This window comes from Lolium perenne, chromosome 2, assembly GCF_019359855.2.
Source record: "Lolium perenne isolate Kyuss_39 chromosome 2, Kyuss_2.0, whole genome shotgun sequence".
NCBI lineage: Eukaryota > Viridiplantae > Streptophyta > Magnoliopsida > Poales > Poaceae > Lolium > Lolium perenne.
The window spans coordinates 155,584,417-155,656,505 of NC_067245.2; the positions used below are offsets into that span (position 1 = coordinate 155,584,417).

At 41.9% G+C, this 72,089-nt stretch overlaps 1 protein-coding gene across 1 annotated transcript; it reads left to right on the forward strand.

Annotated features, from left to right (window-relative positions):
- Positions 1-9,040: 9,040 nt before the first annotated feature.
- LOC127321956 (uncharacterized) lies at positions 9,041-12,405 on the forward strand. The gene is made up of 11 exons (XM_071825149.1): positions 9,041-9,070; positions 9,177-9,266; positions 9,355-9,605; positions 9,696-9,899; positions 9,984-10,076; positions 10,159-10,269; positions 10,343-10,696; positions 10,782-10,910; positions 10,988-11,224; positions 11,309-11,400; positions 12,184-12,405. Exons 3-10 carry the CDS (start codon positions 9,429-9,431, stop codon positions 11,351-11,353), a joined length of 1,350 nt encoding a protein of 449 aa, XP_071681250.1. The 5' UTR covers positions 9,041-9,070; positions 9,177-9,266; positions 9,355-9,428; the 3' UTR covers positions 11,354-11,400; positions 12,184-12,405.
- The last annotated feature ends 59,684 nt before the right edge of the window (positions 12,406-72,089 follow it).

The following is a 72,089-nucleotide window of genomic DNA, read 5'->3' on the forward strand; positions in this document are numbered from 1 at the left end:
CTTTTATTGATCAAATGTTAGAAAGGTTATCCAAAAATACTCATTTTTGCTTTCTTGATGGTTATTCTGGGTTTTCACAAATTGTCATAAAACTAAGGATCAAGAGAAAACCACTTTCACTTGTCCCTATGGAACTTATGCTTATAGACGCATGCCTTTTGGTTTATGTAATGCTCCTGCTACTTTTCAAAGATGCATGTCTGCTATTTTTCATGGCTTTTGCGAGAATATTATAGAGGTATTCATGGATGATTTTTCTGTCTATGGGAAATTTTTTGATAATTGCTTGCGGAACCTTGATAAAGTTTTGCAGAGGTGTGAAGAAACTAACCTTGTTCTTAATTGGGAGAAATGCCACTTTATGGTTAATGAAGGAATTGTATTGGGACATAAAATTTCCGAGAGAGGTATTGAAGTTGATAGAGCTAAAGTTGAAGCAATTGAGAAGATGCCCTACCCTAGGGATGTTAAAGGTATTCGTAGTGTTCTTGGTCATGCTGGGTTTTATAGGAGGTTTATTAAAGACTTCTCCAAGATTTCAAAGCCTCTTACTAATCTTCTTCAAAAAGATGTACCTTTTGTTTTTGATGATGATTGTAAGGAAGCTTTTGAAACTCTAAAGAAAGCCTTAACAACTGCACCTATAGTTGAACCTCCTAATTGGAACTTACCTTTTGAAATTATGTGTGATGCTAGTGATTTTGTTGTAGGCGCTGTTCTTGGACAGCGAGTAGATAAAAAATTGAATGTTATTCATTATGCTAGGAAAACCCTTGATGCTGCTCAAAAAATTATGCTACAACTGAAAAAGAATTGTTAGCTGTAGTCTTTGCCTGTGATAAGTTTAGATCTTATATTGTTGATTCAAAAGTTATAATTCATACTGATCATGCTGCAATCAGATACCTTGTGCAAAAGAAAGATGCTAAGCCAAGGCTTATTAGATGGGTGCTTCTGTTGCAAGAATTTGATTTGCATATTGTAGATAGGAAAGGTGCTGATAATCCTGTTGCTGATAATTTGTCTAGATTGGAAAATATTGCTTATGATCCTGTTCCTGTTAATGATAGTTTTCCAAATGAACAATTGGCTGTATTAAAGGTGAGCTCGCGAGATAGCCCTTGGTATGCTGATTATGCTAACTTTATTGTTTCCAAGTACTTGCCTCCAACCTTTTCAGCTGAGCAAAGGAGGAAATTCTTTTATGACTTGAGGCATTATTTCTGGGATGACCCACACTTATATAAAGAAGGAGTGGATGGTATTCTGCGAAGATGTGTTCCCGAATATGAACAACAAGAGATATTGAGTAAATGTCATGGTAGTTGATACGTCTCCGACGTATCGATAATTTCTTGTGTTCCATGCCACATTATTGATGTTATCTACATGTTTTATGCACACTTTATGTCATATTCGTGCATTTTCTGGAACTAACCTATTAACAAGATGCCGAAGTGCCAGTTCCTGTTTTCTGCTGTTTTTGGTTTCAGAAATCCTAGTAACGAAATATTATCGGAATCGGACGAAATCAACGCCCAAGTTCCTATTTTCACCGGAAGCATCCAGAACACCCGGGAAGGACCAGAGGGGGGGCACTGGGCCCCCAAACTATAGGCCGGCGCGGCCCAGGCCCTGGCCGCGCCGCCCTATGGTGTCGTCGCCCCTTCGACCCTCCTGCGCCGCCTCTTCGCCTATATAAAGCCCCTGGATCGAAAACCCTGATACGTTCGACGAAACCCACAGAAACCTTCCAGAGCCGCCGCCACCGCGACGCCAAGATCTGGGACAGAGTCTGTTCCGGCACGCCGCCGGAACGGGGAAGTGCCCCCGGAAGGCTTCTCCATCGACACCGCTGCCATCTCCACCGCCATCTTCATCACCGCTGCTGCTCCCATGAGGAGGGAGTAGTTCTCCATCGAGGCTCGGGGCTGTACCGGTAGCTATGTGGTTCATCTCTCTCCCATGTACTTCAATACAATAATCTCATGAGCTGCCTTACATGATTGAGATTCATATGATGATGCTTGTAATCTAGATGTCATTATGCTAGTCAAGTGAGTTTTACTTATGTGATCTCCGGAGACTCCTTGTCCCACGTGTGTAAAGGTGACAGTGTGTGCACCGTGTGGGTCTCTTAGGCTATATTTCACAGAATACTTATTCACTGATGAATGGCATAGTGAGGTGCTTATTTATATCTTTTTATGGTTGCAATGTGTTTGTATCACAATTTATCTATGTGCTACTCTAGCAATGTTATTAAAGTAGTTCTATTCCTCCTGCACGATGTAATGGTGACAGTGTGTGCATCCGTGTTAGTACTTGGCGTAGGCTATGATTATGATCTCTTGTAGATTATGAAGTTAACTATTGCTATGATAGTATTGATGTGATCTATTCCTCCTACATATGCATGAAGGTGACAGTGTGCATGCTATGTTAGTACTTGGTTTAGTCTTTTGATCTATCTTACACTATAAGGTTACTTAAATATGAACATCTAATTGTGGAGCTTGTTAACTCCGGCATTGAGGGTTCGTGTAATCCTACGCAATGTGTTCATCATCCAACAAAAGTGTAGAGTATGCATTTATCTATTCTGTTATGTGATCAATGTTGAGAGTGTCCACTAGTGAAAGTGTAATCCCTAGGCCTTGTTCCTAAATACTGCTGCGTTACTACTGCTTGTTTCTTTGTTTCTTTGTGTTACTACTGCTGCAATACTACCACCATCAACTACACGCCAGCAAGCTATTTTCTGGCACCGTTACTACTGCTCATATATATTCATACCACCTGTATTTCACTATCTCTTCGCCGAACTAGTGCACCTATTTGGTGTGTTGGGGACACAAGAGACTTCTTGCTTTGTGGTTGCAGGGTTGCATGAGAGGGATATCTTTGACCTCTTCCTCCCTGAGTTCGATAAACCTTGGGTGATCCACTTAAGGGAAAACTTGCTGCTGTTCTACAAACCTCTGCTCTTGGAGGCCCAACACTGTCTACAGGAAAAGGAGGGGGAAGTAGACATCAAGCTATTTTTCTGGCGCCGTTGCCGGGGAGGAAAGGTAAAAGGTACTCACACTCCGGACCTCGGCTACCAAGCTATTTTCCGCTGTTGTAAGTACTCGAAGCTATTTCCTTTAGATCCTGCAATTGCATCTTTTTGTTTCTTGTTTACACTAGTTTGGCATAATGGACAAGAATGATCTTCTTATTCTATTTCCTGATTTAAAACATGGATTGTTTGATGCGAAAATTAAAAAACCTATGGAATCTTATTTGCATGCTGGTAGTAATATTAGTATGAACGCTTTGAACACCATTGTTGATAATGATATAGAAAGTTCTAAGCTTGGGGAAGCTGGTTTTGATGAGCATGATCTTTTTAGTCCCCCAAGCATTGAGGAGAAAATTTACTTTGATGATACTTTACCTCCTATTTATGATGATTATAATGATAGTAGTCTTATGGTACCACCTGCTATGGAGGATAAATTTGATTATGATTACAATATGCCTCCTATATTTGATAATGAAAATAATAGTGATAGCTACTTTGTTGAATTTGCTCCCACTATTACTAGTAAAATTGATTATGCTTATGTGGAGAGTAATAATTTTATGCATGAGACTCATGATAAGAATGCTTTATGTGATAGTTATATTGTTGAGTTTGCTCATGTTGCTACTGAAAGTTATTATGAGAGAGGAAAATATGGTTGTAGAAATTTTCATGTTACTAAAATACCTCTCTATGTGCTGAAATTTTTGAAGCTACACTTGTTTTATCTTCCTATGCTTGTTACTTTGCTCTTCATGAACTTGTTTATTTACAAGATTCCTATGCATAGGAAGCATGTTAGACTTAAATTTGTTTTGAATTTGCCTCTTGATGCTCTCTTTTGCTTCAAATACTATTTCTTGCGAGTGCATCATTAAAACTGCTGAGCCCATCTTAACGGCTATAAAGAAAGAACTTCTTGGGAGATAACCCATGTGTTATTTTGCTACAGTACTTTGTTTTATATTTGTGTCTTGGAAGTTGTTTACTACTGTAGCAACCTCTCCTTATCTTAGTTTTGTGTTTTGTTGTGCCAAGTGAAGCCTCTAATCAAAGGTTGATACTAGATTTGAATTTCTGCGCAGAAACAGATTTCTATCTGTCACAAATCTAGGCTGTTTTCTCTGTAGAAAAATCAGAAAAATATGCCAATTTACGTGCGTGTTCCTCAGATATGTACGCAACTTTCATTAGTTTTGAGTTTTCTGATTTGAGCAATGGAAGTATTTATTAGAAATTCGTCTTTACGGACTGTTCTGTTTTGACAGATTCTGCCTTTTATTTCGCATTGCTTCTTTCGCTGTGTTGGGTGGATTCCTTTGTTCCATTACCTTCTAGTAGCTTTGAGCAATGTCCAAAAGTGTTAAGAATGATTGTGTCACCTCTGACACATGTGAGTTTTTGATTATGTACTAACCCCTCTAATGAAGTTTATGAGAAGTTTGGTGTGAAGGAAGTTTTCAAGGGTCAAGAGAGGAGGATGATATACTATGATCAAGAAGAGTGAAAGCTCTAAGCTTGGGGATGCCCCGGTGGTTCACCCCTGCATATATCAAGAAGACTCAAGCGTCTAAGCTTGGGGATGCCTTGGGCATCCCCTTCTTCATCGACAAATTATCAGGTTCCTTCTCCTGAAACTATATTTTTATTCGGTCACATCTTATGTGTTTTGCTTGGAGCGTCTGTATGTTTCTTATTTTTGTTTGTGTTTGAATAAATTGGATTACATCATGCTTGTGTGGGAGAGAGACACGCTCCGCTGTTGCATATGAACACATGTGTTCTTAGCTTTTAATATTCATGGCGAAGTTTCTTCTTCGATAAATTGTTATATGGTTGGAATTGGAAAATGATACATGTAGTAATTGCTATTAATGTCTTGGGTAATGTGATACTTGGCAATTGTTGTGCTCATGTTTAAGCTCTTGCATCATATGCTTTGCACCCATTAATGAAGAAATACATAGAGCATGCTAAAATTTGGTTTGCATATTTGGTTTCTCTAAGGTCTAGATAATTCCTAGTATTGAGTTTGAACAACAAGGAAGACGGTGTAGAGTCTTATAATGTTTTCAATATGTCTTTTATGTGAGTTTTGCTGCACCGGTTCATCCTTGTGTTTGTTTCAAATAAGCCTTGCTAGCCTAAACCTTGTATCGAGGGGGAATACTTCTCATGCATCCAAAATAATTGAGCCAACCACTATGCCATTTGTGTCCACCATACCTACCTACTACATGGTATTTTCCGCCATTCCAAAGTAAATTGCTTGAGTGCTACCTTTAAAATTCCATCATTCACCTTTGCAATATATAGCTCATGGGACAAATAGCTTAAAAACTATTGTGGTATTGAATATGTAATTATGCACTTTATCTCTTATTAAGTTGCTTGTTGTGCGATAACCATGTTCACTGGGGACGCCATCAACTACTCTTTGTTGAATTTCATGTGAGTTGCTATGCATGTTCGTCTTGTCTGAAGTAAGAGAGATCTACCACCTTATGGTTAAGCATGCATATTGTTAGAGAAGAACATTGGGCCGCTAACTAAAGCCATGATCCATGGTGGAAGTTTCAGTTTTGGACATATATCCTCAATCTCATATGAGAAAATTATTAATTGTTGTTACATGCTTATGCATAAAAGAGGAGTCCATTATCTGTTGTCTATGTTGTCCCGGTATGGATGTCTAAGTTGAGAATAATCAATAGCGAGAAATCCAATGCGAGCTTTCTCCTTAGACCTTTGTACAGGCGGCATAGAGGTACCCCTTTGTGACACTTGGTTAAAACATGTGCATTGTGATGATCCGGTAGTCCAAGCTAATTAGGACAAGGTGCGGGCACTATTAGTATACTATGCATGAGGCTTGCAACTTGTAAGATATAATTTACATGATACATATGCTTTATTACTACCGTTGACAAAATTGTTTCATGTTTTCAAAATCAAAGCTCTAGCACAAATATAGCAATCGATGCTTTTCCTCTATGGAGGACCATTCTTTTACTTTCAATGTTGAGTCAGTTCACCTATTTCTCTCCATCTCAAGAAGCAAACATTTGTGTGAACTGTGCATTGATTCCTACATACTTGCATATTGCACTTATTATATTACTCTATGTTGACAATATCCATGAGATATACATGTTATGAGTTGAAAACAACCGCTGAAACTTAATCTTCTTTTGTGTTGCTTCAATGCCTTTACTATGAATTATTGCTTTATGAGTTAACTCTTATGCAAGACTTATTGATGCTTGTCTTGAAGTGCTATTCATGAAAAGTCTTTGCTATATGATTCACTTGTTTACTCATGTCATATACATTGTTTTGATCGCTGCATTCACTACATATGCTTTACAAATAGTATGATCAAGTTTATGATGGCATGTCACTCCAGAAATTATCTTTGTTATCGTTTTACCTGCTCGGGACGAGCAGAACTAAGCTTGGGGATGCTGATACGTCTCCGACGTATCGATAATTTCTTGTGTTCCATGCCAAATTATTGATGTTATCTACATGTTTTATGCACACTTTATGTCATATTCGTGCATTTTCTGGAACTAACCTATTAACAAGATGCCGAAGTGCCAGTTCCTGTTTTCTGCTGTTTTTGGTTTCAGAAATCCTAGTAACGAAATATTCTCGGAATCGGACGAAATCAACGCCCAAGTTCCTATTTTCACCGGAAGCATCCAGAACACCCGGGAAGGACCAGAGGGGGGGCACTGGGCCCCCAGACCGTAGGCCGGCGCGGCCCAGGCCCTGGCCGCGCCGCCCTATGGTGTCGTCGCCCCTTCGACCCTCCTGCGCCGCCTCTTTGCCTATATAAAGCCCCTGGATCGAAAACCCTGATACGTTCGACGAAACCCACAGAAACCTTCCAGAGCCGCCGCCACCGCGACGCCAAGATCTGGGGGACAGGAGTCTCTGTTCCGGCACGCCGCCGGAACGGGGAAGTGCCCCCGGAAGGCTTCTCCATCGACACCGCTGCCATCTCCACCCACTACACCACAGCACTGAATTCCCTACTGACGTTGGTCGGTAAAAGTCACTATTGACGATGGACTGTTGGTCGGGAAAAGTACTAACGAACAGATGGTCGGCAAAGAAATACTACATCGTCTGTTAGTCGGTCGGTATTCGTACCGTCGAATTGTTGGTCGGTATTTCCTACATGGGTGTCCAACTATCGGTCGGCAAGTGTATTTCCGACCAACATGTGGCCAGCCATGGGCCGACGCGCGGGAAACTGAAAATCTTAGCGCCAAAATGGCCCAGTCCACCAAAATTTCCCTCTTTATTTTTGTTCAGCTCCAAACCCTATTGGCACAGACCGCCCCCAAATTCTCCCCCAAATCGGCCTCACGCGCTCTCTCCGCCGCCACACTCACGCGCTCTCTCCGCCGCCGAGCTTTCGAGCTCTCTCCGTCCATCGGCCAGCGAGGCCGCCGCCTCCTCTCCCAGTGGTCCTCATCGGCCGGCGAGGCCGCCGCCGCCTCTCCAGGTCGTCCTCCAGTCCCTCCCTCCATCGCCACCGCTCAATCGATCTCCGCCGGCAGTTGCTCTCTCCGGCCGACGGTGATACCTGAGCGTCCGGTGAGGCTCCTTCGTCCACACACTCTGCCGCGGCAGGCCCCTTTCGTCCGAGACGAAGCTCCCCAAGCCGTTTTCTCGAGATCTCCTAGTGGGGACGCAACAACCTAGTGCAGAAACGCCCGGTGAGAAACTCGCAGCCCTAATTGATTCATTCTTATATGTTCAGCTTCGATTCGTGCTTCGTGCTGGCGCTCGCACAATCGCTAAATTTAAAGAAGGGCGTTCTTTGATTGTGATGCTCTCGTTTGGATTTTATGCGCGTGTGGTCGTGATACTCTCGCCGAGGCAAAACGTGTGCTTCTTTCTTATTGTAGATGGGGGCAGGCCCTTGTTTCCTTCTTGTTTTGGATGCAGCAGTACAGACTCGTATTTTTTTCGGGTGAAGTCGTAGGTCGCGGCCTTGAGACATTGTTTCCGTAGAATCAGCAGTTTTGTACTTCATTAAAATGATCAAGCTGTAGATGCCGCGTCTTGAGATCAATACAGAGAAGCTCGCTCTATTTTCCTTTCCATCTGACTATGTTTCACAAAGCAGAACATGTAGAGGCCATAAAAATAAAATGTTAGGTTCCATTGTATAATTTCTAAACCTGAACAAGGAATTCGTTTTGAGAAAAAAAAACTAAATTTATGAGGAAGCTGCTCCACTTATGTGTGACCACAAATGCATCATGCAATTACAAATATATGATGGCTGGTTTAATCACATCTGAAAAGATTGCTAACCTGAGAACAACATTTGACAACTGTTTGTTGGCCTTTGTCAAAGGCAATTCGTAATTACATCTTGGTTCTGCACCATGGCATGAATGATTTGTATCCTATTTCTGTTGTTGATTGCTTTTGCACGCCCTTCTTATTTAGCACTGAACTGTTAGTGCTGAACATCTCATGATTGGCATGTTGTTATATTAGTTAGTCTTGCAAAATAATCTTGACTGCTTTCTGTATCTTTATTCCTACAGTGTATAGTGATGGGTGCCACTATTATTTCTACATGATAAACTTGGCTGCTTATTTAAATATTGTTGTGTGGTGCTGATATTTAAAAATAGAACTACAGCCTAATTTTGTATTTTCTAGTAGGACAGATATTGATGGACTAGTTGTTAAGAAAAAGTAAGCCATGTGTACAATTATTCTCTTATGCTTCATATTTTCAGCAATGTATTCATATATTGGTCTTTTGCAGGAAAAATGGCAAGCGGAAGAGGAAAGAGTAAAGATGTGATGGTCACTGATGAACAGCTAGCACAAGTTGAGTATGAACTAGCTAGAAACAGGATGGTTGCAGAAAATGAGGAAAGGATGGCACGCCTAGGATTACGCCGAACAAGTGCTGAACTTAAAGATGTCTGCGAAGCAAGCCGACCCCCAAAACAGAGAAAACGAAAGGTATAATTGTGACATATCTATCTCAGTTCATTTTCTTGTTGTGCTAGTCCTTTTCTTGCTAATGTAGCTTATAATTGTGACATATCTATGCAGGCACCCTCCTCAGCACTTGAAAATACAACTGAAAGACGTGTTTTGAGGTCCAGGGGAACAAATGAAAGTGATAATGCAAATCCTACAGACCAACCTTCCAAAGGTAGTAGGTTATAATTGTTTCAGATTATAGCCTATTCTAACTAGCTAGAATATCTCTAGTTATCTCAGTTAATTTGCTTAATGTGCAGAGATCACTACCAAGCTTGTTGATGGTGACAAAGGTGGGCGAACGATAACTAAAAAGGCTAACATATATGCAAGGATGAATAAGCCAAAAATCAAAATTCCATTCAATGTGTATGGCCAGCCAATTGGGCCAGATGCAACTGAATTTGCCAATTTCATTGGCACTCTGGTCAGGAAGCATATACCACCCAAAACTATAGATTGGAGAGATGTTGATGAAGAAAAGAAGTTGCTAGTGTGGGATCACTTACAGGTATTACATAATTTACAACTTATGTGTTCTACTTAAAGCCATCTAGCTGAGCATCATCTGAAACATGCCATTGACACTTCATTTGAACAGGCATTTTATGAGCTGGACTCAACTGCTCTGAAATATGTCATTAACACTTCACAGAGAAAATGGAAGGAATGGAAGGCAGATTTAAAGAAGACAAAGTTTGATCCTGAATTGACTGATGAAGAGCTTATGCCTAGATGTGATGACAGAATTAGTGAAGCTGATTGGAAGGACCTTCTTAAATATTGGAGATCTCCTGAATTCGAAGTAAGTTAGCCTTCCCATATTCTTGCAGGATCAAATATAAATGCAAATTGGTGTAAATTTGAATGCAAATGCAAATCCTGGCAGGTTCGCAGTTCTACAGCCAAAGAGAATCGCGCCAAGTCAACTGTGCCTCATACAGCTGGCAGCAAGAGTCATGCCCGTGTTACCCAAGAAATGGTAAGAATATTGTCCCAATATGAAAATAGATGCCACTTTGTTTCAAGGACTAATAATACTTGGAAACAACAAATTTGTGTAGGCTGATGAACTTGGATATGCTCCTCGGAGAGATGAAGTGTATATCAGAACACATACGCTCAAGAAAGGACCTCAAAAAGGACAACACGTGCAACAGGCAGCTCCAATTATTGTATGTATTTTTTGCCATATACCTTTTGTATCACTTAGAGATTATATTAAAGTAAATGTAATGCATTCTGCAGAATAAACTCCTCCAGGCAGTTGATGAACACCCTGACTGGAAGGAAAAAAGTTTGAAAGAAGGTGATCTGTTTGCACGAGCTGTTGGAATGAAAGAGCCAAGGGGTCGTATCCGTGTATTAGGTCTAGGGCCGACACCTCAAGATGTGGGCACACCGGATACACGGGGTAAAGTGAGTACAAGGGTTCTAGTTGAAATGGTAGCTCGTCGAGAAGCTGAACACCGGATGAACACTTTGGAGGACCAGATGCAACAAATGCGGGAACAAATGCATAAGATGCAACAAATGTTAGCTTCACCAGGAGGGCGTAATTTGGAGACTCCCAGCTCGCAAGATGGTTCTAATTCTCGACAAGTAATGAACTATTTTGCATACGTAATCTGTTCATTGCATTACATATTCATCATGCATGTAGTAAGTTACATACTGTTTTTGGCAGAACTCAAGAATTGAACTTGGGGAAGATAATGACATGGAAGATGATGAAGAGGACGAGGAAGATGACTATCTTCAGAGAAGAGGTGTTGCAAATCTAAAAGACTCTTTAACACACCAAGATGAAAGCCTTGCAATCTTCTCACTCATCCTTGCTGCATATAAAAAATGTTTCTGGCTTCCATGTTTCTTAAATATTGTTCTTTTCAGATAGGGATGGATGTGCTTCTATACTCTTGGACTGGTCCTGAATCTCCTGTTGCTAAGGCAACAGTTCTCTCAGTTGATCCAGACACACTTGTGGGTGGGGAGCCCCTTGGGCCTGCGACTTATGAGGTAATTGTGAATGTTGCGATTAAAAGGGGTGCTACGCTGCCATATCAGTATGATGATTTAAGATACATCGGTGATGCTGTCACAAGGTCCATTGCATGGCCATCTAGCAAGGTAATCGCCATTCATGCATGTGTGTTTTATCCACATCATATGTTTTGTCGTTTGTGTTATGCTGAGCTGCAACATTTTTGATAGATGAAGCCCTACAAACCAGCAGCGTCTGGCTCATCTCGTCGCTGAGGTATTTCGGTTGAAAATCAGTTTTGAGGAGAGAAACTGAAGATGATGTGAGTAAATCTCCAAGCCGCATGTATGCTATTTGGAATTCATGCAAAGCCCACGTTAGTTGTCTTGTTGGTTTGATTTTAAGAGGCACCTCGTGTACTGATTCTTTTCTTTATACTAGCTGTTCTAGTTCAAAGCCACAAGTTTTGCACTCTCGGATGATTTTGTTCGTCTAATCTGTTTGAGCCAATATGTGATGATTTCCTAGTGTGCAGTTCGTAGTAATCTGAATACCAGTGTTCTTCTGTACTGGAGATTTTTTAATCAACCACACACATCGTTTGGCACAACTCGCAACTGGCCAGGCAGTCACCCTTGTTCTGTGATGCACTGTTCTAAATAGAATAAAATACAAGACTGTTTCATATACTCTGTAATATGGAAGGAAACAAGAATCAATAGAATGAATTCTGTGTACTTGACAAGAAGCGAACCTAGTCTAGTTGGTTAGCTGTCCTCTCCTGTGTTGCTTTCAAATGTAATGAAATAAAACAAAATATAAGGCAGCACCAAAATATAGAAGATTGTAGCTTGCTTCCTTCAGTGAATTGAGGGAAGATGTGAGTGGATTCAGCTGAAGAGGCGGTGCGGGAAGACAGTGCGTATCTAGTCTGTTTTATGCTTCCTTCAGTAGGTGGTTTCTTGATGTGCTACATAGCTCAATCTAATAGTATGTCATGGTAACCTCATGTTCATGCTACTAGTCTTAGTATCCAAGTGATCCACCATTTACATGCTTCCTTCACTAGTTTGCTAACTGTATCACATTGTACTTGTTTGTGCAGATGTCCCATTCAAATATGAATTATCATGCAAAATGGTTGCCGCAAACCACCAAGTAGCTGGATGTTTCCCATCAACAAGATGAGTTGTGTAATGGAGTAAATTTGGTCTCATAGGCTACCTTTCTGTTATCATTTTGTAAGACTGGTTATATGGTAATCATTTGGCTTCCATTTTGTAAACCTGGTTATGCGGCGACAAGCTCTTATTTTGTAAACTTGATTATGCTATAATGAGTTGAGAACATATGAACAATCATTGTTGTATGAACTTAATGCATATCATTATTGATGGTTGTTCTTTACCTCCCCATGGCATTTTTTAGAGGATATGAATGTATACTAGTGTGGATATATGTGAATATAATGATTTTTGCCATTCACGATGAGGGCCAACAGAAAATCGGTCGGCAATGCTTGTGTTGTCCAACCGTTGGTCGGCGAAGAAATGTCGGTCGGAAAAGAAATGTTGGTCGGAAAAGAAATGTCGGTCGGGAAAGCCTTGGCAATGGTGTCCAACAGTCGGTCGGTAATTCTATGTCGGTCGGGAAAGACATATGCCGACCGGACTTACAGTGACCAACAAAATCGGTCGGCAAAAGTAATTCCCGACCAACTTTTGGTCGGTAAAAGGGGTTTCCCCGACCAACTTATCTGTTGGGGTTCAAATGCTGTGGTGTAGTGACCGCCATCTTCATCACCGCTGCTGCTCCCATGAGGAGGGAGTAGTTCTCCATCGAGGCTCGGGGCTGTACCGGTAGCTATGTGGTTCATCTCTCTCCCATGTACTTCAATACAATAATCTCATGAGCTGCCTTACATGATTGAGATTCATATGATGATGCTTGTAATCTAGATGTTATTATGCTAGTCAAGTGAGTTTTACTTATGTGATCTCCGGAGACTCCTTGTCCCACTTGTGTAAAGGTGACAGTGTGTGCACCGTGTGGGTCTCTTAGGCTATATTTCACAGAATACTTATTCACTGATGAATGGCATAGTGAGGTGCTTATTTATATCTCTTTATGGTTGCAATGTGTTTGTATCACAATTTATCTATGTGCTACTCTAGCAATGTTATTAAAGTAGTTCTATTCCTCCTGCACGATGTAATGGTGACAGTGTGTGCATCCGTGTTAGTACTTGGCGTAGGCTATGATTATGATCTCTTGTAGATTATGAAGTTAACTATTGCTATGATAGTATTGATGTGATCTATTCCTCCTACATATGCATGAAGGTGACAGTGTGCATGCTATGTTAGTACTTGGTTTAGTCTTTTGATCTATCTTACACTATAAGGTTACTTAAATATGAACATCTAATTGTGGAGCTTGTTAACTCCGGCATTGAGGGTTCGTGTAATCCTACGCAATGTGTTCATCATCCAACAAAAGTGTAGAGTATGCATTTATCTATTCTGTTATGTGATCAATGTTGAGAGTGTCCACTAGTGAAAGTGTAATCCCTAGGCCTTGTTCCTAAATACTGCTGCGTTACTACTGCTTGTTTACTGTTTTACTGTGTTACTACTGCTGCAATACTACCACCATCAACTACACGCCAGCAACCTATTTTCTGGCACCGTTACTACTGCTCATATATATTCATACCACCTGTATTTCACTATCTCTTCGCCGAACTAGTGCACCTATTTGGTGTGTTGGGGACACAAGAGACTTCTTGCTTTGTGGTTGCAGGGTTGCATGAGAGGGATATCTTTGACCTCTTCCTCCCTGAGTTCGATAAACCTTGGGTGATCCACTTAAGGGAAAACTTGCTGCTGTTCTACAAACCTCTGCTCTTGGAGGCCCAACACTGTCTACAGGAAAAGGAGGGGGAAGTAGACATCAGTAGTGCTTATGGAGGACATCACGCCGGAGATAGAACCGCGCAAAAGGTTCTACAATCAGGTTTTTATTGGCCAACTCTCTTCAAAGATGCAAGGAAGTTTATTTTATCTTGTGATGAATGCCAAAGGGTTGGTAATATCTCCAGACGCAATGAAATGCCTATGAATTATACTCTTGTTACCGTTCGATTGTTGGGGATTTGACTTCATGGGACCTTTTCCCTCTTCAGAAGGTAACACTCATATACTTGTTGCTGTTGATTATGTTACTAAATGGGTGGAAGCCATACCCACAAAAAGTGTTGATGGTGAGACCTCTTTAAAAACGCTTCTAGATATTATTTTTCCTCAATTTGGAGTTCCTAGATATATTATGACTGATGGGGGTTCTCATTTTATTCATGGTGGTTTTAGAAAAACTCTTGCTAAATATGGTATTAATCATAGAATTGCTTCCTGATACGCGTACAACACGTGTCCGTTGGGAACCCCAAGAGGAAGGTGTGATGCGTACAACGGCAAGTTTTCCCTCAGTAAGAAACCAAGGTTTATCGAACCAGTAGGAGCCAAGAAGCAAGTTGAAGGTTGATGGCGGCGAGATGTAGTGCGGCGCAACACCAGGGATTCCGGCGCCAACGTGGAACTTGCACAACACAACCAAAGTACATTGCCCCAACGAAACAGTGAGGTTGTCAATCTCACCGGCTTGCTGTAACAAAGGATTAGATGTATAGTGTGGATGATGATTGTTTGCAGAAAACAGTAGAACAAGTATTGCAGTAGATTGTATTCGATTAAAAGAATGGACCGGGGTCCACAGTTCACTAGAGGTGTCTCTCCCGTAAGATAAATAGCATGTTGGGTGAACAAATTACAGTTGGGCAATTGACAAATAAAGAGGGCATGACCATGCACATACATGATATGATGAGTATTGTGAGATTTAATTGGGCATTACGAAAAATTACATAGACCGCTATCCAGCATGCATCTATGCCTAAAAAGTCCACCTTCAAGTTATCATCCGAACCCCTTCCAGTATTAAGTTGCAAACAACAGACAATTGCATTAAGTATGGTGCATAATGTAATCAATAACTACATCCTCGGACATAGCATCAATGTTTTATCCCTAGTGGCAACAACACATCCACAACCTTAGAACTTTCTGTCACTGTCCCAGATTTAATGGAGGCATGAAGCCACTATCGAGCATAAATACTCCCTCTTGGAGTTAAGAGTAAAAACTTGGCCAGAGCCTCTACTAATAACGGAGAGCATGCAAGATCATAAACAACACATAGGTAATAGATTGATAATCAACATAGCATAGTATTCTCTATCCATCGGATCCCAACAAACACAACATATAGCATTACAGATAGATGATCTTGATCATGTTAGGCAGCTCATAAGACCCGACAATGAAGCACAATTAGGAGAAGACGACCATCTAGCTACTGCTATGGACCCATAGTCCAGGGGTGAACTACTCACTCATCACTCCGGAGGCGACCATGGCGGTGAAGAGTCCTCCGGGAGATGATTCCCCTCTCCGGCAGGGTGCCGGAGGCGATCTCCTGAATCCCCCGAGATGGGATTGGCGGCGGCGGCGTCTCTGGAAGGTTTTCCGTATCGTGGCTCTCGGTACTGGGGGTTTCGCGACGAAGGCTATAAGTAGGCGGAGGAGATAGGTTAGGGGGCCACACGAGGGCCCCACATGCTAGGCCGGCGCGGCCAAGGGCTGGGCCGCGCCGCCTTGCTGTGTCGCCAGCTCGTGGCCCCACTTCATATCATCTTCGGTCTTCTGGAAGCTTCGTGTGAAAATAGGCCCCTGGGCGTTGATTTCGTCCAATTCCGAGAATATTTCCTTACTAGGATTTCTGAAACCAAAAACAGCAGAAAACATCAACTGGCTCTTCGGCATCTCGTTAATAGGTTAGTGCCGGAAAATGCATAAATATGACATAAAGTATGCATAAAACATGTAGATATCATCAATAATGTGGCATGGAACATAAGAAATTATCGATACGTCGGAGACGTATCAGCATCCCCAAGCTTAGTTTCTGCTCGTCCCGAGCAGGTAAACGATAACAAAGATAATTTCTGGAGTGACATGCCATCATAACCTTGATCATACTATTGTAAGCTTATGAGCTGAGATCAAATCATTCAAAGCAAGTATCTATATTGATATAAGAGATGATAATACAAGAGTTAAACAAGCTAGAACTTTTCATGAACTATTGCTTTAAAGACATGAAACCGTACAAAGTTCATTAAGGATGTGTTAAGTATTCAGCGTAGAAGTTCTATCCTTCATTCCAAGCATCAAGTAAATTTTCACAACATAAGAAGGATTCAGTCAAGTAAACACAAACATGAACGTCATGAATCAACTGTTTCGAAGTCTACTCAACCGGTGAGCGCAAGCATTTGGTATTAGCACCAGGATGTTATGGCATAAAGAACGTTAATGGGGGTTTGGAAGGCCAAATGGAAGAAAGGCTTGCAAAGATGTAAATGACCATTATACAAGAGGAAGCCTTATGATCGAAGCTATGCAAGGAGTAGTGATTGACATGCAACGGATGCACATAGAGCTAGATGTGTATGAAAGCTCTCCAATGGAACTAGTGGGGGTGCATCCAACTTGGTTGCTCACGAAGACCTAGAGCACTTTTGAGGAGGCTCATCATTGGAATATACAACCCAAGTTATATAGTGTAAATTCCCCACATAGTTATACTAGTAAAACATGAAAACTCTCTCATATGAAGTGTAGGTGCTAAACATGAGCACAAATGATGACTATGAATAATGCGGGTGCTAAAACATGAGCACAAGTGTGGATAAAAGATAGTAATGCTGCCTCCTTTTTCTTTATTCTCTTTTTTTCCTCTTTTTTTATTTTTTTATTTTTTTCTTTCTTTTCATTTTCTTTTCTCTTTTTTTTTTCTTTTTGATGGCCTCCATGGCTCTTTTCATTTTTAGGGGCAACATCCTAATATGACAACACACTTTTTGGTACAAATAACTCATAATGAATGAAACATGATGTATGAAACTGTATGCCTCTGCCAGTGTAGCAGGATGTGCAATGATCTAGCGTGACATGGGTAAACCACACATCAACTGTATATGATCATGCAAAGCAATATATAAATAATAAATGAAAACATGGCATGTAATGTAAAATGGATGTTGCATGGCAATATATCTCGGAACAGCTATGGAAATGATGTGGTAGGTAGGTATGGTGGCTGTTCTGAGGAGATGTATGGGTTTATGTGTAGGAGAACAAGAGAAAGTCCTCCCACGGGTTTGGATGTACCGGCGAAGTATGCACAATTCTCGATGTGAGCAAAAGGCAATGCACAGTACCGAAGAGGCTAGCAAATTTGGATGGTGGAAGTGCCAAAAACCGTAGCTTAATATTAGTCAAAAAGAAGTCACAAGCTTATTGCAAACAACTAGCAGGTTCATCATTAAGAGCATGATTAAAATTTACTCCAAGGAGGGCCGTTCACGGTGGCACAAGTACCCCGCCAGCTCCCTCGACCTTCAGCACAACTTAGTTATTACGATGAACTCTCAGACATGGAAAGCTATCAAGTCCAACTACACCTTCAACTATTTAAATAGAGTTTGTAGTATGGCACAAGCTTAAAGACAACAATCCACTACTAATTTTAACTTATTTATCCAGCAAGCCTTACCATCTAAATACCTCAAAACATTTGCAAAGAATCAAGTTATCAAAGCTCAGTTTTCTACAAATATTTTATTATACACTACCACATGCAACATTTCCCGTTTCCAACCATACAACAATTTAACGAAGAAGAAACTTTCGCCATGAATATTATGAGTAAAGCCTAAGGACATATTTGTCCATATGCAACAGCGGAGAGTGTCTCTCTCCCACACAATGAATGCTAGGATCCATTTTATTCAAATAAAAACAAAAACAAAAACAAACCGACGCTCCAAGCAAAGTGCATAAGATGTGATGGAATAAAAATATAGTTTCACTAGAGGAACCTGATAATGTTGTCGATGAAGAAGGGGATGCCTTGGGCATCCCCAAGCTTAGACTCTTGAGTCTTCTTGAAATATGAAGGGGTGAACCACCGGGGCATCCCCAAGCTTAGAGCTTTCACTCTCCTTGATCATGTTGTATCATCTCCCTCTCTTGATCGTTGAAAACTTCCTCCACACCAAACTCAAAACAACTCATTAGAGGGTTAGTGCACAATTAAAATTTACATGTTCAGAGGTGACACAATCATTCTTAACACTTCTGGACATTGCACAAAGCTACTGAAAGTTAATGGAACAAAAAATCCATCAAGCATAGCAAAACAGGCAATGCGAAATAAAAGGCAGAATCTGTCAAAACAGAACAGTTCGTAAATACGAATTTTATTGAGGCATCAGACTTGCTCAAATGAAAATGCTCAAATTGAATGAAAGTTGCGTACATATCTGGGGATCACTCACGTAAATCGGCATAATTTTCTGAGTTACCTACAGAGAATTAGGCCCAGATTCGTGACAGCAAAGAAATCTGTTTCTGCGCAGTAATCCAAATCTAGTATGAACCTTACTATGAAAGACTTTACTTGGCACAACAATGCACAAAACTAAGATAAGGAGAGATTGCTACAGTAGTAACAACTTCCAAGACTCAAATATAAAATAAAAGTGCAGTAGTAAAAACATGGGTTGTCTCCCATAAGCGCTTTTCTTTAACGCCTTTCAGCTAGGCGCAGAAAGTGTATATCAAGTATTATCAAGAGATGAAGCATCAACATCATAATTTGTTCTAATAATAGAATCAAAAGTTAATTTCATTCTCTTTCTAGGGAAGTGTTCCATACCTTTCTTGAGAGGAAATTGATATTTAATATTACCTTCCTTCATATCAATGATAGCACCAACAGTTCGAAGAAAAGGTCTTCCCAATATAATGGGACAAGATGCATTGCATTCAATATCCAAGACAACAAAATCAACGGGGACAAGGTTATTGTTAACGGTAATGCAAACATTATCAACTCTCCCCAAAGGTCTCTTTGTAGAGTTATCAGCAAGATTAACATCCAAATAACAATTTTGCAATGGTGGCAAGTCAAGCATATTATAGATCTTTCTAGGCATAACGGAAATACTTGCACCAAGATCACATAAAGCATTACAATCAAAGTCATTGACCTTCATCTTAATGATGGGCTCCCAACCATCCTCTAACTTCCTAGGAATAGAAGTTTCGCGATTTAATTTCTCTTCTCTAGCTTTTATGAGAGCATTTGTAATATGTTTCGTGAAAGCCAAATTTATAGCACTAGCATGAGGACTCTTAGCAAGTTTTTGTAAGAACTTTATAACTTCAGAGATGTGACAATCATCAAAATCCAAACCATTATAATCTAAAGCAATGGGATCATTGTCCCTAATGTTGGAAAAAAATTCAGCAGTTTTATCACAGGCAGTTTCAGCAGTTTTAGCAGTTTCAGGCAGTTTTCACGCTTTGCATTAGAAGTGGAAACATTGCCAACACCAATTATTTTACCATTAATAGTAGGAGGTGCAGCAACATGTGAAGCATTAGCATTACTAGTGGTGGTAATAGTCCAAACTTTAGCTATATTATCTTCTTTTTCATTTTCTTCTTTCTCCCACCTAGCACACAATTCGGCCATCAATCTTATATTCTCATTAATTCTAACTTGGATGGCATTTGCTGTAGTAACAATTTTATTATCTATATCCTTAGGTTTAGCAGCCATTTTATTAATTAAAGAAGATTGTGACGCAGACATGTATGAGATTCGGTTTTCAGCATTTGCAAGTTTAGTTTGCAACCCAGAGATCTCCATATTCAGATTTTCAAGTTGATTTCCTATATTCTTCAACAAGGTAGATTGCTCATTCATAGTTTTAGTAAACAATTTATTTTGCTCATATTGTGATTGCATAAAGTTCTTGGTGGATCTTTCAATTTCTAACATCTTTTCCTCATTAGGTGAAGCATATCTACCATAAGAGTTACCATTAGCAGGATATGGCCTAGAATTATTATAATTGTTATTTTTAATGAAATTCACATCAACATATTCTTTTTGAGCAACCAATGAAGCTAATGGAACATTATTAGGATCAACATTAGTCATACCATTCACAAGCATAGACATAATAGCATCAATCTTATCACTCAAGGAAGAGGTTTCTTCGACAGAATTTACCTTCTTACCTTGTGGAGCTCTTTCCGTGTGCCATTCAGAGTAATTAATCATCATATTATCAAGAAGCTTTGTTGCTTCACCTAGAGTGATGGACATAAAGGTACCTCCAGCAGCTGAATCCAATAGGTTCCGCGAAGAAAAATTCAGTCCTGCATAAAAGGTTTGGATGATCATTGATACGTCTCCGACGTATCGATAATTTCTTATGTTCCATGCCACATTATTGATGATATCTACATGTTTTATGCATACTTTATGTCATATTTATGCATTTTCTGGCACTAACCTATTAACGAGATGCCGAAGAGCCAGTTGCTGTTTTCTACTGTTTTTGGTTTCAGAAATCCTAGTAAGGAAATATTCTCGGAATTGGACGAAATCAACGCCCAGGGGCCTATTTTCACACGAAGCTTCCAGAAGACCGGAGAGCTAACGAAGTGGGGCCACGAGGCGGCCAGATGATAGGGCGGCGCGGCTCAAGCCCTGGCCGTGCCACCCTATGGTGTGGGCCCCTCGTGTGGCCCCCTGACCTGCCCTTCCGCCTACAAATAGCCTTCGTCGCGAAACCCCCAGTACCGAGAGCCACGATACGGAAAACCTTCCAGAGATGCCGTCGCCGCCAATCCCATCTCGGGGGATTCAGGAGATCGCCTCCGGCACCCTGCCGGAGAGGGGATTCATCTCCCGGTGGACTCTACACCGCCATGGTCGCCTCCGGAGTGATGAGTGAGTAGTCTACCCCTGGACTATGGGTCCATAGCAGTAGCTAGATGGTTGTCTTCTCCTTATGTGTTTCATTGTCGGATCTTGTGAGCTGCCGAACATGATCAAGATCATCTATTTGTAATGCTATATGTTGTGTTTGTTGGGATCCGATGAATAGAGAATACTATGTTATGTTGATTATCAATCTATTACCTATGTGTTGTTTATGATCTTGCATGCTCTCCGTTATTAGTAGAGGCTCTGGCCAAGTTGATGCTAGTAACTCCAAGAGGGAGTATTTATGCTCGATAGTGGGTTCATGTCTCCGTGAATCTGGGGGAGTGAGAGAAACCTCTAAGATTATGGATGTGCTATTGCCACTAGGGATAAAACATTGATGCTATGTCCGAGGATGTAGTTATTGATTACATTACGCACCATACTTAATGCAATTGTCTGTTGTTAGCAACTTAATACTGGAAGGGGTTCGGATGATAACCTGAAGGTGGACTTTTTAGGCATAGATGCATGCTGGATAGCGGTCTATGTACTTTGTCGTAATGCCCAATTAAATCTCACAATACTCATCATATCATGTATGTGCATGGTCATGCCCTCTCTATTTGTCAATTGCCCAACTGTAATTTGTTCACCCAACATGCTATTTATCTTATGGGAGAGACACCTCTAGTGAACTGTGGACCCCGGTCCTATTCTTTACATCTGAAATACAATCTACTGCAATTGTTCTACTGTTCTCTGCAAACAATCATCATCCACACTATACATCTAATCCTTTGTTACAGCAAGCCGGTGAGATTGACAACCTCACTGTTTCGTTGGGGCAAAGTACTTTGGTTGTGTTGTGCAGGTTCCACGTTGGCACCGGAATCCCTGGTGTTGCGCCGCACTACATCTCGCCGCCATCAACCTTCAACGTGCTTCTTGGCTCCTACTGGTTCGATAAACCTTGGTTTCATACTGAGGGAAAACTTGCCGCTGTACGCATCACACCTTCCTCTTGGGGTTCCCAACGGTCGCGTGATGTACGCGTATCAAGACTGTTTTCTGGCGCCGTTGCCGGGGAGATCAAGACACGCTGCAAGGGGAGTCTCCACATCGCAATCTCTTTACTTTGTTTTTGTCTTGCTTTATTTTATTTACTATTTTGTTTGCTGCACTAAATCAAAATACAAAAAAAATTAGTTGCTAGTTTTACTTTATTTACTGTCTTGCACTCTATATCAAAAACACAAAAAAATTAGTTACTTGCATTTGCTTAGGTTTATTTCATCATGTTTCCTCCTAAGTTCACCCTAAAAGACATACCGGTAGGACGTGGGTCTATAATTGGGAGAAATAATATAGAAGAATTTTTCAATCATGTTAGTACCGTTGAAGATTTTGAAGATAGACACTTGGCAGAACTTGCTCCTACTTATGAAATTGCTGCTTCTTCTTTAGTTCGCATGTTGGAAACTAAATTTGTTAATCTCAATCCTATAATCCAACACATGTTTCTTACACTCGGTGATATGGAAGAAGGGGAAAATTAAATTTTTGTTTTAGAAACCCTTCTTAAAGAATTTGGTGGTGTAGCGAGAGAGGCTAGAAAAGTCTTTATTAAATATAAGATGCTTGGTTCTTATACCAATTTTGTTAGTATCCTTGAAAAGATGGACATGGATAGAGTAAGGTACACTAATAATATTAATGATGGTGGGGAGATTAAGACAACAATACCTTGTAAGCTCCTAGGAATGAGTGACTCTCTAGAAAGTAACTATGGTTGGCTTGTACCTGAAAATTTGTTTGACGAGGATAGCAAACCTAAGAATAATGAAAAGGGAGCCTCTGAAACTCACATAGAAAAGACAAAATGCATAGTTGAGAAAACTCCACACCCCGCTGTAGATGCACCATTTTTCGATAATACTTGATATGCACTTTCTACGCCTAGCTGAAAGGCGTTAAAAAAAAGCGCTTATGGGAGACAACCCATGTTTTTACTACAGTACCTTTATTTTTATTTTGAGTCTTGGAAGTTGTTTACTACTGTAGCAACCTCTCCTTATCTTAGTTTTGTGCATTGTTGTGCCAAGTAAAGTCGTTGATAGTAAGGTTCATACTAGATTTGGATTACTGCGCAGAAACAGATTTCTTTGCTGTCACGAATCTGGGCCAAATTCTCTGTAGGTAACTCAGAAAATTATTCCAATTTACGTGAGTGATCCTCAGATATGTACGCAACTTTCATTCAATTTGAGCATTTTCATTTCAGCGAGTCTGGTGCCTCAATAAAATTCGTCTTTACGAACTGTTCTATTTTGACAGATTCTGCCTTTTATTTCGCATTGCCTGTTTTGATATGCTCGATGGATATTTCGATTCCATTGACTTTCAGTAGCTTTGTGCAATGTCCAGAAGTGTTAAGAATGATTATGTCACCTCTGAACATGTATATTTTAATTGTGCACTAACCCTCTAATGAGTTGTTTTGAGTTTGGTGTGGAGGAAGTTTTCAACGATCAAGAGAGGGAGATGATACAACATGATCAAGGAGAGTGAAAGCTCTAAGCTTGGGGATGCCCCGGTGGTTCACCCCTGCATATTTTAAGAAGACTCAAGCGTCTAAGCTTGGGGATGCCCAAGGCATCCCCTTCTTCATCGACAACATTATCAGGTTCCTCTAGTGAAACTATATTTTTATTCCATCACATCTTATGCACTTTGCTTGGAGCGTCTGTTTGTTTTTGTTTTTTGTTCTGTTTGAATAAAATGGATCCTAGCATTCTTTGTGTGGGAGAGAGACACGCTCCGCTGTTGCATATGGACAAGTATGTCGTTAGGCTTTACTCATAATATTCATGGCGAAGTTTCTTCTTCATTAAATTGTTATATGGTTGGAATTGGAAAATGATACATGTAGTAATTGCTATAATGTCTTGGATAATGTGATACTTGGCAATTGTTGTGCTCATGTTTAAGCTCTTGCATCATATACTTTGCACCTATTAATGAAGAAATACATAGAGCATGCTAAAATTTGGTTTGCATAATTGGTCTCTCTAAGGTCTAGATAATTTCTAGTATTGAGTTTGAACAACAAGGAAGACGGTGTAGAGTCTTATAATGTTTACAATATGTCTTTTATGTGAGTTTTGCTGCACCGCTTCATCCTTGTGTTTGTTTCAAATAACCTTGCTAGCCTAAACCTTGTATCGAGAGGGAATACTTCTCATGCATCCAAAATACTTGAGCCAACCACTATGCCATTTGTGTCCACCATACCTACCTACTACATGGTATTTCTCCACCATTCCAAAGTAAATTGCTTGAGTGCTACCTTTAAAATTTCTATCCTTTACCTTTACAATATATAGCTCATGGGACAAATAGCCTAAAAACTATTGTGGTATTGAATATGTACTTATGCACTTTATCTCTTATTAAGTTGCTTGTTGTGCGATAACCATGTTCCTGGGGACGCCATCAACTACTCTTTGTTGAATATCATGTGAGTTGCTATGCATGTTCGTCTTGTCTGAAGTAAGGGAGATTTACCACCAAAATGGTTAGAGCATTGCATAATGTTAGAGAAGAACATTGGGCCGCTAACTAAAGCCATGATCCATGGTGGAAGTTTCAGATTTGGACAAATATCCTCAATCTCATATGAGAAAATTAATTGTTGCTACATGCTTATGCATATAAGAGGAGTCCATTATCTGTTGTCTATGTTGTCCCGGTATGGATGTCTAAGTTGAGAATAATCAATAGCGAGAAATCCAATGCGAGCTTTCTCCTTAGACCTTTGTACAGGCGGCATAGAGGTACCCCTTTGTGACACTTGGTTAAAACATGTGCATTGCGATAATCCCGGTAATCCAAGCTAATTAGGACAAGGTGCGGGCACTATTAGTATACTATGCATGAGGCTTGCAACTTGTAAGATATAATTTACATGACACATATGCTTTATTACTACCGTTGACAAAATTGTTTCTTGTTTTCAAAATCAAAGCTCTAGCACAAATATAGCAATCGATTCTTTCCTCTTTGAAGGACCTTTCTTTTACTTTTATTGTTGAGTCAGTTCACCTATCTCTCTCCACCTCAAGAAGCAAACACTTGTGTGAACTGTGCATTGATTCCTACATACTTGCATATTACACTTGTTATATTACTTTACATTGACAATATCCATGAGATATACATGTTATAAGTTGAAAGCAACCGCTGAAACTTCATCTTCCTTTGTGTTGCTTCAATGCCTTTACTTTGAATTATTGCTTTATGAGTTAACTCTTATGCAAGACTTATTGATGCTTGTCTTGAAGTACTATTCATGAAAAGTCTTTGCTTTATGATTCAGTTGTTTACTCATGTCATTTACATTGTTTGGATCGCTGCATTCATTACATATGCTTACAATAGTATGATCAAGGTTATGATGGCATGTCACTCCAGAAATTATCTTTGTTATCGTTTACCTGCTCGGGACGAGCAGAAACTAAGCTTGGGGATGCTGATACGTCTCCGACGTATCAATAATTTCTTATGTTCCATGCAACATTATTGATGATATCTACATGTTTTATGCATACTTTATGTCATATTTATGTATTTTCCGGCACTAACCTATTGACGAGATGCCGAAGAGCCAGTTGCTGTTTTCTGCTGTTTTTGGTTTCAGAAATCCTAGTAAGGAAATATTCTCGGAATTGGACGAAATCAACGCCTAGGGGCCTATTTTCACACGAAGCTTCCAGAAGACCGGAGAGCTAACGAAGTGGGGCCACGAGGCGGCCAAATGATAGGGCGGCGCGGCCTAAGCCCTGGCCGCGCCACCCTATGGTGTGGGCCCCTCGTGTGGCCCCCTGACCTGCCCTTCCGCCTACAAATAGCCTTCGTCGCGAAACCCCTAGTACCGTGAGCCACGATACGGAAAACCTTTCAGAGACGCCGCCGCCGCCAATCCCATCTCGGGGGATTCAGGAGATCGCCTCCGGCACCCTGCCAGAGAGGGGATTCATCTCCCGGAGGACTCTACACCGCCATGGTCGCCTCCGGAGTGATGAGTGAGTAGTCTACCCCTGGACTATGGGTCCATAGCAGTAGCTAGATGGTTGTCTTCTCCTTATGTGCTTCATTATCGGATCTTGTGAGCTGCCGAACATGATCAAGATCATCTATCTGTAATGCTATATGTTGTGTTTGTTGGGATCCGATGAATAGAGAATACTATGTTATGTTGATTATCAATCTATTACCTATGTGTTGTTTATGATCTTGCATGCTCTCCGTTATTAGTAGAGGCTCTGGCCAAGTTGATGCTAGTAACTCCAAGAGGGAGTATTTATGCTCGATAGTGGGTTCATGTCTCCGTGAATCTGGGGGAGTGACAGAAACCTCTAAGATTATGGATGTGCTGTTGCCACTAGGGATAAAACATTGATGCTATGTCCGAGGATGTAGTTATTGATTACATTACGCACCATACTTAATGCAATTGTCTGTTGTTAGCAACTTAATACTGGAAGGGGTTCGGATGATAACCTGAAGGTGGACTTTTTAGGCATAGATGCATGCTGGCGGTCTATGTACTTTGTCGTAATGCCCAATTAAATCTCACAATACTCATCATATCATGTATGTGCATGGTCATGCCCTCTCTATTTGTCAATTGCCCAACTGTAATTTGTTCACCCAACATGCTATTTATCTTATGGGAGAGACACCTCTAGTGAACTGTGGACCCCGGTCCTATTCTTTACATCTGAAATACAATCTACTGCAATTGTTCTACTGTTCTCTGCAAACAATCATCATCCACACTATACATCTAATCCTTTGTTACAGCAAGCCGGTGAGATTGACAACCTCACTGTTTCGTTGGGGCAAAGTACTTTGGTTGTGTTGTGCAGGTTCCACGTTGGCACCGGAATCCCTGGTGTTGCGCCGCACTACATCTCGCCGCCATCAACCTTCAACGTGCTTCTTGGCTCCTACTGGTTCGATAAACCTTGGTTTCATACTGAGGGAAAACTTGCCGATGTACGCATCACACCTTCCTCTTGGGGTTCCCAACGGCCGCGTGCTGTACGCGTATCAATCATCCAAGTAGTCAGTCCATGGGTTGGGAAATTTTTAACCAAAGATTTCATTCTTTCCCATGCTTGTGCAACATGCTCATTATCCAATTGTTTAAAATTCATTATGCTACTTCTCAAAGATATAATTTTAGCAGGGGGATAATATCTACCAATAAAAGCATCCTTGCATTTAGTCCATGAATCAATACTATTCTTAGGCAGAGATAGCAACCAATCTTTAGCTCTTCCTCTTAATGAGAAAGGAAACAATTTTAATTTTATAATGTCACCATCTACATCCTTATACTTTTGCATTTCACATAATTCAACAAAATTATTGAGATGGGCAGCATCATCATCAGAACTAACACCAGAAAATTGCTCTCGCATAACAAGATTCAGTAAAGCAGGTTTAATTTCAAAGAATTCTGCTGTAGTAGCAGGTGGAGCAATAGGTGTGCATAAGAAATCATTATTATTTGTGGTTGTGAAGTCACACAACTTAGTATTTTCAGGAGTACCCATTTTAGCAACAGTAAATAAAGCAAACTAGATAAAGTAAATGCAAGTAACTAATTTTTTTGTGTTTTTGATACATCAAACAAGATAGCAAATAAAGTAAAACTAGCAACTATTTTTTTGTATTTTGATTTAGTGCAGCAAACAAAGTAGTAAATAAAATAAAGCAAGAGAAAAACAAAGTAAAGAGATTGGAATGTGGAGACTCCCCTTGCAGCGTGTCTTGATCTCCCCGGCAACGGCGCCAGAAAAAGAGCTTGATACGCGTACATCACGCGTCCGTTGGGAACCCCAAGAGGAAGGTGTGATGCGTACAGCGGCAAGTTTTCCCTCAGTAAGAAACCAAGGTTTATCGAACCAGTAGGAGCCAAGAAGCACGTTGAAGGTTGATGGCGGCGAGATGTAGTGCGGCGCAACACCAGGGATTCCGGCGCCAACGTGGAACCTGCACAACACAACCAAAGTACTTTGCCCCAACGAAACAGTGAGGTTGTCAATCTCACCGGCTTGCTGTAACAAAGGATTAGATGTATAGTGTGGATGATGATTGTTTGTAGAAAACAGTAGAACAAGTATTGCAGTAGATTGTATTCGATTAAAAGAATGGACCGGGGTCCACAGTTCACTAGAGGTGTCTCTCCCGTAAGATAAATAGCATGTTGGGTGAACAAATTACAGTTGGGTAATTGGCAAATAAAGAGGGCATGACCATGCACATACATGATATGATGAGTATTGTGAGATTTAATTGGGCATTACGACAAAGTACATAGACCGCTATCCAGCATGCATCTATGCCTAAAAAGTCCACCTTCAGGTTATCATCCGAACCCTTCCAAAGATTAAGTTGCAAACAACAGACAATTACATTAAGTATGGTGCGTAATGTAATCAATAACTACATCCCTGACATAGCATCAATGTTTTATCCCTAGTGGCAACAAAGCACATCCACAACCTTAGAACTTTCGTCATCGTCCTGCATTTAATGGAGGCATGAACCCACTATCGAGCATAAATACTCCCTCTTGGAGTTAAGAGTAAAAAACTTGGCCAGAGCCTCTACTAATAACGGAGAGCATGCAAGATCATAAACAACACATAGGTAATAGATTGATAATCAACATAGCATAGTATTCTCTATCCATCGGATCCCAACAAACACAACATATAGCATTACAGATAGATGATCTTGATCATGTTAGGCAGCTCACAAGACCCGACAATGAAGCACAATTAGGAGAAGACGACCATCTAGCTACTGCTATGGACCCATAGTCCAGGGGTGAACTACTCACTCATCACTCCGGAGGCGACCATGGCGGTGAAGAGTCCTCCGGGAGATGATTCCCCTCTCCGGCAGGGTGCCGGAGGCGATCTCCTAAATCCCCCGAGATGGGATTGGCGGCGGCGGCGTCTCTGGAAGGTTTTCCGTATCGTGGCTCTCGGTATTGGGGGTTTCGCGACGAAGGCTATAAGTAGGCGGAGGAGATAGGTCAGGGGGCCACACGAGGGCCCCACACGCTAGACCGGCGCGGCCAAGGGCTGGGCCGCGCCGCCCCGCTGTGTCGCCAGCTCGTGGCCCCACTTCGTATCATCTTCGGTCTTCTGGAAGCTTCGTGTGAAAATAGGCCCCTGGGCGTTGATTTCGTCCAATTCCGAGAATATTTCCTTACTAGGATTTCTGAAACCAAAAACAGCAGAAAACAAAGAATCGGCTCTTCGGCATCTCGTTAATAGGTTAGTGCCGGAAAATGCATAAATATGACATAAAGTATGCATAAAACATGTAGATATCATCAATAATGTGGCATGGAACATAAGAAATTATCGATACGTCAGAGACGTATCACTTCCGCTTATCATCCTCAAACTAGTGGGCAAGTAGAACTATCAAATAGAGAGATTAAATCTATCTTGGAAAAGACTGTTAATAAAACTAGAAAGAATTGGGCTAGTAAATTGAAGGAAGCACTATGGGCTTATAGAACTGCTTATAAAAATCCCATGGGTATGTCACCTTATAAAATGGTTTATGGAAAAGCTTGTCATTTACCTTTAGAACAAGAGCACAAAGCTTATTGGGCTGTAAGAGAACTAAATAAAGATCCTAAACTTGCCGGTAAGAAAAGATTGCTACAATTGAGTTCTCTAGATGAATTGAGAAGTGAAGCTTATGAAAATGCTAAACTCTTTAAAGAGAAAGTTAAAAAATGGCATGATAGAAGAATTATCAAAAGAGAATTTAATATTGGGGATAAAGTCCTATTGTATCGGTCCTGCCTCGCATTCTTTGCAGGGAAATTACTCTCAAAATGGGAAGGACCATATGTCGTTGAGGAGGTGTATCGTTCAGGAGCAATTAAAATTAGCTCTCTCCAAGGCGATGCCTCACAAGTGGTGAATGGACAAAGACTCAAGCATTATATCTCAAGTGATTCTTATAACGAAGATGTTGATGTTATTCGAGTGGAAACACCGGAAGTTTTCATCAAAGGTCAAATTGACAGTCCGCCAGAGTTCGACTTTGAATAGGTAATAGTACTGGTAATAAAAGTTCGCGATTTACTTTCCGAACAATGTTTTTGCTGTTTTTGGAAAATATGAAAAATTACGAGATCGAAACGGAGTGGAGGAGACGCACGAGGGCGTGCCCCCATAGGCTGGCGTGGGCCCCAGCCTGGCCGCACCGCCCTATGAGGTGGCCACCTCGTGGCCCCTCTCCGACTCTGGTTCGACCTGGTACTTTCCTTATAACGTAAAAATTCCTGCTATATAATCCCCCGGACCCCTAGAGGTCCGTATATCGTTTTCTCGACGTGTTTTGTTTCGAGCTGTTTCTGCCAGGATCTATTTTCAATCTAGAAGCATCATGGTTTCCAACAACAAGGGCAAGGGGCTTTCGGATGAAGATATTCAAGATCCCGAGTGGAAAGAGGTGGACGAGAGCGTCAAGGAAGAAGATGAAGAAGAAGTGGAGGAAGACTCGCGCGCATACCCGCGTGCTACCATCGCAAGCATCGAGGTGGTGGATAACCCTTTTAGTGCAAAGAGGAGCGCAAGAATTCGCACCGGAGGAAGGGTTCCACGTCATTACCTAGCTCCAAAGACTTCTTCTTCAGGCACTTACCACCCCTTCCACAATCTAATTTACAATAGTCAAATTGAAAGGATTTCCAAGGCAGCATTGCCTAGCAATTGGGATATAGATCGTTCTAACACTGCAGGAAGGATGAAGCCTGAAGTTGAAGAGTGGGGAAATAACCCCAAGAGTTGGGATTCGCCGTCGGACATACTTCTTAACCGCGTCGAGCACAATTCGGAGATGATCCGCAACCTCATGTACAAGATTGATGAGCTACATGAGCTTGTTGAGAAGCTTGTCAAGAATTCATCACCACCACCGCCGAGGGAGTAATTCATCATCGGTATTGGCATCCCCTTGGTTTGTTCCAAGCTTGGGGGAGTGCCGTGGTATCACATCATCACTATCTTTTACTTTTTACTATCAAGTAGTGTCATATCATGAGTAGGGAAGTTATCATATAAGATGGGTTGCAGTATGGAAGTATCTCTCCTTTAGTTGGTTGTCTATGTATCCCTTGGTGTGAGTTATCGTTATGAAATATTAATGAGAAGTCTTATCATTTACATATTTCACATCTTATTTTAGTTTGCAATCTCTATTATATGATTGATCTTGTTATTAGTATTGGTATCACTTTGGGAGCATTGAGTTAATCTATTTGGTTTTGGCAAACTTAGCATTGGTCAATAGCAACAACACTTTGAGATTTAAGTAGAAAAGAGAAATACATGTAGTTGCTTCATTGTCTTCCTTTCTTGTTAGCTCATATCTTATTATTCTGAAGTTAAAATTGTTTGTGCTTACAAGGAAGATGCATGATTGTTTCTATCACATGTATATTTGTTTGTTTCCCTCAACTCTTGTGCTTGCTAATTAACCTCGCTAGCCAAAGACCTGTACTGAGAGGGAATGCTTCTCGTGCATCCAAACCTTAACCCAAACCTATGCCATTTGTGACCACCATAACTACCTACTACACGGTATTTCCTGCCATTCCAAGTAAATACTTCGTGTGCTACCTTTAAACAATTCAAAATTTACTATCTCTTATTCGTGTGCTACCTGTTAATTGCTCTCTGACCAAGAACGAAGTTTGCCATCACCAATTATGATTTCTTATGCACCTTTATTCGTGATTACCTTATACTTGTTTCAAGTTGAATTATATGAGGAAGTTGTTTACTAGAATGTCTTGTGTGAATGAATATGACGCTTCTTGTCCGTATTTTATTTATCGACTCTTCACTCCATAAACATGTGGTCCTGTTTACCGAGTTCAGTTTCGCTTGGGGACAAGTGAAGTCTAAGCTTGGGGGGAGTTGATACGTCCATTTTGCATCACTATTTTATATCATAATTTGCTGTTATTCATTGATATATTTCATATTTGGAGATGATACTTATGTTATTTCATCTATTTTGCATGTTTCATGATTATTGGAGGATCGCGCACCGGAGTCAGGATTCTGCTAGAAAAAGCGCCGTCAAAATGCAATATTTCAGAAGATCAACAATTGACGGAATTTATATGAAAAATCCTATTTTTCCAGAAGACGAAGAGAGCCAGAAGGAGGAGCCAAGGAGGGCCACCATGGGCCCACCTCACAGGCCGGCGCGGGCCAAGGCCTGGCCGCGCCGCCTTGTGGGGAGGGGGCCCACAACCCCCTCTGGCCTCCTCTCCTTCGCGTACATCTTCGCCCCGAAAACCTAAGCTCCGGAGGATAGTCGCGAAGAGTCACAGCCGCCTCTGCGGGGCGGAAAACACCAGAGAGAAAAGAGCTCTCCGGCAGGCTGAGATCTGCCGGGGAAATTCCCTCCCGGAGGAGGAAATCGACGCCATCGTCACCGTCATCGAGCTGGACATCATCTCCATCATCATCACCATCATCTCCATCATCATCACCGCCGTCTCCACCGCTGCACCTCGTCACCGCTGTAACGATTTGGGTTGGATCTTGATTGTTTGATAGGGGAAACTCTCCCGGTATTGATTTCTACTTGTTATTGATGCTATTGAGTGAAACCATTGAACCAAGGTTTATGTTCAGATTGTTATTCATCATCATATCACCTCTGATCATGTTCCATATGATGTCTCGTGAGTAGTTCGTTTAGTTCTTGAGGACATGGGTGAAGTCTAAATGTTAGTAATGAATTATGGTTGAGTAATATTCAATGTTATGATATTTAAGTTGTATTGTTATTCTTCTAGTGGTGTCATGTTGTAAGAGCAAGATCCATATCCCGTGTTTTGTGTGTTTGATAACAACACTCGAACAATTCTAACCGTGCACAAAGTTTGTCATTGATAGGTTTGCAAGATGCACGGTACCCTCGCTGAGCACTTTATGATCAGAAGACCGAAGCGTAGTTCTTAAGGTTTCTGGTTTTGTGTGTGTGTCGTGAGGTAACATGGTAGGAGAGGAAGAGAGGAAAAGCTGTTTTAGCCATAGCGGTACTACCAGTACCAGGAGCGGTAGTACCGCTACCCCTACTGGTACCGCCCGTGATACCGCTCTGAGGCTTGCACATGGAAGCGTCCCACAGAACATGATGCGGTACCTTCACGGTACCTTGAGCGGTAGTACCGCTTTAGGGCGGTAGTACCGCCCACGGTACCGCGCTAAGTACCGTAACGCGTTACGGTAGTGCCGCTCTGGTACCGCTCGGGTACCGCTTGGGATCCAGTAAGGTCTGGACCCTATTGCGGTACCGCAAGCGGTACCGCGAGCGGTAGTACCGCAATGTGTCCACGTGGACAAGTTCAGTGGGGATTCGAACTCAGAGCGGTAGTACCGCCTGCATGCGGTAGTACCGCTTAGGCAAAAACAGTGAGTAACGGTTGGATTCGGAGGGACCTATATAAAGGACCCTTCTTCTCCAGCCAGCCTCAGCTCTTCTCTCTCTCTCCTCCATTGTTGCTGAGCTCAAAATTGAGGGGATCTCCTCATCCACCCAACCAATCTTGCTCATACTTTGTGAGGTGGTGGAGGAGACCCCGATCTATCATTATACCGAGAGAAAGTTCACCAATTCGTGGTAGTCCTTAGTGGATCTTGTTGTTAGGGTTCCTTGGTGGAAGAGCTCCTTGGTGGAGCACTGGAAGAGCTTCTTGGTGGAGCACTGGAAGAGCTTCTTGGTGGAGTATTGGAAGGGTTCCTATGGTGGAGCATTGGAGATGTGCAACTATGGAGTCTAGCTTGGTGATGTACTAGCTCCATAGGGTGTTGGGAGCATCCTTGTGTGTGGAGCTCGCCCCAACCTTGTGAAGGAATCACCGCCTCGACCGGTGCCTTAGTGGAAGAGGGAGAGCACCTCCATGGAGCTCTCTCGAGGAAGAGGGTGAGGCCTTCCTTCGTGGTGTGGCCATCTAGTCTCTTGTGTGAGACTACCACCTCCTCAATGCAGACGTAATTCCTGTTGTGGAAGGAACTGCGGTAAACAAACCTCGCCTCGCCTCCGCGCCCTCCGGTTGTCTCGCTCCTTACTCTTACTACCTTGTTGATTCCTTTACTTGTTGCACATGCTCTAGCATCATTGTAGGAACACCGCTATTGCAAAAGTTATCACCTTTACCTTCCGTTGCGCTAAAATTGAAAAAGGTTAAAACTTGCCGTAGTGCCATTCACCCCCCCTCTTGTTCGCTACGATCCATTCAAGTGGTATCAGAGCAAGGTTTTCTTGCTCGGGCTTTACCGCCTAAGAAATGGCCAAACAAGAGGTGGTTGTGAGTGGAGTTCTTCCCCGTGAGCAATCATGTCCATCATCAAGTGCCGATAATACTCCGGCTACTTTGTATGACCTCAAGAAATTGGAGTCATCCATTGTATCTCAATTGAAGGCTATGATGATGGAGTTGATTACTTCAAAACCTAACCCCATCATAGATACTAATAGGGGTGTCAATGTTTCCCCATCACAAGTCGACTCTTTTCCTTGTGTTGAGATTGTTGAGCAATCAACAAATTCACATCGGGAAAAGGATCTTGAGGATGTTGACACCTCATCAAAAGGGAAGGATGCATCTCCATCAAGTGATTATGACTCAAATTCTCAAATGCCCATGCCTTGCATCATGACTCATGGTCCACCACCATTACTTGAATCTAATAGCTTTGGTGATTGGAAACTATTAATGCATTCTCATGTGCGCAGCACCTCTATTGAGCTTTGGCGGATCATTAAAGAAGGATATTCACCAAAAGACCCAATGAATTTGACAAGAAGGGAAGTGGTGGACCACCAACTCAACGCCATCGCCATCGACATGATTCATTTGGCCATTACTCCCAAGGAACGCGCTCATATCCAATCGCTCAAGACCGCCAAGGAAGCTTGGGACAAACTTGACAAGCTCTTCCTTGGAAATGGGGACATCCCATGCTCTCATCTTAGTTAAGCAATGGCAAATGACTTTGTCATGATAGAGGGAGAATCGCCCGAAGAGATTACCAACGCCTCATTGCTTTCGCCATCCAAATGCAAGATCTTGGAGTGACTTTTGTGGATGACCGTTGGATCGAGAAAAAGTTCTACAATGCTCTACTTCCTTGGAGTGGAAAAAAGAAACCAAACTCGAGATCAAGGAACTCTTGCTTCAATTGTCGTGACAAAAGTCACTTCGTTACGGATTGTCTTTACAAGCCAAGGGACTTATATGGTGGATACCTCATTCGTAAGAGCAAGTTTCGACCCCTTCCCAAACGGCTCCCCAACAACCACGTCACCAAGATATCCTTCACCGACAAGCCTAGAACTAACATGATTCAAGGTGAAGACCATATGGTGGAAAATGAAGGACTTGAAAAGAAGAAGGAATTGGAGCTTATATCTCTCACCCAAGCTTATGAGGAAGAAGTGTGCATGCGTATGACTCTTGAAACTAGTGCTCTTATTCTTGAAGACTACAACAACTCTCTCATCTCCAAACTCAAGGATCGAGATTATGCTCTTGGTTGGTTGGACAAGCTCAATACAAAGAAGGATTATCTTGAAGAAGATCATGAATGGTCAATTGAGGATGTTTCAACCTTTGCCAAGAAGAAAGAAGATGAAGGTCCTAATTCATGTTGTGACAAGCTCCTTGACGAAGTATGCTTCTTGAGAAAACACAATGCAAAGTTCTTGGATGTCATCTCAACTCAAGAGGAGGCCTTAGATGAATACTATCGCTTGAGTAAAGAGAAGGTGTGATGTTGTGATCATGAAGAAGAGATTGCCACTCTAAAGAAACACAAGGCCAAGCTAGTTGAAGTGAATGAGAGGAAAAATGAGTCCTTGTTGGAGTGGATCCATTTGAGCAAAGAAAAGGCCACTTGTTGTAACCATGAGGATGAAATTGCTTAGGTGGTCAAGCTTATGCAAGATGAAGCCATAAAGAATACAAACGCTCAAGCAAAGACTACATTTGTCGCAATCATGAGGACGACATTGCCACCTTGGAGAGACACAAGCATTCACTCGTGAGAAGGAATTCTCTCCTTGAGGAAGCTCTAGTGGACCGAGAAGATGAAGCCAATGACTTGAGGTCCGAGATTGAGAGTCTCCAAATTCAAGTCCAGTTCTTGGAAGGAGTCATTGAAGCCCACGAGGACTTATGCAATGAAGGAGAAGTGGCAATTATGCCAAAGAAGATTGAGAGAGAAGGAAGGATCAATGAAGCAAAGAATATGAAGGTAGGGCCCATTGAAAAGTGGGCTCCTATTTCCAACTCTTGATCCATGAAGGGCCTTGCTTTCGGAGGTGCTTATTGGGTGGTTATCTTGAAACCACAAGTGTATGTCCGGAAGCAAGGAATTTGTTGTCGTCACCAAGTCCCTATATCTATCTTCCTCATGACGACGAAACAATCAAGCTTAAATGTATTGGAGCCTTGACAAGGTGGTGATCAAGTCCTATCTTGTCAAGACTCTTACATATGCACTCTTTGTTCATTTCTCTACACTCTTGGGTCTTTGTACCTACTATTATGAACATGTAGTGGTCCTCTTGTGGAGCTAGTCTCTTCAAGAGGCCACGGTCTAGGACTAATAGAATTTGCTTCTTTGTGTAGAGATTGTGTTTTGTAGGAATTGTGTTGAAAGGAAATGAATCATGATGAAGCTTCTCAAACAATTTCGATACAAGTTCTATGACATAATCCTTGCACAAAGAAGCAACAATGGAATGGAGTTTGTTCCCAAGATCTTGGATTTCTTCATTGGCAAAGAAGGAATCCACCTTTTGCTCCTAGCCATACTCTCACCCTAACCTCATAGGGTTGCCGGAAGTGAGAGACAAATCTAAGAAGACACTCAAGCATAATGATGGAGTATGAGTCTATTGAGAGGCTTGTGGTATTGAGTGATGAGACTTTTCGATGGATATGATAGTTCGTTGGAGAAGGCGAAGTGCTTCTTGTGAGAAAGGAGATGTAATTCCCCCGATTACCATAGGAAGGATGAGTGTTGGCACTCGCCAATCTCAAACGCTACCTTCTATGAGTACCGGGGAAGGACGAAGTTCCATCTATATGGAGCCATCTACACCACAAGGCCAAGTCTCTTCCATTGGACAACCAAGTGCTAAGTCACCTCTTCCACAACCCCAAGTTCGGCATCAACATCAATGACGTCAAGGCGAGGACCCAAATCTTGATGATGATCAAGGAACCTCACACGAACCTATCCTTTTGATCTTCTCTCGCCGGGGTACTAATGCGTCAAGACTCCTTCATAATCCAAGCAAAGCACAAGATATTCTCAAGAGCAAGATGTGATGGGATCCAACGGTATAGCAATCCCAAGGATCTATTCTTCCCGAATGTGCCCAACAAGACAATGGACTCACTCTCTATCGTTTATCGTCAAGGTTTGCCTCTCTACCTTTGTGCTTCTCATTTGGACATTGTGCCATAAGTGGATACCCATACCACTCTTGTGCCATATGTCTAGATGTAAAGCACGCATGAACATAGGGGGAGTGCGGTTTAAATTATTGAGCTATCCCTCCCCCCATGATGCACAAAGTAACTCCAAAGCATATGCCATTCGTCAATCAAGTGACCATGAGCTTCATGTTGAGTAGTAGTCGTGAGTCCTAGGTCTCTACGCGACCTCACACTACCAAACTCTTACACGGTGGCTTCGGCCACCAAACCTCCTCTTCGAGGAGTTGTTGTTCTTTTTGATTTCTTCTTCTTTTCTCTTCTTGTTTTTGTTTGTCGTTTCCTCTTTCCTCTTTGTTTCTTCGCGGGAGATTCACCCAAGCTTGGCTTTTCTAGCTTTGATTCTTGCAAGCTTGGTTGGGTAGTACCTTAACAGTTCCGTGATCTAATCCCAAGCCATCATCTACCTCTTGAGCCAACTCTGTCTAAAAGCACAAGTCTACACCAAAATCTGAGGTTTTTGAGTTTGGAGGACGGTACTACCGCTTCTTGGGCCGGTACTACCGCTCTGGGGCAGTTCTCTGACGAAACTGAACAATTATCCCCAGAACGGTACTACCGCTTCTAGTACCGGGCCAATACCGGTAAGCGGTACTACCGCTTGTAAGAGCGGTACTACCGCTTGCACGTTTTGACTAGAGGTACCGGTTGGGGTCGGATTTCACCCAAATCCTCACATCTCCTCTTCCACCTCAAGTCAAAACTTTTCCCCAAGCTCAAGACCTCGAGGAGATCGGCCCCGATCTCCTTTTCCAGCCGCCGCCGACCAAATCTCCTCCGTGGAGAAGCTTCCCCAACCTCTTCTCCGCCATGTCCTTCGGTATGAACCCTAAATTCTCTCTCTAGGGTGTGTGGAACTCCCTAGATGCATATGCTAGGGTTTGTTGGAGTTTTGTGGTGGAGAAGCACTCTTGGAAGCTATTCATGTGCAGAGATACTAGCTAGCAACAATGTGTGACTCCAGATCGATTCTACCATGCGACCCAATCTCGATTTGGCTGTGCGAGCTTAAGCGGTAGTACCGCTCATTCTTGGGCGGTACTACCAGTCAAAGCGGCACTACCGGTTGAAATTGCGGTACTACCGCTCTGTATAGAGTCACCAATGTTGCTTGTTAGTGTCCAATTTGTTTTTTTAATTCCTCGGCTTGTGCACTCATCCCCTATTCCCTCCCAAACCTCTGCTGTTCACAGGTGCACCAAAGACCCGTGGTGGCAAGGTCAAGCCATCCTCTCGTCGTCATCGCGATGATGAGCAAGAGGAGATCATGCCAACAAGGACCACCAAGAGACAGAGAGACGCAGCAGCAGGGGCAAGGGGACCTCAAAAATCTATGCTTGATGTAAAGAAAGGCCAGTTCTTGGAGGTGCGGGGAGCCAATCCTTATTTGCTCCCAAGAAATGCTCGCCAATGCCCCAATACCTATTTTCATCATATCAATCAAGAGAGAATCTACACTGAGGTCTATGGGGCCAAAGAGTTCAAGTGTTGCCCCCAATACTCCATAAGCATGGACAAGCTCCACTCTGACCTCGACTACTTTGGAGAAGCACTTGAGATTTGTGAAGAACAAGGTCTTATTCCTATAATGACCTTTTCTCATGATTTCTCCCGGGAGGTGATTTGCCAATTCTATGCCACCGTGGTCTTTCTTGAGGATGAAGGAGGCTATCGCTCCTTGAAATGGATGACGAAGGAGCATGTGATGGAGGCCTCATGGCAAGACTTTGCTTGGTCATTGGTTATGAGCTCCCCGAAGACAACTCCAACACCTTCCGCATTCATCTCCAAGCCAAGCCCATGGCCAAGGAGAAGATGGCCGACCTCTACATTCGAGGGAGGATGTTGTGTGGAAGCACCAAGGGCTGATACGTCTCCGACGTATCGATAATTTCTTATGTTCCATGCCACATTATTGATGTTATCTACATGTTTTATGCACACTTTATGTCATATTCGTGCATTTTCTGGAACTAACCTATTAACAAGATGCCGAAGTGCCGCTTGTCAAGTTTCTGCTGTTTTTGGTTTCAGAAATCCTAGTAACGAAATATTCTCGGAATTGGACGAAATCAACGCCCAGGGTCCTATTTTGCCACGAAGCTTCCAGAAGTCCGAAGACGAAACGAAGTGGGGCCACGGGGTGCCCAAACCCTAGGGCGGCGCCCCCCCCCCTTGGCCGCGCCGGCCTGTGGTGTGGGGCCCTCGTGCCCCCTCCTGACTTGCCCTTCCGCCTACTTAAAGCCTCCGTGACGAAACCCCCAGTACCGAGAGCCACGATACGGAAAACCTTCCAGAGACGCCGCCAACGCCGATCCCATCTCGGGGGATCCAGGAGATCGCCTCCGGCACCCTGCCGGAGAGGGGAATCATCTCCCGGAGGACTCTACGCCGCCATGGTCACCTCCGGTGTGATGTGTGAGTAGTCTACCCCTGGACTATGGGTCCATAGCAGTAGCTAGATGGTTGTCTTCTCCCCATTGTGCTATCATTGTTGGATCTTGTGAGCTGCCTAACATGATCAAGATCATCTATCTGTAATTCTATATGTTGCGTTTGTTGGGATCCGATGAATAGAGAATACTTGTTATGTTGATTATCAAAGTTATATCTATGTGTTGTTTATGATCTTGCATGCTCTCCGTTACTAGTGGATGCTCTGGCCAAGTAGATGCTTGTAACTCCAAGAGGGAGTATTTATGCTCGATAGTGGGTTCATGCCTGCATTGACACCTGGGATAGTGACAGAAAGTTCTAAGGTTGTGTTGTGCTGTTGCCACTAGGGATAAAACATTGATGCTATGTCTAAGGATGTAGTTGTTGATTACATTACGCACCATACTTAATGCAATTGTCTGTTGCTTTGCAACTTAATACCGGGAGGGTTCGGATGATAACCTGAAGGTGGACTTTTAGGCATAGATGCGCTTGGATGGCGGTCTATGTACTTTGTCGTAATGCCCAATTAAATCTCACTATACTCATCATGATATGTATGTGCATGGTCATGCCCTCTTTATTTGTCAATTGCCCAACTGTAATTTGTTCACCCAACATGCTGTTTATCTTATGGGAGAGACACCTCTAGTGAACTGTGGACCCCGGTCCAATTCTCTTTACTGAAATACAATCTACTGCAATACTTGTTCTACTATTTTCTGCAAACAATCATCTTCCACACAATACGGTTAATCCTTTGTTACAGCAAGCCGGTGAGATTGACAACCTCACTGTTTCGTTGGGGCAAAGTACTTTGGTTGTGTTGTGCAGGTTCCACGTTGGCGCCGGAATCTCTGGTGTTGCGCCGCACTACATCCCGCCGCCATCAACCTTCAACGTGCTTCTTGACTCCTACTGGTTCGATTAAACCTTGGTTTCTTACTGAGGGAAACTTGCCGCCGTGCGCATCACACCTTCCTCTTGGGGTTCCCAACGGACGTGTCAACTACACGCATCAAGCAAATTTCTGGCGCCGTTGCCGGGGAGATCAAGACACGCTGCAAGGGGAGTCTCCACTTCTCAATCTCTTTACTTTGTTTTTGTCTTGCTTAGTTTTATTTACTACTTTGTTTGCTGCACTAAATCAAAATACAAAAAAATTAGTTGCTAGTTTTACTTTATTTGCTATCTTGTTTGCTATATCAAAAATACAAAAAAAATTAGTTACTTGCATTTACTTTACTTGATTCATCATGTTTCCTTTTAATTTTACCACAAAAGACATACCGGTAGGACGTGGGTCTATAGTTGGGAGAAATAATATAGAAGAATTTTTCAATCATGTTAGTACCATTGAAAATTTTGAAGATAGACACTCGGTAGACCTTGCACCTACTTATGAAATTGCTGCTGCGCATTTAGTTCGCCTGTTGGAAACTAAATTTGTTAATCTCAATCCTATAATCCAACACATGTTTCTCACACTTGGTGATATGGAAGAAGGGGAAAAGAAAGATTTTGTTTTAGAAACCCTTCTTAGAGAATTTGGTGGTCTAGCAAGAGAAGCTAGAAAGGTCTTTGCTAAATTTAATATGCTTGGTTCACATACTAATTTTGTTAGTCTCCTTGAAAATATGGACATGGATAGAATAAGATACACTAATAATATTGATGATGGTGGGGAGATCAAAGCACCAATACCATGTAAACTCTTAGCTATGAATGATGCACTAGAAAATAACTATGCTTGGCTTGTTCCTGAAAATTTGTTTGATGAGAGTAGCACGCCTAAGACTAATGAAAAAGGAGATGCTAAAACTTATGTATCTAATATATTATGCCTGGTCGAGAAAACTCCGCACCCCGCTGAGAATGCACCACTCTCCGATAATACTTGATATACACTTTCTGCGCCTAGCTGAAAGGCATTAAAGAAAAGCGCTTATGGGAGACAACCCATGTTTTTACCTACAGTACTTTGTTTTTATTTTGTGTCTTGGAAGTTGTTTACTACTGTAGCAACCTCTCCTTATCTTAGTTTAGTGTTTTATTGTGCCAAGTAAAGTCTTTGATAGAAAAGTAAGTACTAGATTTGGATTACTGCGCAGTTCCAGATTTCTTTGCTGTCACGAATCTGGGTCTACCTCCCTGTAGGTAGCTCAGAAAATTAAGCCAATTTACGTGCATGATCCTCAGATATGTACGCAACTTTCATTCAATTTGAGCATTTTCATTTGAGCAAGTCTGGTGCCATTTTAAAATTCGTCAATACGAACTGTTCTGTTTTGACAGATTCTGCCTTTTATTTCGCATTGCCTCTTTTGCTATGTTGGATGAATTTCTTTGATCTATTAATGTCCAGTAGCATTATGCAATGTCCAGAAGTGTTAAGAATGATTGTGTCACCTCTGAATATGTTAATTTTTATTGTGCACTAACCCTCTAATGAGTTGTTTCGAGTTTGGTGTGGAGGAAGTTTTCAAGGATCAAAAGAGGAGTATGATGCAACATGATCAAGGAGAGTGAAAGCTCTAAGCTTGGGGATGCCCCGGTGGTTCACCCCTGCATATTCTAAGAAGACTCAAGCGTCTAAGCTTGGGGATGCCCAAGGCATCCCCTTCTTCATCGACAATATTATCAGGTTCCTCCCCTGAAACTATATTTTTATTCCATCACATCTTATGCACTTTGCTTGGAGCGTCTGTTTGTTTTTGTTTTTGTTCTGTTTGAATAAAATGGATCCTAGCATTCTTTGTGTGGGAGAGAGACACGCTCCGCTGTTGCATATGGACAAGTATGTCGTTAGGCTTTACTCATAATATTCATGGCGAAGTTTCTTCTTCATTAAATTGTTATATGGTTGGAATTGGAAAATGATACATGTAGTAATTGCTATAATGTCTTGGATAATGTGATACTTGGCAATTGTTGTGCTCATGTTTAAGCTCTTGCATCATATACTTTGCACCTATTAATGAAGAAATACATAGAGCATGCTAAAATTTGGTTTGCATAATTGGTCTCTCTAAGGTCTAGATAATTTCTAGTATTGAGTTTGAACAACAAGGAAGACGGTGTAGAGTCTTATAATGTTTACAATATGTCTTTTATGTGAGTTTTGCTGCATCGCTTCATCCTTGTGTTTGTTTCAAATAACCTTGCTAGCCTAAACCTTGTATCGAGAGGGAATACTTCTCATGCATCCAAAATACTTGAGCCAACCACTATGCCATTTGTGTCCACCATACCTACCTACTACATGGTATTTCTCCGCCATTCCAAAGTAAATTGCTTGAGTGCTACCTTTAAACAATTCAAAATTTATCACCTCTGATTTGTGTCAATGTTTTATAGCCCATGAGGAAGTATGTGGTGTTTATCTTTCAATCTTGTTGGGCAACTTTCACCAATGGACTAGTGGCTTCATCCGTTTATCCAATAATTTTGCAAAAAGAGCTGGCAATGGGATTCCCAGTCCCAAATTAATTAACAAAAATAGACACTCCTCCATGGTATGTGATTGTTGGACGGCACCCGAAGGATTCGGTTAGCCATGGCTTGTGTAAGCGAAGGTTGGGAGGAGTGTCATCATAATAAAACTAAAATAAAAAGGCACTCCTTCATGGTATGAGATTGTTGGCAGGCACCCGAAGGATTCGGTTAGCCATGGTTTGTGAAAGAAAGGTTGGAAGGAGTGCCACCCAAAATAAAATAAAATGGGAGCCGCTCTTTGAAGGTTTGTCTGGCAAGGGGGTTAGAGTGCCCACTACCATTCGTTGACAACAACAAACACCTCTCAAAATTTTACTTTTATTGCTCTCTATATGTTTTCAAAATCAAAGCTCTAGCACAAATATAGCAATCGATGCTTTTCCTCTATGGAGGACCATTCTTTTACTTTCAATGTTGAGTCAGTTCACCTATTTCTCTCCACCTCAAGAAGCAAACACTTGTGTGAACTGTGCATTGATTCCTACATACTTGCTTATTGCACTTATTATATTACTCTATGTTGACAATATCCATGAGATATACATGTTATAAGTTGAAAGCAACCGCTGAAACTTAATCTTCTTTTGTGTTGCTTCAATGCCTTTACTTTGAATTATTGCTTTATGAGTTAACTCTTATGCAAGACTTAATTGATGCTTGTCTTGAAGTGCTATTCATGAAAAGTCTTTGCTTTATGATTCACTTGTTTACTCATGTCATATACATTGTTTTGATCGCTGCATTCACTACATATGCTTTACAAATAGTATGATCAAGGTTATGATGGCATGTCACTCCGTAAATTATCTCGTGTTATCGTTTTACCTCGCTCGGGACGAGCAGAACTAAGCTTGGGGATGCTGATACGTCTCCGACGTATCGATAATTTCTTATGTTCCATGCCACATTATTGATGTTATCTACATGTTTTATGCACACTTTATGTCATATTCGTGCATTTTCTGGAACTAACCTATTAACAAGATGCCGAAGTGCCAGTTGCTGTTTTCTGCTGTTTTTGGTTTCAGAAATCCTAGTAACGAAATATTCTCGGAATTGGACGAAATCAACGCCCAGGGTCCTATTTTGCCACGAAGCTTCCAGAAGTCCGAAGACGAAACGAAGTGGGGCCACGGGGTGCCCAAACCCTAGGGCGGCGCGTTCCCCCTTGGCCGCGCCGGCCTGTGGTGTGGGGCCCCCGTGCCCCCTCCTGACTTGCCCTTCCGCCTACTTAAAGCCTCCGTGACGAAACCCCCAGTACCGAGAGCCACGATACGGAAAACCTTCCAGAGACGCCGCCAACGCCGATCCCATCTCGGGGATCCAGAGATTGCCTCCGCACCGCCGGAGAGGGGAATCATCTCCCGGAGGACTCTACGCCGCCATGGTCGCCTCCGGTGTGATGTGTGAGTAGTCTACCCCTAGACTATGGGTCCATAGCAGTAGCTAGATGGTTGTCTTCTCCCCATTGTGCTATCATTGTTGGATCTTGTGAGCTGCCTAACATGATCAAGATCATCTATCTGTAATTCTATATGTTGCGTTTGTTGGGATCCGATGAATAGAGAATACTTGTTATGTTGATTATCAAAGTTATATCTATGTGTTGTTTATGATCTTGCATGCTCTCCGTTACTAGTGGATGCTCTGGCCAAGTAGATGCTTGTAACTCCAAGAGGGAGTATTTATGCTCGATAGTGGGTTCATGCCTCGCATTGACACCGGGACAAAGGATGTAAAGTTCTAAGGTTGTGTTGTGTTGTTGCCACTAGGGATAAAACATTGATGCTATGTCTAAGGATGTAGTTGTTGATTACATTACGCACCATACTTAATGCAATTGTCTGTTGCTTTGCAACTTAATACTGGAGGGGGTTCGGATGATAACCTGAAGGTGGACTTTTTAGGCATAGATGCAGTTGGATGGCGGTCTATGTACTTTGTCGTAATGCCCAATTAAATCTCACTATACTCATCATGATATGTATGTGCATGGTCATGCCCTCTTTATTTTTCAATTGCCCAACTGTAATTTGTTCACCCAACATGCTGTTTATCTTATGGGAGAGACACTTCTAGTGAACTGTGGACCCCGGTCCAATTCTCTTTACTGAAATACAATCTACTGCAATACTTGTTCTACTGTTTTCTGCAAACAATCATCTTCCACACAATACGGTTAATCCTTTGTTACAGCAAGCCGGTGAGATTGACAACCTCACTGTTTCGTTGGGGCAAAGTACTTTGGTTGTGTTGTGCAGGTTCCACGTTGGCGCCGGAATCTCTGGTGTTGCGCCGCACTACATCCCGCCGCCATCAACCTTCAACGTGCTTCTTGACTCCTACTGGTTCGATTAAACCTTGGTTTCTTACTGAGGGAAACTTGCCGCCGTGCGCATCACACCTTCCTCTTGGGGTTCCCAACGGACGTGTCAACTACACGCATCAAGGGCCTCCTACCTGTCTATGATATCATGAACCGCATCTACCGCAGCACCATCAACCCCAAGCATACCAACCACGATGAGGTGCATGGATTCCTTGTGAATCTCCTTGTGCGCACACATGAGTTGAGGGGCCGCGGCAAGCAACTGGATGTCATGGACTACATTTGGCATGAGATGCGTGATTGTGCTTTCCTCCGCAAGCTTCCTCAGTACGCCCCCTATCTCATGAGGCTCATTTGCATCAAGTGGGATCAAGAAGGCCGCGGAGATCTTCTGGAACAATGCCGCCCCAACGTCACCATTCACAAGCAGGAGAAGAGTCCGCTTGTCAAGGACCATGATCTTCCAAGGTTTGGCAAAGGGGCTCTGATGTCTACTTCCCCCTCCTTTTCCTGTAGACAGTGTTGGGCCTCCAAGAGCAGAGGTTTGTAGAACCGCAGCAAGTTTTCCCTTAAGTGGATCACCCAAGGTTTATCGAACTCAGGGAGGAAGAGGTCAAAGATATCCCTCTCATGCAACCCTGCAACCACAAAGCAAGAAGTCTCTTGTGTCCCCAACACACCAAATAGGTGCACTAGTTCGGCGAGGAGATAGTGAAATACAGGTGGTATGAATATATATGAGCAGTAGCAACGGTGCCAGAAAATAGCTTGCTGGCGTGTAGTTGATGGTGGTAGTATTGCAGCAGTAGTAACACAGTGAAACAGTAAACAAGCAGCGATAGCAGTATTTAGGAACAAGGCCTAGGGATTACATTTTCACTAGTGGACACTCTCAACATTGATCACATAACAGAATAGATAAATGCATACTCTACACTCTTGTTGGATGATGAACACATTGCGTAGGATTACACGAACCCGCAATGCCGGAGTTAACAAGCTCCACAATTAATGTTCATATTTTAGTAACCTTATAGTGTAAGATAGATCAAAAGACTAAACCAAGTACTAACATAGCATGCACACTGTCACCTTCATGCATATGTAGGAGGAATAGATCACATCAATACCATCATAGCAATAGTTAAACTTCATGTTCTACAAGAGATCATGATCATAGCATAAACCAAGTACTAACACGGATGCACACACTGTCACCATTACATCGTGCAGGAGGAATAAAACTACTTTAATAACATCACTAGAGTAGCACATAGAATAGTAGTGATACAAAACTCATATGAATCTCAATCATGTAAAGCAGCTCATGAGATTATTGTATTGAGGTACATGGGAGAGAGATGAACCACATAGCTACAGCGGAGCCCTCAGCCTCGGGGGTGGATTACTCCCTCCTCATCATGGAGGCAGCGATGGCGGTGAAGATGGCGGTGAAGACGGCGGTGGAGATGGCTCCGGGGGCAATTCCCCGTCCCGGCAGGGTGCCGAAACAGAGTTCTGTCCCCCGAATTGGAGTTTCGCGATGGCGGCGGCGCCCCTGGAGTCTTTCTGGAGTTTCGTCAATTGGTACTGCGTTTTTAGGTCGAAAGGGATTTTATAGGCGAAGAGGCGGCGCAGGGGGGTCGAAGGGGAGCCCACACCATAGGGTGGCGCGGGCCCCCCCTGGCCGCGCCGGCCTATGGTCTGGGGGCCCAGTGCCCCCCCTCTGGTCCTTCCCGGGTGTTCTGGATGCTTCCGGTGAAAATAGGAACTTGGGCGTTGATTTCGTCCGATTCCGAGAATATTTCGTTACTAGGATTTCTGAAACCAAAAACAGCAGAAAACAGGAACTGGCACTTCGGCATCTTGTTAATAGGTTAGTTCCAGAAAATGCACGAATATGACATAAAGTGTGCATAAAACATGTAGATAACATCAATAATGTGGCATGGAACATAAGAAATTATCGATACGTCGGAGACGTATCAGGCTCCCAAGGACAAGGATGAAGACGAGGCCGATAGCGACGACTCCGACTATGTGCCCAACTCCATCAAGCAAAAGGGCCTCTTCGCCAAGCTCACCGCTCGCCTCAAGAAGTCCTTTTGCTTCAAGAGGGACCTCGAAGATAGGATGTACCAAGCTCATCACGACAACAAGAAGATCCGCCAACGCCAAAAGGCGATGATGAGGCACATGCAACTCCCGGTCTCCGAGGGCTCCAAGGACAACATCACTCGTCCTGGTGAGTGGAAGTCAAAGCTTGTTTGGTCTAGCTCTGAGGAATCCATCCCCGAGCCACCTCATGGCAAAGGCCTTGCCCAATATGAAGAGTATGATGATGAAGAGGAGGAGGACATTGAGGATGAAGGTGATGACAACGAAGATGATGATGACGAGGAGGATGACGACGATGAGTGATTCCCTTGGGACGCTAGTATGCTCCTTCCCCCTTTTTGGTGTCTCGATGCCAAAGGGGGAGAAGTTGATCTATTAGGACGGGAATTTGCATGGGGATGCCAAGGGCTTGGTGGCTTCGTTTTGGTTCTTTCGGCCTTGGCATCAAACATTTCCCCTAGTTATTCGGAACTTTATTCGTATGTGTGTTTGCTACTCTATTCGTGGATCTCCCGATCCCCCCATTTGTATTAAGACTTAATCGTGCGTAGCTTAATGGTCAATGGTATCCATTATTTATTCTTTGTTTGGCCATATCATTCCTATGGAGGCACCTATTATTATGGTGAGTTTGAGTTTTCTCAAGGCAAAGGTATGAAAAGGTTCACCCAAACTCCCCTATATACAAATTTTCTTGCCTCTATAGTGTACTTGTGCTACATAATCTTGTCATATGATCATCTTAGCACTTGTGCTTGGTTTGTAAAATTTAGGGGGAGTTCTCTCTAGGATGTGTGCATTTGTATACAAATGGATATTTTAAATATGCACACATCTAGGGGGAGCTTCGCCTATACTTGCAAACCAAAATACCTTATCATAATATCCTATGAATTATTGCAAATTCGTGTGTTGTCATCAAACACCAAAAAGGGGGAGATTGTAAGAGCAAGATCCATATCCCGTGTTTTGTGTGTTTGATAACAACACTCGAACAATTCTAACCGTGCACAAAGTTTGTCATTGATAGGTTTGCAAGATGCACGGTACCCTCGCTGAGCACTTTATGATCATAAGACCGAAGCGTAGTTCTTAAGGTTTCTGGTTTTGTGTGTGTGTCGTGAGGTAACATGGTAGGAGAGGAAGAGAGGAAAAGCTGTTTTAGCCATAGCGGTACTACCGGTACCAGGAGCGGTAGTACCGCTACCCCTACTGGTACCGCCCGTGATACCGCTCTGAGGCTTGCACATGGAAGCGTCCCACAGAACACGATGCGGTACCTTCACGATACCTTGAGCGGTAGTACCGCTTTAGGGCGGTAGTACCGCCCACGGTACCGCGCTAAGTACCGTAACGCGTTACGGTAGTGCCGCTCTGGTACCGCTCTGGTACCGCTTGGGATCCAGTAAGGTCTGGACCCTATTGCGGTACCGCAAGCGGTACCGCGAGCGGTAGTACCGCAATGTGTCCACATGGACAAGTTCAGTGGGGATTTGAACTCAGAGCGGTAGTACCGCTTCCAGAAGCGGTAGTACCGCTTAGGCAAAAATAGTGAGTAACGGTTGGATTTGGAGGGACCTATATAAAGGACCCTTCTTCTCCAGCCAGCCTCAGCTCTTCTCTCTCTCTCCTCCATTGTTGCTGAGCTCAAAATTGAGGGGATCTCCTCATCCACCCAACCAATCTTGCTCATACTTTGTGAGGTGGTGGAGGAGACCCCGATCTATCATTCTACCGAGAGAAAGTTCACCAATTCGTGGTAGTCCTTAGTGGATCTTGTTGTTAGGGTTCCTTGGTGGAAGAGCTCCTTGGTGGAGCACTGGAAGAGCTTCTTGGTGGAGCACTGGAAGAGCTTCTTGGTGGAGCACTGGAAGAGCTTCTTGGTGGAGTATTGGAAGGGTTCCTATGGTGGAGCATTGGAGATGTGCAGCTATGGAGTCTAGCTTGGTGATGTACTAGCTCCATAGGGTGTTGGGAGCATCCTTGTGTGTGGAGCTCGCCCCAACCTTCTGAAGGAATCACCGCCTCGACCGGTGCCTTAGTGGAAGAGGGAGAGCACCTCCGTGGAGCTCTCTCGAGGAAGAGGGTGAGGCCTTCCTTCGTGGTGTGGCCGTCTAGTCTCTTGTGTGAGACTAGCACCTCCTCAACATAGACGTACTTCCTGTTGTGGAAGGAACTGCGGTAAACAAACCTCGCCTCGCCTCCGCGCCCTCCGGTTGTCTCGCTCCTTACTCTTACTACCTTGTTGATTCCCTTACTTGTTGCACATGCTCTAGCATCATTGTAGGAACACCGCTATTGCAAAAGTTACCACCTTTACCTTCCGTTGCGCTAAAATTGAAAAAGGTTAAAACTTGCCGTAGCGACATTCACCCCCTCTTGTTTGCTACGATCCATTCGCATGTGAACGTCGACTACATGATACTTCACCTTTATGGGCCTAGGGGAATACATCTTGTATTCGTTTGCTAATTGCGGGGTTGCCGGAGTGACAGAAACCTGAACCCCCGTTGGTATATCGATGCAGGAGGGATAGCAGGATCTCAGAGTTTAAGGCTATGGTTAGATTTATCTTAATTACTTTCTTGTAGTTGCGGATGCTTGCAAGGGGTATAATCACAAGTATGTATTAGTCCTAGGAAGGGCGGTGCATTAGCATAGGTTCACCCACACAACACTTATCAAAACAATGAAGATTAATCGGCTATATGTAGCGAAAGCACTAGACTAAAATCCCGTGTGTCCTCAAGAACGTTTGGTCATTATAAGTAAACAAACCGGCTTGTCCTTTGTGCTAAAAAGGATTGGGCCACTCGCTGCAATTGTTACTCTCGCACTTTACTTACTCGTACTTTATTCATCTACTACATCAAAACCCCCTGAATACTTGTCTGTGAGCATTTACAGTGAATCCTTCATCGAAATTGCTTGTCAACACCTTCTGCTCCTCGTTGGGATCGACATTCTTACTTATCGAAAATACTACGATACACCCCCTATACTTGTGGGTCATCAACTGTGTGGGCCCCTCGTGCGGCCCCCTAACCTGCCCTTCCGCCTACAAATAGCCTCCGTCGCGAAACCCCCAGTACCGAGAGCCACGATACGGAAAACCTTACTGAGACGCTGCCGCCGCCAATCCCATCTCGGGGGATTCAGGAGATCGCCTCCGGCACCCTGTCGGAGAGGGGAATCATCTCCCGGAGGACTCTACGCCGCCATGGTCGCCTCCGGAGTGATGTGTGAGTAGTCTACCCCTGGACTATGGGTCCATAGCAGTAGCTAGATGGTTGTCTTCTCCCCATTGTGCTTAATTGTTGGGTCTTGTGAGCTGCTGAACATGATCAAGATCATCTATCTGTAATTCTATATGTTGCGTTTGTTGGGATCCGATGAATAGAGAATACTTGTTATGTTGATTATCAATTCATGTCTATGTGTTGTTTATGATCTTGCATGCTCTCCGTTACTAGTAGATGCTCTGGCCAAGTAGATGCTTGTAACTCCAAGAGGGAGTATTTATGCTCGATAGTGGGTTCATGTCTCCGTGAATCTGGGGGAGTGACAGAAACCTCTAAGATTATGGATGTGCTGTTGCCACTAGGGATAAAATATTGGTGCTATGTTCGAGGATGTAGTTACTGATTACATTACGCGCAATACTTAATGCAATTGTCTGTTGTTAGCAACTTAATACTGGAGGGGGTTCGGATGATAACCTGAAGGTGGACTTTTTAGGCATAGATGCATGCTGGATAGCGGTCTATGTACTTTGTCGTAATGCCCAATTAAATCTCACAATACTCATCATAATATGTATGTGCATGGTCATGCCCTCTTTATTTGTCAATTGCCCAACTGTAATTTGTTCACCCAACATGCTGTTTATCTTATGGGAGAGACACCTCTAGTGAACTGTGGACCCCGGTCCAATTCTCTATACTGAAATACAATCTACTGCAATACTGTTCTACTGTTTTCTGCAAACAATCATCATCCACACTATACATCTAATCCTTTGTTACAGCAAGCCGGTGAGATTGACAACCTCGCTGTTACGTTGGGGCAAAGTACTTGTTTTGTGTTGTGCAGGTTCCACGTTGGCGCCGGAATCCCTGGTGTTGCGCCACACTACATCTCGCCGCCATCAATCTTCAATGTGCTTCTTGGCTCCTACTGGTTCGATAAACCTTGGTTTCATACTGAGGGAAAACTTGCCGCTGTACGCATCACACCTTCCTCTTGGGGTTCCCAACGGACGTGTGCTGTACACGCCATCAAGCAATTTTTCTGGCGCCGTTGCCGGGGAGATCAAGACACGCTGCAAGGGGAGTCTCCACATCCCAATCTCTTTACTTTTTTTTTGTCTTGCTTAGTTTTATTTACTATTTTGTTTGCTGCACTAAATCAAAATACAAAAAAATTAGTTGCTAGTTTTACTTTATTTGCTATCTTGTTTGCTATATCAAAAACACAAAAAAATTAGTTACTTGTATTTACTTTACTTATTTCATCATGTTCCCTTTTAATTTTACCGTAAAAAACATGCCGGTAGGACGCGGGTCTATAGTTGGGAGAAATAATATAGAAGAATTTTTCAACCATGTTAGTACCGTTGACGATTTTGAAGATAGACACTTGGTAGATCTTGCTCCTACTTATGAAATTGTTGCTGCTGCTGCTCTAGTTCGCATGTTGGAAACTAAATTTGTTAATCTCAATCCTATAATCCAACACATGTTTCTCACACTCGGTGATATGGAAGATGGGGAAAAGAAAGATTTTGTTTTAGAAACCCTTCTTAGAGAATTTGGTGGAATAGCAAGGGAGGCTAGAAAGGTCTTTGCTAAATATGATATGCTTGGTTCTTATACAAATTTTGTTAGTCTCCTTGAAAAGATGGATATGGATAGAATAAAGTACACTAATAATATTAATGATGGTGGGGAGATCAAAGCACTAATACCATGTAAGCTCCTAGCAATGCATGAAGCACTAGAAAATAACTATGCTTGGCTTGTTCCTGAAAATTTGTTTGATGAGAGTAGCAAGCCCAAGACTAATGAAAAGGGAGATGCTAAAACTTATGTATCCAATATACTATGCATGGTTGAGAAAACTCCACACCCCGCTGTAGATGCACCATCCTTCGATAATACTTGATACCCACTTTCTGCGCCTAGCTGAAAGGCGTTAAAGAAAAGCGCTTATGGGAGACAACCCATGTTTTTACTACAGTACTTTATTTTTATTTTGTGTCTTGGAAGTTTTTTACTGCTGTAGCAACCTCTCCTTATCTTAGTTTAGTGTTTTGTTGTGCCAAGTAAAGTCGTTGATAGTAAAGTTCATACTAGATTTAGATTACTGCGCAGAAACAGATTTCTTTGCTGTCACGAATCTGGGCAAAATTCTCTGTAGGTAACTCAGAAAATTATGCCAATTTACGTGAGTGATCCTCAGATATGTACGCAACTTTCATTCAATTTGAGCATTTTCATTTGAGCAAGTCTGGTGCCTCGATAAAATTCGTCAATACAAACTGTTCTGTTTTGACAGATTATGCCTTTTATTTCGCATTGCCAGTTTTGTTATGTTCGATGGATATTTTGATTCCATTGACTTTCAGTAGCTTTGTGCAATGTCCAGAAGTGTTAAGAATGATCATGTCACCTCTGAACATGTATATTTTGATTGTGCACTAACCCTCTAATGAGTTGTTCTAAGTTTGGTGTGGAGGAAGTTTTCAAGGATCAAGAGAGGGAGATGATACGACATGATCAAGGAGAGTGAAAGCTCTAAGCTTGGGGATGCCCCGGTGGTTCACCCCTGCATATATCAAGAAGACTCAAGCGTCTAAGCTTGGGGATGCCCAAGGCATCCCCTTCTTCATCGACAACATTATCAGGTTCCTCCCCTGAAACTATATTTTTATTCCATCACATCTTATGTGCTTTTCTTGGAGCGTCGGTTTGTTTTTGTTTTTGTTTTGTTTGAATAAAATGGATCCTAGCATTCACTTTGTGGGAGAGAGACACGCTCCGCTGTAGCATATGGACAAGTATGTCCTTAGGCTCTACTCATAGTATTCATGGCGAAGTTTCTTCTTCGTTAAATTGTTATATGGTTGGAATTGGAAAAATGATACATGTAGTAATTTGCTATAATGTCTTGGATAATGTGATACTTGGCAATTGTTGTGCTCATGTTTAAGATCTTGCATCATATGCTTTGCACCCATTAATGAAGAAATACATAGAGCATGCTAAAATTTGGTTTGCATATTTGGTTTCTCCAAGGTCTAGATAATTTCTAGTATTGAGTTTGAACAACAAGGAAGACGGTGTAGAATCTTATAATGTTTTCAATATGTCTTTTATGTGAGTTTTGCTGCGCCGCTTCATCCTTGTGTTTGTTTCAAATAACCTTGCTAGCCTAAACCTTGTATCGAGAGGGAATACTTCTCATGCATCCAAAATCCTTGAGCCAACCACTATGCCATTTGTGTCCACCATACCTACCTACTACATGGTATTTCTCCGCCATTCCAAAGTAAATTGCTTGAGTGCTACCTTTAAATTTCCATTCTCCACCTTTACAATATATAGCTCATGGGATAAATAGCTTAAAAACTATTGTGGTATTGAATATGTACTTATGCACTTTATCTCTTATTAAGTTGCTTGTTGTGCGATAACCATGTTCACTGGGGACGCCATCAATTACTCTTTGTTGAATATCATGTGAGTTGCTATGCATGTTCGTCTTGTCTGAAGTAAGAGCGATCTACCACCTTGTGGTTAGAGCATGCATATTGTTAGAGAAGAACATTGGGCCGCTAACTAAAGCCATGATCCATGGTGGAAGTTTCAGTTTTGGACAATATCCAAAATCTCAAATGAGAAAATTAATTGTTGTTACATGCTTATGCATAAAAGAGGAGTCCATTATCTGTTGTCTATGTTGTCCCGGTATGGATGTCTAAGTTGAGAATAATCAATAGCGAGAAATCCGATGCGAGCTTTCTCCTTAGACATTTGTACAGGCGGCATAGAGGTACCCCTTTGTGACACTTGGTTAAAACATGTGCATTGCGATGATCCCGGTAGTCCAAGCTAATTAGGACAAGGTGCGGGCACTATTAGTACACTATGCATGAGGCTTGCAACTTGTAAGATATAATTTACATGATACATATGCTTTATTACTACCGTTGACAAAATTGTTTCTTGTTTTCAAAATCAAAGCTCTAGCACAAATATAGCAATCGATGCTTTTCCTCTTTGAAGGACCATTCTTTTACTTTTATGTTGAGTCAGTTCACCTATCTCTCTCCACCTCAAGAAGCAAACACTTGTGTGAACTGTGCATTGATTCCTACATACTTGCATATTGCACTTATTATATTACTCTATGTTGACAATATCCATGAGATATACATGTTATAAGTTGAAAGCAACCGTTGAAACTTCATCTTCCTTTGTGTTGTTTCAATGCTTTTACTATGAATTATTGCTTTATGAGTTAACTCTTATGCAAGACTTATTGATGCTTGTCTTGAAGTACTATTCATGAAAAGTCTTTGCTATATGATTCACTTGTTTACTCATGTCATATACATTGTTTTGATCGCTGCATTCACTACATATGCTTTACAAATAGTATGATCAAGGTTATGATGGCATGTCACTCCAGAAATTATCTTTGTTTATCGTTTACCTGCTCGGGACGAGCAGGAACTAAGCTTGGGGATGCTGATACGTCTCCGACGTATTGATAATTTCTTATGTTCCATGCCACATTATTGATGTTATCTACATGTTTTATGCACACTTTATGTCATATTCGTGCATTTTCTGGAACTAACCTATTAACAAGATGCCGAAGTGCCGATTCTTTGTTCATTGTTTTTGGTTTCAGAAATCCTAGTAAAGAAATATTCTCGAAATTGGACGAAATCAACGCCCAGGGTCCTATTTTGCCACGAAGCTTCCAGAAGACCGAAGAGGAGACGAAGTGGGGCCACGAGGTGGCCAGAATATAGGGCGGCGCGACCCAAGCCCTGGCCGCGCCGACCTATAGTGTGGGCCCCTCGTGTGGCCCCCTGACCTGCCCTTCCGCCTACAAATAGCCTCCGTCGCGAAACCCCCAGTACCGAGAGCCACGATACGGAAAACCTTACTGAGACGCCGCCGCCGCCAATCCCATCTCGGGGGATTCAGGAGATCGCTTCCGGCACCCTGCCGGAGAGGGGAATCATCTCCCGGAGGACTCTACGCCGCCATGGTCGCCTCCGGAGTGATGTGTGAGTAGTCTACCCCTGGACTATGGGTCCATAGCAGTAGCTAGATGGTTGTCTTCTCCCCATTGTGCTTAATTGTCGGGTCTTGTGAGCTGCTGAACATGATCAAGATCATCTATCTGTAATTCTATATGTTGCGTTTGTTGGGATCCGATGAATAGAGAATACTTGTTATGTTGATTATCAATTCATGTCTATGTGTTGTTTATGATCTTGCATGCTCTCCGTTACTAGTAGATGCTCTGGCCAAGTAGATGCTTGTAACTCCAAGAGGGAGTATTTATGCTCGATAGTGGGTTCATGTCTCCGTGAATCTGGGGGAGTGACAGAAACCTCTAAGATTATGGATGTGCTGTTGCCACTAGGGATAAAACATTGGTGCTATGTTCGAGGATGTAGTTACTGATTACATTACGCGCAATACTTAATGCAATTGTCTGTTGTTAGCAACTTAATACTGGAGGGGGTTCGGATGATAACCTGAAGGTGGACTTTTTAGGCATAGATGCATGCTGGATAGCGGTCTATGTACTTTGTCGTAATGCCCAATTAAATCTCACAATACTCATCATAATATGTATGTGCATGGTCATGCCCTCTTTATTTGTCAATTGCCCAACTGTAATTTGTTCACCCAACATGCTGTTTATCTTATGGGAGAGACACCTCTAGTGAACTGTGGACCCCGGTCCAATTCTCTATACTGAAATACAATCTACTGCAATACTGTTCTACTGTTTTCTGCAAACAATCATCATCCACACTATACATCTAATCCTTTGTTACAGCAAGCCGGTGAGATTGACAACCTCGCTGTTACGTTGGGGCAAAGTACTTGGTTTGTGTTGTGCAGGTTCCACGTTGGCGCCGGAATCCCTGGTGTTGCGCCACACTACATCTCGCCGCCATCAACCTTCAACGTGCTTCTTGGCTCCTACTGGTTCGATAAACCTTGGTTTCATACTGAGGGAAAACTTGCCGCTGTACGCATCACACCTTCCTCTTGGGGTTCCCAACGGACGTGTGCTGTACACGCCATCAGTGAGACATCAACAGGCTCCGACATTGAAGGTTGGATCTGCGCCGTCGAAGCGATGTTGTAGGCGATGGCTTCAATGTTCGTGGCATCGATGACCACTGTTGGCACGGCCGCCGTCTTGTTGTCCTTCATCAGCAGCGGATCTGAGGAGGGCAGCGGAAGTGAGACATCAACAGGCTCCGACATTGAAGGCTGGATCTGCGCCATCGAAGCGATGTTGTAGACGATGGCTTCAATGTTCGTGGCATCGATGACTACTGTCGGCACGGCCGCCGTGTTGGTGTTCTTCATCATTCAACAGATCTGAGAAGAGAAACGAAAGTGAGACAGAGAGAGACATTTCAACTATTTCTAACGGTTAGATCCTCACCGACACTCTTAGATTCACGCCGCTGCACGGTTAGATCCGCGCCGCCGCACGCCTCCGCACGCACGGTTAGATCCGCGCCGCCGCGACCGCCAGAGTGAGAGAGGAAATAGGAGAGAGGAAGATGCGGCTGGAATATGCGACTGCCAGGGTTGGTAGGTTTGTGCTCTATTTTTCTCTCCGTATGCGTCCATCATGGTAGAGAGATATACATGCCGTCCGATCATAAATGATCGAACGGTGCAAGCGTTCGTTGAGCTTTCAACCAACCAAGATCCGTGTGACATACATCTCGACCAATCAGAGATCAGCCAGTGAGTACAAGTTAGGAAAACTGAGTAGAACTAAGAGGGGTGATACGTTCATTTTGCATCACTATTTTATATCATAATTTGTTGTTATTCATTGATATATTTTATATTTGGAGGTGATACTTATGTTATTTCATCTATTTTGCATGTTTCATGATTATTGGAGGATCGCGCACCGGAGTCAGGATTCTGCTGGAAAAAGCGCCGTCAGAATGCAATATTTCGGAAGATCAACAATTGACGGAAATTATATGAAAAATCCTATTTTCCAGAAAACGAAGGGAGCCAGAAGGGGGAGCCGAGGAGGGCCGCCATGGGCATTTACAGTGAATCCTTCATCGAAACTGCTTGTCAACACCTTCTGCTCCTCGTTGGGATCGACATTCTTACTTATCGAAAATACTACGATACACCCCCTATAGTTTTGGGTCATCAAGACTATTTTCTGGCGCCGTTGCCGGGGAGTGAAGCGCTATTGGTAAGTGGAATTGGTAAGGGAAACTTTTACTGTTCGTGCTGATTTTATTCCTGCCTACTGCTATAATTCATTATGGAGAGATCTTCTCTTGAATTTTTATTTGGAAAATCTACTACTACTGCAAAGGTAGTGGATGAGGCGCCAGGTGAGGAAGAAGTTCCATACAAAATACCTATGAAAATTATTGAACGTGTTGTGGATAACCGTTATACAGGGGATGGAACTGTCCATCCTGGAGATCATTTACTGTTCTTACATGAATTATGCGGTTTATTCAAGTGTGCAGCTATTGCTATGGATGAAGTGAGGAAGAAGCTATTCTCTATATCGCTGTCTGGTAAAGCGGCGCATTGGTATAAATTACTGGATGATGGGGATTCTCTTGAATGGAATGATATTGTGCCCCGATTTTATTCTAAGTTCTATCCTCCAAGTGAAATTCACAAAGACCGGAACCGCATATATAATTTTTGGCCTCATGATGGAGAGAGTATTGCCCAAGCGTGGGGGAGATTGAAGTCTTTAATGCTCAAATGCCCCATTCATGAGCTTCCTGGTAATGTTATCATTGATAATTTCTATGCAAGACTTTCTTTTCAAGACAAGACCTTGCTGGATACTTCTGGTTATGGATCATTTACACGCAACAAAGAAGAGTTTAAAAGGGACCTTCTTAATCGGATCCAGGAGAATACTGAAGGATGGGAGAACGACAAAGATAGAGAGTCAGGTATAAACTATGATTATAAATGCATTGAAGCTTTTATGGATACTGATAAATTTCGTAATATGAGTGCTACTTATGGTCTTGATTCTCAAGTTGCTGCAAATCTTTATAAAGCTTTTGCCTCTTATTATGAATTGCCTAAGAAGAATTTTGACAAGTATCATGAATCGTATAAAGATAAAATTGATTCATCTATAAATAAATGTGTTGTAATTGAAACTGTTGATCATGTTATTCCTGAAGCTTATTGATACGTCCAAAACGTATCTACTTTCCCGAACACTTTTGCTATTGTTTTGCCTCTAATTTGTGTATTTTGGATGCAACTAACACGGACTAACGCTGTTTTCAGCAGAACTGCTCTGGTGTCTCGTTTTTGTGCAGAAATCCAACTTTCGGGAAAATCCTCGGAATTTATGCAGTCGGCCCTATTTTCCCAGGAAACTAATGGAGCCAGAAGGATAATTGAAGTGGAGGCCCGAGGGCCCCACACCATAGGGCGGCACGGCCCAGGGGGGCCCGCGCGGCCCTGTGGTGTGGCCCCCTCGGCCGGCCTCCGACGCCCTCCTTCGGACTATTTATCGGCCTCGACCTAAAAACGCACGGGGAGAAGTCGAAGTCGCCAGAAACCCTCCAGAACGCCGCCACATCGCGAAACTCCGTCGCGGGAGCCAGAAGTCTCCGTTCTGGCACTCCGCCGGGACGGGGAATTGGAGGAGATCATCACCGCCATCACCGCCAACGCCTCTACATCAACCAGCCATGTTTCCCCCATCCATGTGTGAGTAATTCCCCCGCTGTAGGCCGAAGGGGATGGTAGGGATTGGATGAGATTGGTCATGTAATAGCATAAGATTGTTAGGGCATAGTGCCTAGTGTCCATAATTGGTACTTTGATGATATTGTTGCAACTTTTTATGCTTAATGCTTGTCACTAGGGCCCGAGTGCCATGATCTCAGATCTGAACATGTTATTGTTTCATCATGATATTCATTGTTTATGGTCTTACCTATAAGTTGTATACACATGTCGCTGTCCGGAACCGATGGCCCCGGTTTACGTAAATCGGGACAACCGGAGGGAATGGTAGCGATGTGAGGATCACATGTGTTCACGGAGTGTTAATGCTTTGCTCCGGTACTCTATTAAAAGGAGTACCTTAATATCCAGTAGTTTCCCTTGAGGCCCGGCTGCCACCGGCTGGTAGGACAAAAGATGTTGTGCAAGTTTCTCATTGCGAGCACGCACGACTATATATGGAACACATGCCTATTGATTGCTTTGTACTTGGACACCGTTTTATTATTATCTGCAAATGCCCTGCTATGATTGTTACATGAGTTTCTCTCATCCATGCAACGCCCGTCATCCGTCCCCGTGCCTACAGTATTTTAATCCCGCTGTTTACTAAAATCACTACTGCTGTCTCTGTTACTCTCTGCTGTTATTTCACTATCGCATCGTTATAAACCTGTTATTACTGATAAACCCTTGCGAGCAAGTCTGTTTCCAGGTGCAGCTGAATTGACAACTCCGTTAAGGCTTCCAAGTGTTCTTTGTCTCCCTTGTGTCGAATCAATAAATTGGGTTTTACTTCCCTCGAAGACTGTTGCGATCCCCTATACTTGTGGGTCATCAAGACTATTTTCTGGCGCCGTTGCCGGGGAGCATAGCTTTATTTGGAAGTTCACTTGGATTAATATTGTTCGCTGCAAATTATCCATCATGGGTAAACCTCGCGATACTAAGATCGCCATATTATCATCCACTACAAGAAAAGGTACAATTCTGAATACCTCTGCTGCTCTTGATTCACCATCTGTGATTGATAAACTTGTTTCACCGCCGCATGCTTCAAATGCGGGTACTTCTGCTGAATCTGAAAACTCTCATAATATTGATAATATTTCTGCTGTGCTTGATGATAGTGGTTCATTGGGATCCTTTCTAGATGCTACAATTGCTAGGTCTAGACAAATTGAAAATACTGAAACTCCTAATGCTACTACACCTGTTAGTTCACCTGAACTTGGTTATTTTAGTGATGATCCTGAGGAAGATTATGTGGAGCTTAATGATGATTTTATTGAAAAATGCAATGCTACTACTGATGCAAGAAAAATTAAAAAGTTGCTTGCAGAACATGCTGTTAGATATAAACTGTCTCCTGATCCTAAGTTTGCCACATCTCCTATAAACATTAGGGATAAAGATTATGATTTTTCTCTTGATCTATCTCATATAGCTATTGTTGAGAAAACACCCTTTTGTGGTACTGAAAAAGAAAGTGCTGTTGAACACATGACTGAGTTATCTACTCTTAGTAGCTTGTTTTCTGATGATGTCAAGATGCGTACTTACTTTGTTGCTAAAATATTTCCATTCTCATTAAAGAATGACGCTAAAACTTGGTATAATAATTTGCCACCTAATTCTATTAAAAGTCCGAAAGAATTGCTTGATGTTTTCTTCCGCAAATACTTTCCTGCTAGTGCTCAACATATTGCTTTACAGAGAATTTATAATTTTAATCAGGAAGATGAAGAGAAATTGCCTGAGGCTTGGTCGAGATTTTGCTCTCTTATTAGAGCTCGGCCTGAGCATGATCTGGAAAAGCATGATTTACTTGATATATTTTATAGTGGACTAACCATTGAGTCTAGGGCATACCTGGATAGTTGTGCTGGTTGTGTTTTCAGGAAAAGAACTCCAGACGACGCTGAAGAATTATTGGCTAAAATAAGCCGGAATCATGATGAATGGACTACGCCTGAACCGACTCCAACCCCAATATTGAAGAAGAGGGGTTTAATTAAATTGAATGATGAAGATATGAGGGAAGCCAAGAAGTCTCTCAAGGAGAAAGGTATTAAATCTGAAGATGTGAAGAATCTACCTCCTATAGAAGATATATGTGAGATAATTCCCCCTTCATCTATGATTGAGGTAAACTCCCTTCAACGCTTTACTAGGGAAGATATTCCGTATTCGAAACCTCCTGCACAATGCTTAGATGAGTTTGATAATTATATTGTTAAGCAAGAAAATTTTAATATGAGAGTAGAGAATCATTTAATGGAAAATTCTCAAGCTATTAGTGAATTGCATGATATTGTGGGGAGAACTTCCAATGATGTTAAGATGCTTGTTAAACATTTTCAAATGATTCAAACTCAAATTGATCAACTCACTAAAGTGCAAAATGACTTGTTAGGGAATAATTCTAAAGAGAAACATGCTTATGAAGTAACAACTAGAGGTGGTGTCTCTACCCAAGATCCTCTATATCCTGAAGGGCATCCCAAAAGAATTGAACAAGATTCTCAACGCATTGAACCTAGTGCTCATTCTAGGAAGAAAAAGAAGAAGAAACATAAAAATGTTGTAGAATCCTATGAACCTGTTAATGATCCTAATAGTATTTCTATTTCTGATGCTGAAACTGAAAGTGGTAATGAACATGATAATGATAATGATAAGAATGATACTCCTGATAAAGAAGAGGTTGAAGAAGAATCTGAAAAGCATGCTAAAAATAAAAAGTACACTAAAGAAGATTTTATTGCTGAGAAACATGGTAATGAAAGAGAACCTTGGGTACAAAAGCAAATGCCTTTTCCTGCTAAGAAACTAAAATCAAAGGAAGAAGAACACTATAATAAATTTTGCGATTGGATGAAACCTTTATTCTTGCAAATCCCTTTGACTGATGCTATTAAATTGCCTCCTTATTCAAAGTATATGAAAGATATTGTTACTAACAAAAGGAAAATCCCCAATGAGGAAATTTCCACTATGCTTGCTAATTACTCTTTCAATGGCAAAATTCCAAAGAAGTTGGGTGACCCAGGTATACCTACTATTCCTTGTTCTATTAAGAATAATTATGTTAAAACTGCTCTATGTGACTTGGGAGCTGGTGTTAGTGTTATGCCTTTTTCTCTTTATAAGAGACTTTATTTAGATAAGTTGATACCTACTGATATATCTTTGCAAATGGCTGATAAATCTACTGCTATTCCTGTTGGTATATGTGAGAATGTTCCTGTTCAAGTTACTACTAACTGCTTGATATTAACTGATTTTGTTGTGTTGGAAATGCCTGAAGATGATAATATGTCTATTATTCTTGGGAGACCCTTTCTTAACACCGCAGGGGCTGTTATTGATTGCAACAAAGGAAAGGTTACTTTCAATGTTGATGATAGGGAACATACCGTTTATTTTCCCAAGAGGATTGAGAAAGCATGTGGAGTTAATACTATTTCTAATGTGAGAACTATCAAAGTGGGAACTATTGATTGTCCTATATATGAGCCTAAGGAAGAATATCAAACTCTCGTGATTGGATCCATATCAATACAATTCAAGGTAACATGATTGATTTGAGGTTTATTTCTTCTTATGCTATGAAAAAGTTATTTGGTGACAAGACTTGATCAACCTTGTTAACGGATACTTTTTTATATGCATAGAGGAGGTAAACAACATATCTTTCTTCCTCCATTTGCTCTAGTTGCTGTAGCATTTTTAATTTGCAAAGTTCTTTAGTTATTTGAAGATTTCGAATTTTTTTTTCCTGGCTAGTAATTATAAACTAAATACCCAGAAATGTGCGTTTTTCAAAGTTTTCAAAAATTCACAAAAATTATACCGTTGGTCCTATTTTTCGACGAGGCACCTGGGAGCACCAGAGGATGACCTGTGGGGCACCAGAGGGCGCCAGACCACAGGCCGGCGCGGCCAAGGAGGTGGCCGCGCCACCATGTGGTGTGGGCCCCCCTCTGCCCCACTTTGCCATCTCTTCCTCCCAGACTCTTCTCTCTCCCAAAAAAAATCGACACCAAGTTCCTCTCACTCGCGTTTTTGCTCCAGAGCTCCAGATTTCTCGATCTCTTTGTTCAGCCCAGATTTCCTGCTGAAATTTGGCACATTTGCTCTTCGAGAAGCTATGAAGAAGTTTAGCTTTGGAGAGTTGTTCAAGAAGGGGACAACCAGCACCGGGAGGCCTTCAAGGGCCGCCACCCGGATTAGGCGATCATACAATGAAAACATCCTCGCACCTAGCTTCGCGCCCGAGGAGGACAACGGGCCTCCTAATGCTTCTACTTTTCCATGCTATGATTTTCTAAGGAATGCAGGGATACTGGAGGATTTCTTAACCCTTGTCAACAGGGCAGGGTTAACCACTTATATGGGCGATGAAAGGGAGCAATACTACTTGCTCACCAAAACCTTCGTCGAGAGTTTCCAGTTCAACAACAAACACTATGAGCCAACGGTTGCATTCAGGATTTATGGTAATACTGTGACTATGCCATTGAAGGATTTTTGTTGTGCCTTGGATATTGCCCCTGTAGGTACAGCAAGTAGGATTGATGACAACCCCCGGGACTTGCTGGAGCTCTACCGAGGGATCACTGATGATGATTGTCGCACCATTCAGCGGGGCAAGATAAGGAACATTCAACTCCCCGCCATTAAGTATTTTGCGTACTACATTGCTACTAGCATTCTTGGTAGGGAGAACACTAGTAATATCTCTAGCTACCATCTTGCTTTCCTGAATATTGCACTTACTGGTCAAACCTCCTATCACCTTGGTGCTCTTATTGCTCGCCGCCTGACTACCAGGGGGCCTATTTTTGGAGGAACCATTGCACTGCGTGTTTTAACATTTCTTAATCTTCCTGTTGATCCTAATGATGTGCCATTGGCCCCTAGGAGACTCGATATTACTGCTATGAAGAGTCATCATTTTGTTACCACTGACTCTACTTTAGATAATATGGTGTATAGAATGTTGTTTTCTGACGGGGAGGAGAAGGAAATCCCTCTTCCCCAACCTGGTTTGTTGAGTATTGACAGGCAGTCATGGTCGTGCACTAAGGAGGAGGTGGATGAACATTTGAAGATAAAAGACTTCCACCAGCAACATGACTCCGAGGACGTCGGGACCTCCTACGACCACACCGTCACATATCCGGGTGCTTCTTCAAGCACAGACCCGGAATACGACCCATCTTCATATTACGAAGACACTACTTCATGGGATCGATGGGATTGAACTCCACTTAGGCCAAAAGCCTAAGCTTGGGGGGAGGTATACCGGCATCACTCATTCTTTGCATATTATGGTTGCTGGATACTTGCACATACTTGTTTTGTTCGTTTGAGTGGTTTTCTAGTGAGAGGAAGATGATATTTGGGGAAGTGCTGCCTGAAAACAGATTCTGGAACGTTACCGTAAAAATTCTCAAAAATAGCCAGAGCGTCATTTTGAGCTGCTAATTTTTGTACAGGTTCCCCAGGTTGTTATCTAACTTTCATTAGTTGAACACTTTTCGATCTGAGCAACGTAAGATTTTTGTAAAAATCGATTTCTGTACTGCTGTCAGGTTTTGGCAAATTTCTGCCATCTCGCTTTTATGTGTTTCTTTTAGTTTGCTATTTCTTGTTTTTGTTTTGTTTCCTTCCCAAAACACAAAAAGACCAAAAATATTTCTGTTGTTTCTCTTCACCATTTGTTTGCTTTGGTTTCTTGCATTTGTTTCACTTTATTTGCTATTTCTAGTTTGCTATAAGAAAAACCAAAAAGATTTTACTTTGTTTATTTGTTTCTTTTTATTCTTGTTTCTAAATTCGAAAACACCAAAAATATTTGCTGTTCTTCTCTGGTTTGTAAAGTTCTTTATGAGTTCAATGGTCTTCGGTGGCTGGAGCGTGGTTTTCATTTCATATTATCCAAGCTACACAAGTGAAAAGGCAATAATGACGATCTACGACAATCTGATTGTGGTGAGAGGCTGGTATGAACTCTATTTGTTTTCATTTTTGTACATATACTCATCCATGTGAGCATGCTTAGTTGGTTCATGTGAGGTATATGTTATTTGATAAAGTCTAGTAGTTTATGATCTCTCATGTTTAGCTCCAATCTATTAATATGAGTAACATGTCATGGATGTTTGCTTGCATTGTTTTATTCATAAGTAAGTATGGCATTGTGGTATCCTCCTCTGAATAATTCATTTATATCGACTTGGCACATGCTCACGCATGCATATGACTGAACAAAAAGTCAATTAAGCCTCGATGATCTATATTGCTTCAGAGTTCTTGTATCACTTTTATGCATCCATTAATTTATTTTGCCGCAAGTATGATTATGACAGTTACTGCTCTCCTGATTTGTCGCTCCCTAGTCTATTGCTAGCCTTCACTTGTACTGAGCGGGAACGCTGCTCGTGCTTCCAAACACCTGAAAACCAAGTTATTCCAAAGTGTCCACCATAAATACCTATGCATGGCATTTCAAACCATTCCAAATAAATATGCAATAATTCATGGGAGCCGCTCTTGAAAGTCCGGTTGGCGAGGTAGTTAGTGTACCCATTACCATTCATTGACAACAACAAACACCTCTCAAAATAATTTTGCTCCTGTCTTTATAAAAATAAAAAGCTCTAGCGCATGTTAATCCCTGCTTCCCTCTGCGAAGGGTCAATCTTTTACTTTTATGTTGAGTCTCCATTATTTCTTTGAGCACTATCTTGAGAGCACAACTGTCATTCTTAGTGTAATATGCTTGTCTCAAAATACGATTGATTGTGGTATAACTTTGATGCATTTATCTTTTGACAATCACTACTTCTAGTCTTTCTATGAACTCCAGAGGTGCCCGGGCATTTATGTTTTGCCAATCAAATACAGGCAAGCGAGATACCACTTTATCATACTCTCTTATGAACATTGCAATCTTGCTTATATACATGATTCATGATGCTTGTTATTAATTGTTGGTACCTCTCCATGATTGACATAGCTGTTAGATGATCTTATTTGCATATATCTCATTATGAACTGCTTGAGTATTAGCCATTGCATGAGAATATATACATCATATGAGCAAATATGTTCGTGAAAGTTCTTTTATCGCTCAGTTGTTAACTGAATTGCTTGAGGACAAGCAATAAGCTAAGCTTGGGGGGAGTTGATACGTCCAAAACGTATCTACTTTCCCGAACACTTTTGCTATTGTTTTGCCTCTAATTTGTGTATTTTGGATGCAACTAACACGGACTAACGCTGTTTTCAGCAGAACTGCTCTGGTGTCTCGTTTTTGTGCAGAAATCCAACTTTCGGGAAAATCCTCGGAATTTATGCAGAAGGCCCTATTTTCCCAGGAAACTAATGGAGCCAGAAGGACAATTGAAGTGGAGGCCCGAGGGCCCCACACCATAGGGCGGCGCGGCCCAGGGGGGGCCCGCGCGGCCCTGTGGTGTGGCCCCCTCGGCCGGCCTCCGACGCCCTCCTTCGGACTATTTATCGGCCTCGACCTAAAAACGCACGGGGAGAAGTCGAAGTCGCCAGAAACCCTCCAGAACGCCGCCACATCGCGAAACTCCATCGCGGGAGCCAGAAGTCTCCGTTCGGCACTCCGCCGGACGGGAATTGGAGGAGATCATCACCGCAATCACCGCAAACGCCTCTACATCAACCAGCCATGTTTCCCCCATCCATGTGTGAGTAATTCCCCCGCTGTAGGCCGAAGGGGATGGTAGGGATTGGATGAGATTGGTCATGTAATAGCATAAGATTGTTAGGGCATAGTGCCTAGTGTCCGTAATTGGTACTTTGATGATATTGTTGCAACTTGTTATGCTTAATGCTTGTCACTAGGGCCCGAGTGCCATGATCTCAGATCTGAACATGTTATTGTTTCATCATGATATTCATTGTTTATGGTCTTACCTATAAGTTGTATACACATGTCGCTGTCCGGAACCGATGGCCCCGAAGTGACAGAAATCGGGACAACCGGAGGGAATGGTAGCGATGTGAGGATCACATGTGTTCACGGAGTGTTAATGCTTTGCTCCGGTACTCTATTAAAAGGAGTACCTTAATATCCAGTAGTTTCCCTTGAGGCCCGGCTGCCACCGGCTGGTAGGACAAAAGATGTTGTGCAAGTTTCTCATTGCGAGCACGCACGACTATATATGGAACACATGCCTATTGATTGCTTTGTACTTGGACACCGTTTTATTATTATCTGCAAATGCCCTGCTATGATTGTTACATGAGTTTCTCTCATCCATGCAACGCCCGTCATCCGTCCCCGTGCCTACAGTATTTTAATCCTGCTGTTTACTAAAATCACTACTGCTGTCTCTGTTACTCTGCTGCTGTTATTTCACTACTGCTACTGCTATAAACCTGTTATTACTGATAAACCCTTGCGAGCAAGTCTGTTTCCAGGTGCAGCTGAATTGACAACTCCGCTGTTAAGGCTTCCAAGTGTTCTTTGTCTCCCCTTGTGTCGAATCAATAAATTGGGTTTTACTTTCCTCGAAGACTGTTGCGATCCCCTATACTTGTGGGTCATCACTTATATTGAAAAAACTCCTTTCCCTGCTAAAATGAAGGAGTACTCTGTTATAAATAGTGCGGTTAATAAAAGTGAAAATAAACCTATAGAACCTGAAGAGCAAATAAAAGTTGAACCTGCTGTTGCAATAGTTAAAGATCTTGTGACTGAAAATGTGGAAGATGGTCATATTATTTTCTGTGAAGATGCTTCTAATATTGTTTCACATCCTAATAAGTCTAGGAAAACTAGTGTTCCTATGCTATCTGTTAGAATTGGTGATCATTGTTATTATGGTTTATGTGATATTGGTGCAAGTATTAGTGCTATTCCTTATGAGCTTTACACGGAGATTATGCACGAAATTGGTTCTTGTGAACTTGAAGATATTGATGTGGTTATTCGGCTAGCTAATAGAGAAAATATCTCTCCAATTGGTATTGTTCGAGATGTGGAAGTTCTATGTGGTAAGGTTAAATATCCTGCTGACTTTTTGGTACTTGGTTCTGCTGCTAGTAAGTATTGTCCTATCATTTTTGGTAGACCTTTTCTAAATACTTGTGGAGCTGTTATAGATTGCAAGAAAGATAAAATTTTGACTAAATTTGCTGGTGAATCTTATGAGTTTAACTTCTCTAAATTTGCCAAAACTCCTTACAAAGCTGATTCGCCTAATAATGATTTTAGAGTTGAACAGTGTGCATCTATTGCACTTGCTCCTAATAATCCTTTGCAGCAACATTTGGAGAATAGTGAGAGTGAAGTCTTTAGGGAAGAAAGAAATGAGCTTGATGAAATTTTCCTTCGCCAACCTATTCTTAAGCATGATTTACCGGTAGAAGATCTAGGTACAACACTGCCACCAAAAGAAGATCCTGTTTTTGATTTAAAACCATTGCCTGATAATCTTAAATATGCTCATATTGATGATAAGAAAATATATCCTGTTATTATTAGTTCTAAGCTTTCAGAGATTGAAGAAGAAAGGTTATTGGAAATATTGAAGAAACACCGAGGAGCTATTGGCTACACTCTTGATGACTTGAAGGGGATTTCTCCCTCTATTTGCCAACATGCCATTAATATGGAAGATGATGCAAAGCCTGTTGTTGAACATCAGCATCATCTAATTCCTAGGATGAAGGATGTGGTAAGAAATGAGGTATTAAAACTTCTTGAAGCTGCTATTATATATCCTATTGCTGATAGTAGATGGGTTAGTCATGTGCATTGTGTTCCTAAGAAAGGAGGAATGACTGTTGTGCCTAATGATAATGATGAGCTCATACCTCAAAGAGTAGTTGTAGGGTATAGAATGTGCATTGATTATCAAAAAGTTAATAAGGTTACTAAGAAAGATCATTACCCTTTACCTTTTATTGATCAAATGTTAGAAAGGTTATCTAAAAATACTCATTTTTTCTTTCTTGATGGTTATTCTGGGTTTTCACAAATTGCTGTTAAAACTAAGGATCAAGAGAAAACCACTTTCACTTGTCCCTATGGAACTTATGCTTATAGACGTATGCCTTTTGGTTTATGTAATGCTCCTGCTACTTTTCAAAGATGCATGTCTGCTATTTTTCATGGCTTTTGCGAGAATATTGTAGAGGTATTCATGGATGATTTTTCTGTCTACGGGAATTCTTTTGATAATTGCTTGCGGAACCTTGATAAAGTTTTGCAGAGATGTGAAGAAACTAACCTTGTTCTTAATTGGGAGAAATGCCACTTTATGGTTAATGAAGGAATTGTATTGGGACATAAAATTTCCGAGAGAGGTATTGAAGTTGATAGAGCTAAAGTTGAAGCAATTGAGAAGATGCCTTATCCTAGGGATGTTAAAGGTATTCGTAGTGTTCTTGGTCATGCTGGGTTTTATAGGAGATTCATTAAAGATTTCTCCAAGATTTGAAAACCTCTTACTAATCTTCTTCAAAAAGATGTACCTTTTGTTTTTGATGATGATTGTAAGGAAGCTTTTGAAACTCTAAAGAAAGCCTTAACAACTGCTCCTATAGTTGAACCTCCTGATTGGAACTTACCTTTTGAAATTATGTGTGATGCTAGTGATTTTGCTGTAGGCGCTGTTCTTGGACAGCGAGTAGATAAAAAATTAAATGTTATTCATTATGCTAGCAAAACTCTTGATGATGCTCAAAGAAATTATGCTACTACTGAAAAAGAATTGTTAGCTGTAGTCTTTGCTTGTGACAAGTTTAGATCCTATATTGTTGATTCAAAAGTTACAATCCATACTGATCATGCTGCAATTAGATACCTTATGCAAAAGAAAGATGCTAAGCCAAGGCTTATTAGATGGGTGCTTCTGTTGCAAGAATTTGATTTGCATATTATAGATAGGAAAGGTGCTGATAATCCTGTTGCTGATAATTTGTCTAGATTGAAAAATATTGCTTATGATCCTGTTCCTGTTAATGATAGTTTTCCAAATGAACAATTGGCTGTAATAAAGGTGAGCTCGCGAGATAGCCCTTGGTATGCTGATTATGCTAACTTTATTGTTTCCAAGTACTTGCCTCCAACCTTTTCAGCCCAACAAAGGAGGAAATTCTTTTATGACTTGAGGCATTATTTTTGGGATGACCCACACTTATATAAAGAAGGAGTGGATGGTATTCTACGAAGATGTGTTCCCGAATATGAACAACAAGAGATATTGAGTAAATGTCATGGTAGTGCTTATGGAGGACATCACGCCGGAGATAGAACCACACAAAAGGTTTTACAATCAGGTTTTTATTGGCCAACCCTCTTCAAGGATGCAAGGAAGTTTATTTTATCTTGTGATGAATGTCAAAGGGTTGGTAATATCTCCAGACGCAATGAAATGCCTATGAATTATACTCTTGTTATTGAACCGTTCGATTGTTGGGGATTTGACTTCATGGGACCTTTTCCCTCTTCAGAAGGTAACACTCATATACTTGTCGCTGTTGATTATGTTACTAAATGGGTGGAAGCCATACCCACAAAAAGTGCTGATGGTGAGACCTCTCTAAGAATGCTTTTAGATATTATTTTTCCTAGATTTGGAGTTCCTAGATATATTATGATTGATGGAGGTTCTCATTTTATTCATGGTGGTTTTAGAAAAACTCTTGCTAAATATGGTATTAATCATAGGATTGCTTCTGCTTATCATCCTCAAACTAGTGGGAAAGTAGAATTATCAAATAGAGAGATCAAATCTATCTTGCAAAAGACTGTTGATAAATCTAGAAAGAATTGGGCTAGTAAATTGAAGGAAGCACTATGGGCTTATAGAACTGCTTATAAAAATCCCATGGGTATGTCACCGTATAAAATGGTTTATGGGAAAGCTTGTCATTTACCTTTAGAACTAGAGCACAAAGCTTATTGGGCTGTAAGAGAACTAAATAAAGATCCTAAACTTGCCGGTAAGAAGAGATTGCTACAATTGAGTTCTCTAGATGAATGGAGAAGTGAAGCTTATGAAAATGCTAAACTCTTTAAAGAGAAA

Bases quoted from the DNA above. Each gene is read 5' to 3' on its own strand.
- LOC127321956 (XM_071825149.1), top strand. From the start codon at position 9,429: ATGAATAAGCCAAAAATCAAAATTCCATTCAATGTGTATGGCCAGCCA. The intron at 9,606-9,695 runs GTATTACATAAT...TCATTTGAACAG, and splicing joins TAGTGTGGGATCACTTACAG to GCATTTTATGAGCTGGACTC. The intron at 10,911-10,987 runs GCAATCTTCTCA...TGTTCTTTTCAG, and splicing joins CACACCAAGATGAAAGCCTT to ATAGGGATGGATGTGCTTCT.